Raw genomic sequence first — 72,089 nt, forward strand, 5'->3', positions numbered from 1 at the left:
AAAAATTATGGGTTTAAGTCTTAGACATGCAAATTATATTTTTTTTTATATGTAAATAAATAGTATTTTAGAAAAAAATTGTACATCAAATTTCTCTCATATTCCCATTATAAATATATATATATATATATATATATATATATATATATATATATTATTTTTGTTTTCATAATTAAGGTCTAAAACAAAATTACAGGGAGGTTAATATATATGAAATACACTTTAGGAATGTGTCTCTTGATGATAAATTACTCTTACACTTTTACTATGCACTGCCTCAACTTCTTCTTTTTCTATTATTTTCTGTCATGCAGTGATACGTGCCTCCTCTTCATATACTCTTGTCTAGGTGTGTTCACGCGTACTGCTCTAAAACCGATCCAACTTAATTAGTTTAGGTATTAATTTGAAAATTGCATAGGCAGCCAATTTGATTATTTGATTAATTTAATATTAACTAAAAATAAATAAAATTTAATAATATATATTTATCTCTTGATTTAAATATTTTATAAATTATGATAATTATTTAAATTTAAATGAATGATGTAGTAGTATTTTTTATTTTTATTATTATTATATTTTAATTTTTTTCTAATTTTTTAATTTATTTTATAAATTTTATTTTCAATCAGATACTCAATTATTAGAACCAATCCAACACCGCTTTAATTAATTAGAATTAGTTTAGATTTACTTAAAAAAATAAAATTAAATTAACACAGACTAATTAAAATTTAATCAATTCAATTCGTATTTTACTCCAAACCCAAACTAATTCAATCCATAAACACTTCTATTCTTATCCTTCTTTCTCCCATATATGCAACTTTAAAAGATCAATTTTAAGAGCTTTCCTCAATTCGGATATATGCAAACTCTTCAACTTTTTTGTTAAAAAAAGTATAGTATTATTATAAATAATGTGAATAATGACCTAATAAAATAAAAATACATTACATTTTTAAATTATTTATCAAAATCTTAATATTAAAATAATCATTCATATATTTAATGAATTAAACATCTATTCATATTTGTTCAAAAAAATTATTGTTGCCTATCATTACCCTTTTTCATTATTATTCCACCTCATCTCTCCCTTCTAGCCGTTTACACTTTTATCTTGGACGTTATAATAATAAATATTGTACTTCTTATATTATTATGGTTGAATTGCTGTAATGCATTTTGAATTAATGTCTAGTGTATTAACTATGCCAAATTCCTAGGACTAGCAAATTAAAGCGGCTGGGTTATCTGTGCCCGCGCCGTCAAGGCTCAGTAAAGTAAATTAGATCCAACAAGTTACTGTCTTTATGGAGGGTTGAAGGGCTTACTTATTTAGTTATTTAACTCTTCGTTTTCAAAAATTAAAATTAATTTAATATTTAAATGATTAGTAAAAATTTAATCATAACTTAAACATAAAACACAAAATTCTCAACATCAATCATCACAATATCCATTCTCACATTATTATAAAGAATTAAACATGAAAATTTCCACTTAATTTTTAATTAACAAAAAGTTTTGTTCTTTTGCAACAACGACAACAAAATTTACAACATAATATAACAAAAATATAAACATAGTTTTGTGATATAAAAAAAAAACATAAGAAGCGTCTTTATTTAAAAAAATAAGCTAAGTCATATAATTGGAAATATATATGAGAGGAAAAAATAAAATAAATAAATAAATAAAAATAATAACAAAAAAAATTTTAAAAATGAAAGCGATAATGCTTAAAAATCCTAATTTTAAACTTTCGTATATATATAAGATAATGATAGATACTATTATAAAAATTTTATAATTATTTTTATATAAAAATATTTTTTTATTATTAAATGATGAATTGTAAAATTTGATTTTGATATGTTGTAAAAATATTATTTTTTATAAAATATAATTAAATAAATAAAATATATTTTTAATATAAAAATTTTAAAATATTTTTAGCATCTTAATTTAATTTAAATAGATGACAAAGAAGATTTGATAGGCTGTTTTGTCCTCGGAAAACTCACTATTAGTAGTTTTTACTTTTTAGTTTGACAGACTCAAAATTATACTCGGATCCACTTTCTTAAATGAGTTTGCTAATTGAAGGGGTATCCAATTTGCCACCTCTGCAAATTATTTGTTTTATATATTCCTCTACAGTCTAGTCTACTTCCTCTAGAAAGACACTAACTAACATAAGAAAAAGAAGGTATATTTGGCCAACTATGAAAAAGAAGGAAACTAACTAACCAAATATATTTATGATAAGAAAAGAAAAATAAACAAGACACCAATTAAAATTAAATAGAAAATATAAATTAAAATTAAAATAAAAATAAAAAATAAGTTAAAATTGAATAAAAAGTTTTATTCTATTATTTATTTATTTATTTTTTGATACAATAAAAAAATTCTCAATTTAACTTATTCACACATAGTTTAAAAATTGAATTGAAGAGACTCTTTAATTTTTTATTTAATTTTCTGTACAACAAAAGAAAAACTCACTCAATCTCACTTGTCCATGCCATGGTTTTATTACAAAATTAAAAAGTGTTTTGGCACCTCTCATCACTCAATACTGCGATTACAATATTTAAGGAGATATTTATAACCTTTTATTAGGTTAAAATAAAGAAAATTCTAAAGTCTATAAATAAAAAGTCCAATTTAATAACTAAATAAAAAAAATAAAAATATATCAAAATAAACTAATAACTTTTAAATAATATTTAATCTTTTTATATCACAATTATTGACTAAAAAATTATTATTTAGCTGAACTATTTCAGTTAGAGGTCAAAAACACCTTAAAATAATTAAGATTGTTTTGTGGTTCATTGAAAAAAAAAAAACAAATTCTATGTATTATTTTTATGCGCATTATGTATATGCGCCTTCTTCTTCGTATAGTATTAAAAGGTAGTAAGAAACAAAAGAAAATAATACCAAGAAAGGTGTATCAACAATCTAAGCTTTGCAATTATAATAGGACAGAAACCCGACTTTGTACAATTATGTATGCATATTTCTTTTCCCGTAGTTTAACTGCCTTTAAATTCGAGAAGAAGTGCAAAAGAAAAAAAGTATATAAATTAGGAAGCAGATAAAGTAAAATATGTTTGAGCAATAATATTATTTCAAACACAATAAACTGTAATCCACCAAATAATAAAGCACATAAACAAACTTTATCGTTCCTTAGCATAGAATTGCCCACACTGCCAAATAAAAGATAAATCTGCAACCAAAAATAAAAATATAATATCAAACTATATGACTTAATGATGACTGTCTTTTTTTTTTTTTCTATCATTATTCTAAACACTTATTGAAATTCAAATTCAGGAATTGGTTATAACAGTCCCTCCTTAGGAGAAGTGGCTCTTTAATCACATTCTGGCCTTAGCAACCACCACACTGCTTGCACCAATGTTCTCAGCTCCTGGTCTTGTCCATGTTTCTTTGAACTGCTCTTCAGTCACTCCTTCAAAATAACATACAAGCCAAGTAAACATTAATATTATTATTATTCATTCATGTCACTATTTATTATACTGTATGTAGTTATTTTTATATAAAATTAATAGTTAAACTTTATTAAATGATAATTTAATTAAAGATGTTAAATCTTGTGAACTTCACATGAAAATAATTACAAGCTAATAGATGGTAAAAAAATGTTACCTTTGCCCATTGCAGCAGTTGAAGCAACACCACCCTGAACAGTCTTGAGGTACCTATCATAGTAATTAGCACCAGCCCATTTCTGATGAGCAAGAGTATCAACACCATTGTTCCTCTCTTCTCTCTGAATCCTTTCAACATAAGCAAGCATTCCCCTGTTTGCAAAATCCCTTGCAAACATTGAAGTAATGAGAGCATTGGAATGGAGCCCTCCAACAGTTATGAACTGCCAAACATACCCCAACCTCGCAATTCTTGGTATGAACTCCCTCATCTGCTCGTCGCTCATTCCAGAAGCATCCCAGTTGAACGACGGCGAAAGGTTGTAGCCCAGAAGAATCTCCGGGTTCCTCGACTTTATCCCTTCCGCGAATTCCGTACATTCTTGCAGATTGGGGCTTGCTGTTTCCATCCAAATTAGATCTGCATGTGGAGCGAAAGCTGAACCTCTCACAATTGAAGCGGTTACCGACCCTTTGAATCTGTAGAACCCTTCTCTTGTTCTTGGCAGATCCCAGTCCCAGAACAAGTTCCTTACCCCTAATCTCTCAGCGATTTCTCTGCTTTCGTCGTTTGAGAGACACTTGTCGTAATGAGAATGCTGCAGCCATTCGTTGATCTTCCTTCTCTTCTCCTCCTCCCCAATGTTCATCGCTTTGATTGCGTCCACCACAGCTTCGGAGAATGTCTTTAGCCCTGCCATTGATATCCACTCGTCTTCCAGGGCTTGTAGCTCGTGGCCGCTCTTTCCGGCCGCCATTCCTTGCTGCATGAGAGTTGCAAGGCTTTTCCCTCTAAGGTTTTGGTTCGTGACTCCCAGTATAAACTGATGGTCACGCGTGTCGATATTGGATTGGATCATATTAGCGGCTTCTGCGTCGGTTCTTGCCACCAAAACTGTTTCCACTCCCATCACATCGAATTGAAGCCTTGCGGCCACAAGCCGGTTAATATGTTCGCTTATGGCGACAAGTACTTTTCCGGCCATGTGGCCGCATTTCTTCGTCACTGAGGACTGGTCCTCAATGTGGATGCCTGCGGCACCGCGCTCCACGAAGAGCTTGCATAGCTTAACGGTCGCGGTGGTGCCTCCGAAGCCGGTGTCACCATCGGCTATTATTGGCCTCAGGTAGTCAACATAAGGGGTTCTTGCCCTCTCTTCCCTACTCATTCTCATCCTCTCCTCTTTTTGCTTCCTAATAAAAAAAATTTACATTTATTTATGTTAGTGCAAGATCAAATTAATTAAAGAATGTAATTAGTTTATAAATTTTGGCACATTTGTAAAATGTTTTTGGCTAAACTTTTAAAATGCACAATCTCACATTTTTTAATTGGTGAAAATTCATGTGCAATCGACTTCAAGTGAAGTTGATAATTGAGAGCCGTTAGATAAAAATTTAGTCAAATAAGTCAAATCATTTCAGGGATCTCAGTTAAACTCCACGTGAAGTTGACTGCACCTGAATTTTTTATTTTCAAATTATCAAACTATACCTGAAAATTAAAGTGTGTTTTAAAACTAATCACTTGTTTAAAAAAAATATTAAAAATGAAATAATGCGGATGCGTTAGTACCTGTCATGGTACTGTTGAGCAAAAAAGAGGTGTTCAACCTTGTTAGGGACAGTATCATAAGGGTAATCAGCAAGATCAGGACCAGGTTCGTTGGTGGTGGTGTGAGTAGCGGAACACTGCCAGCCAGACACATAGATAGAGTCCAAATGCTTAGCCATTTGGGTGACCTGAACAGGGTCAAGTGCACCGAAGGTTCTGGAGGCAGTGCCATTGGCTTGGTGGGTCTTGAGGGTTCGCCAGAGCTTCTTCGCCATCTCGTTTGATGCATAGCTTTGTCTGAGGTTGCCACGAAGGGACACCACGTCTCTTGCTGTGTATGGTCTCTTTGTTAGCTTGAACCTCTCTGAGTTCCACCATGCTTGCACCTCTGCTACCTCCGCTTCAAATCTTGCTTCTTCTTCCATTATCTGTTAAGTTGCATACGTATACAATGAGGAGTGTTAGTACCAGTAACTTTTGTGAGAATAATTAAATTATTTTTCTACAAAATATTTATATATAGTGATTTCTTATTTTCTTAACACTAAAATTGAATATATCTTAATTGTAACTAGTAAATTCTCATCTAGAAATAAAATCTAATATTTATGTATGCGAAATTAAGAAAAAGTTATGCTATTGTTCAATTTTATACTAATCTATGACTAATAAATATTAACATACTTGAATATTTCTTATATAAAAAATCACATAAATACATATATCTTACTATATGTAAATATAAACTACTTGAAAATTAATTAAACTCTTGGATATTAATTTTTAATCCCACATGCACCCAATAAAAATTCTTATCCATCTTATATTAGTTGAAATTGTTACATTTATGAATTAGAATAGTTTTATGTAAATTATAGATAAATATATTAATGGTAAAATACTTTTTTTTGCCTCTGAAATTTGACAAAAATTTTAAAAATATTTTCTAAATTTTATTTTGTTTTAATTTTGTTCCAAAATTTTTTAATTTACATTAAATATATCTTCGACAACTAAATTTTCAAAATATTTAAAACAAATCTAACAATAATATATGAAAATTATACTTAATTTACTTGTGTTAAAATTTGTTTTATCAAATTATTGTTGAATTGATCTTAAATTTTTTAAAAAATTAATCATAAAAAATATATTTGATGTAAACAAAAAAAATTTGGACAAAATTAAAATAAAATAAAATTTTAAAATTTTTTTTATCAAACTTTAAAGATAGAAATATACTTTATTCTATATTAATTTATCTATCTATAAATATAAACCATGTCATGCCAATCTGCTGAAATGACAATGTGGCATGATCCTCCGCACTCCATTGAATTCACATAGTTTTCAGTGCCACTTCACGGAATTGGTGACGTAACTCACCGAACGGATAAATATTTTTGAATAATTATTTTTATGTAAAACTATTGATTAAAAAATATTAAATAATAGTTTAATTATATATATATATATATATATATTAAATTATTTGATAATTTTTACAAATAATTTTATATAAATTTACACCGAACACAATATTAGATTAAAAAAAATACTTTGCATCTTGCGGTATATTCAATCATTAAAATTTTCATGGTTATTATTACTTATACTTATTAGTGTAATATTAGGCTAATATTAATTAATATCGTCAACTATACACGGAATATCAAATACCCTCCTAATCCTAGAACATGAAAGCCCAGACGTTTATTAGTGCATGTGGGTTTGTGTAGGATCTGATTGATTTACAGAAGAATATAATTGGCTTCATGAGTAGAAAGAATTCTCAGAGCAAGAGTCATTCAACTTGCATACAATAATACATCAAGAAACTAAAGAACAACAAATAAGCTTTAATTTGTTAATTAGCTCCCCCAACAAAATACCATCATGTTATGTAATTGAATTTACTATATAAATGCATCCAATAATGTTCACTAAAATTCAATCATAAAATAAACTCTATCCATCAACATATTATTGAACAATTAAGAATTCTACATGGACTTTAGCATTAGTTATACACAGAACAAATTAAATTAGTACGTAAACTTAAGAATTGAGAAGAAGAAAAAAGAGAAGAAGCAATTAAGGGCTTACGGATGAAGGGACAAAGAATGCTGATGCAGCCATGGTTAGAACTCTTTATTTTGCTTTTATCTACAAATGTATCACAAGCAAGTATGAGAAGTTCTTGCAATAAAACCCTTTAAGCTCCTCTACTTATATAATACCAGGGGAAATAAATGAATAATGAATATCTTGAAAATCACGCCCCTTATTGTAATAAAATTGGTAAATTGGATAACTCTCTTGTGATAGTAGTAGAAACAAACAAAGGCCACTATAAATAAATTTTATTACTAAAAATTAAAATCATTAAAAAATAATATTAGAGATTCAGGAGAATTTATTGTTTTTATTAATAAATAATCAATAATATTTAAAAATATTAGTTAAAAATATGTTATTAAATTAATAATTAAAATTATTAGTCAAAAATAATAAATTTTGTTAATTTTTTAACATTTTTAATCATTAAATATTGTTGTTCAGTGTGCATGCTTTTAATTTCTTTAAAGAAAAGAGAGAAAGATGCCACTTGAAAGCTGCATTTGCAAGCACGTATGGTGGGTGGTAAGCACTTAGACAAGGAACCTGTTGTGGACTTTGTGGCACCCTTTTGACATCTTTCATTTAGTCTCTGATGTCACCACACTATAATGAAAAAGGTATACACTTTCTATTTTTCTCATATATATTTATCTATTTAATTTATCGTTAAGAAAATATTACAATTAAGCAGAAGACAATCATCCTTTCTTAGTTAACATCAGGTGAGAATTTGATTTTTGTTTTGGAGATCATTTTTTCTTTTTTAAAAAAAAATAAAAGTACTGCTTTTGAAAATTAATTTATTATTAAAAGTACTGCTTTTCATCAATAATTAAATTATTTATCAACTACCAGAAAATTAATTATCATATTCAGTGAATACTCTAGTTATAAAATTATATATTTTTTTTCTTAATAATTTTACCCTAGAATTACTGACATTTTACTAAGCTATATATTAAATTTGGAAAATCTTCGTGTCCTTGTATTGTTGTCTTTGTTAAAATTAAGAGAAACAATCATATAGCAATCAATATATATATTTTTACACTAAATGTTGCTTCCTGGAACTTTCTAAAATAACAAACTAAAGAAACGTACAAATATTTCAATATCACACACTAAATTTAGTAGTGTGTCTCAGAATTGTTGGCAACTGGCAAGAGTGAATGACATATGAATGTGATGAATTTACGGGTAAATGAAGGATGAGATCAGAGGTTGGATTGATCCAAAATCCACCGCTTTCTCTATCTTTCAAACGTTTACACAACTCCAACGACATCCACAACAAAACAATTAATCTTTTAACGAATATATTCTAAAACAACTCGCCCCATATAGGGGACAATAATTTGCATGCATGCTCCTCTACTCTACTACATACTTCAAATTTCTTCAATCCAAACCTATAAGGCTATAACTATACATGTCAATTACTAATAATGCACAAATAATCTTTTTAGTGTCAAAGTTTCACCGTTTTTAAAAATATAACTATTTATATATTTTTTATTAATTTAAATTAAAAAAGATACTTTTTTTAATATAATATCAGAATTTTTATAACTTTAAATATAGAGTTTAATTCTTGAGATGTATTGGGACATAGCCTTTGAAGGGATATTGAATAGACCTGGAGTTTGAACAAAGTATATTAATTAAGTTCATTCTCTCAAGTCTCAACTCTTATTGTATATATATAAACCTAGATAAGAGTATGACACTATTGTAAGAACATAAATATTCATTGAATTTCTTTTCTAACAGTGATATCTTAGTCCGATTACATTTCTATTAAGATATAAAAAAAATTCTAATATTATGTTATAATTTTTTAAAAAAAATTGAATTAATAAAAAATATCTAAATAATTATATTTTTAATTAGGGGTGCACATAGGATTGGGTGAAGCCGTGTTCGTCTTGACTTAGATCTGACCTTAAATAATGACCAACTCTATTTTTGATATTTTTATCGGGTTATAAACTCGGTAAAATCACACTACTTTCGAGTCACACTAAAATCAGATCTTGATAAACTTTATGTCAAAAGGTTAATTTAAAATATATATACCTTTTTTAATTTCTCTAAAATACACATAGATCGGACAAAATCTAGTTTACCTTGATCCAGATCTAATCTTAAATAATGACTAAATTTATTTTTAAAATTCTTACTAAATTTTAAATTTTTAAAATTAAATATTAAAATCATATCAAATTAGTCTCAAAATATTTGAATTCGAATCAAATCTTTGAACCGATCCGAATAATATGCACCCTTTTTTTTAACCATTCTCTAATAATCTATCAGTACTCAAAATGTCAATACATTACTCCTTTCTCAAATTGAGATGACTTTTGCAGTCTTCGCTCTTCGCTGATTTTAAATGGACAAATGCAAACCTAAAATAAGCAATTGCCACTAAAAATGTTAATAATACTCGGGGTAATAATATTGTAGTTGCAACTAGAACTGAAGAAAAATATTGAGAATTCACTTGTTTCAACCAATAATTAATCATTTTTTAATTTTTATTTATTTAATATTTTGTTAGACAGATATTGATTAAATAAATGTTAGTTTAGTTTTTTTCCTTTTTTTATATCACTACAATTTTAGTATAATACTCAATTATTAAATTTTATAATATTTCTTAATTTATAAAACGTACTGCATATAATTTTAAAAAATATATAAAATTCAATAATTAAGTATCACATCAAATTCTTTTCCATATCCAACAAAATTAGCTTAGTTTTTTCACAAATCTGAATCAATATATTAGATCGGTCACGTCCTCAAGACAGTCTTCAGTGAGTTGCCACGTGTCAAATTGACTGAGAAGCAAGATATATATGAAAAATGAAGGGCAAATATGGAATATGAGTTAATAAAGCCAGAAGAAGCTTCCTTAGCACTAATGTGGCAAGAAAACCGTTTGATGAATATCTATTTAAGTTAACACAGTTAGTCCGTTACAATGAATTTGGGAATTTTAATTCCCCAAGCCAAAGGTCCCCTACATAACAATATACGTGGCCAACTAGTTGAAATACTTTGCAAATCTGTTATATAACTAAATTTTCCCTTGCTTTCTTTCAATATAATTACAAAATTATTAAAATATTATTAGAATTTATAAATTTTAACCATCAATTAATTATTAATATTTAAAATATAAATTAAAATATATTATTAAATTATTAAACTAAATTAATAATAAATAATAAATTTTAATACTCTTCTAATATTTTTAGTATAATTAATCACGTTCTATATGAATGAAAATGAAATTGTTGTTTATGCATGGAGCCGTTAAACCAACACGTATAATATTCTTATGAAATGAGCTATATATCTTCAGCTTCTTAATCTTGTAGGTTTGTAGATGTTATAGTATCTGATTTATTACTAAATACTAAGAGTCATCATCATCATTATGAAAAGAAAAATAAAATATTGTTAAAAATTCATCCACGCACCTTCTAACTATGTTAATTACTAACTAACACACGAAGATCCAAATTTTAGTTATCGACAGAAGTTGAATGTGGACCATTACTAAAATAGCATGTGCCATAAAATAATAGTAATAAAGTATATATAACAATATAGATGTCCCTGCTATGAGATTGATATGGCTACATGTATCCCTAAGAAGATAAATCAGATTAAGGATTACATTGGTTATACGTCATGATAAGGGAGGGTATGAAGAAACTTAGCAGTTAGCATGACAATTGGATCATGTTGAACTTGTTAATAGTGTTTGAATTGGTTACTAATAATCTTGGATTTTGAATTTTGGACTCTAGTTGTAGGAGTAGTGATGATAATAGAAAAGTATGGGGCTGTATAATTGTAGACAGGACCAAATGGATCAACTTGCAAATCTTCAATATCATCCACTACCCTCTTCTCATTGGAATCCCCAACCATGTCACACAACATAATTTTAGGGTTTTGTGACTCATAATGATTCATTGATTGAGAATCATAGTGTACACACTAGGACTGTAACCTATATGCGCCATGAAATCATTTTTTTTAAGTTAAACCGATAAAAAAAATACATAAAAAATTATATTTTTAATTTATTTTTATTAAATCATTTTTTTAATTTGTAGATTTTATTTTTTTATTGATTTATTGCTAAATTTTTTTATAATTAATAAAAATCAATTTTTAAATTTTTAAATTATAAAAATTTTAATATTATATTATAAAATTATTTTTATTAAAAATTTAAATAAATAAATTTATACGAATTGTTATATCTCTAACCGTAGTTACGATTAAATATTCTAATGTTTTAAATCTACCCAATTTGATGATATCTTATATATGAACAATATTGAGAAAGAAGAAGAGAGAGCTGTTTGCGTTTTTTTTTCTCGATCAATATGGATTTTTTATACAAACATATATTATCCATAATCTCCTTTTTTAATGTATTTAATCGTAGTTGTGGGTTGTCAAATATATTTTCAAATAATATAACATTTCGGATATCAATGAAAAAAATTGATGGTAAGGATGATAACGATATATATCACAGATTTGAGCATTTCGAGAAAGGATGTGCCTTCAAAATTTTTTGTGAAGTTTAACTTTGACCCCTTATGCCATTTGATAGACAATAATTTGGTATATCCATACCCCAAAAGTGATAACATAATTTATTCAATAATAAATTGTATATTAATAAATTTTGTCCCCTATGCGACATATATGCCTATTCTTAAGGGGTTCTCCTACCAAATTAGAATTAAGATAGATGTCGTTATACGGCCATATATGAGGGCCATTTCCTGCTATCCCATTCTTACTCTTTTTGTTACGTGTAAAATGCAAACTTGGCCTTATTCTATGTTATTCTATTGGACACATTTTTATTTTATTTTATTCATATTATACTTTTTAAGGTCCATATTTCTTTTAGGAATACAGACCTATAAGAGGTTTATAATGAGTTTAATATGATGTTATATCATAGAGTTATGTTGTTATTTCAGCAAGTTTTTATTTTTAAATGACTCTATTTAAGAAATAAATATAAAATATAATTACTTTTATTGATATGTAATACATTATTAGGTCGGTGTATGTATAAAAATAATGTATATATTAATAACAAGTATGGAAAATAAATCCAATTATATTATTATTCACAATGCAACTGTGTTTTTTTATTATATTCTATACATGTCTCTGTATTGAGATGAACACAGATCTCACTTGAGCAAGAGAGCCAAGAAGATTTCTATAATAATTTTAGTATATTCGAATCGGTTGGATTATGCCAATATTTTGAAGCTTCTTTCCTAGAACCAAAATTATGTAAATTAATAAAGTAATAATATAAACCCTACTCCCACAAAAATGGATCTAATTTATTGTTATCCAAATTTTCTAGAGCTTCTTCAACTGATGCAGGCATTTCATAATGGTCCACCCAATTCCCAAATAATAGGCAAGGGATTATCTCAATAAAATAAAAAATGTGTTTAATTATATCCAATAATTAATCTGTCAATTATTATTACAAACTCTTAAAATATATGTTGAAGTCTAAAATATATATTAAAAAAGAGTTAAAAATAATGTATATATTTATATATAAATATATAATAATTAATTTTAATGTATAAATAATATTTTTTAATAAAAAATTACAAGGTGACAGGTGTAGAATAATTTTTATTATTAGTGAATGCTTTATTTTTGGATGAAATAGTGAACGTTGAATTAAAGTTTTCTTTTTTTCAATACAACAGTCAACAGACACCCATCTCCTCAGTCCTCATACACAAATTAGATGCTCTCTTTTTCATCAAGAGAGACTCGAATGCATGAAACAATTTTAGGAGGCAAATATATTTCCCATTAAGACAAGCCTAAAGTTATAATGTTACTCAAGTTCTTCTCTCTTTTTTTGGTTCACAAAGGGGGCTTAATTAGAGTCCCAATAAAAAAAAAAAAGAAAAGACTAAAACTTCAACTCAGGAATAATACGGGGTAACAAAACCTCTCTGCTATCATCATCAGCAATAATGTGCCTTAACTCAGGTGGGGAAGGTCAATGAAGTGGAATCTCCTTTTTTTTTTTTTTGTCATGAATCCCGCTTTTAAACTATTCTTTTCAAGTAGGGCTAGAAATAAGTTTGAGATGAATTAGATCAAGTTCAAGCTCGGTTCACGAAAATTGAACTTGCCTCACTGCTCGACTCATTAACAATTGAGTATATTTCTTAAATTCAACATCGGCACACCGAAAGCTCACGAGCTGGTTCGAACTCACGAACTGGCTCAAATAATAGGAACATAATCTGTAATTTTATATCAATAAATTATAACTTATATATTTTAAAAAATCAATTTTACATATTCTCTATATATCAATAAATTATAAATTTTTTATTTATGTTCTACATTAGAATTATATATAAAAAATAAATAAATAATTTTAAATAATTAAGATTATATATATATATGTATTATATAATAATTGAGACAGCTCACGGGCTAATAGCTTGAGTTTCTCCAAGTTCAAGTTCGATTCATTTAATTTATGAGTTCAATTCCAAACTCAAGTTCGACTCACCAGCTCACGAGTTTAATTTATTGAGTCATTTACGAGTCGAACTCGAATTAGCTCGTGAGTTGGCTTAACTTTCTTCCAACGCTATTTGAAAGTCATTCTGCACTTCTATTAGCTTCTCTACAGGCATGTTTTACAATCAAAATGGCTTTTTTGAACCCCATATAACTAGGAACTAGGCCCTTCATAATTAGTTCGCCTCTTCCACACTAGAAGATTAGGCCCTCTAATTAACTAACCCCATTTCATTGAACTCCAAAATTCCAACAACTACCACATAACATTTGAGGCTTGACCAAAAATAAAAGCTTCGAAGGTGGCTCCCAGAGTTGGGTTTACAAAGAAGCCCAATTCAGAAATTCAGACCTAACAAATATTAAAACAGGTATGCAGGGTGGCTGAGGCATGTGGTTCAGTGGCAAAAGTATTTGTCTCAATCCAAAGCCACATAAGTTCAAATCTTAGCAGTGGCTAGGTTAGAGTGTGTGAGTGGGTGTGTGAGTATGTCTCTTAAGATTAGAAGTTGTTCAATCCATCAACCAAAAAAAAAAAAAAGTATTCGTTCAATCCATCAACCAAAAAAAAAAAGTATTCAGGCCGAAAATGATAGTATATTAGGTAAACAGATGCTTTTAAAATGAACTATATTTTTATTTATTTTTGTTTCAAATTGGTAGGGGCTCTTTTGGCTTGAAAAATAATATAGTTACCTCCTAGAGAGTTAGTGCACCTACAAATAATATAAATACTACTATTATATTAGTTTTATTTATATTAGTGACAAAGATACTTAATTTATTGTATAAACATAATATATCTTATTTTTTTTATTATATCCATATTCCATAAAATTTTATATTCTAATCGATTAAATATATCTTATCTATTTGATATATATTAGAGTCTAAAAATATAGAGTATTGAGATACTAATGTAAGTTCTTCAATTCTGAATCAGGTAAATTCATATCTAAAAGAGGTTTACGATAAACTTTTTTAAAATTGACTATTTATCCCTCTATTAGAGGTATTTCTGAAATGTTCCCATAATATATGAGACAGATCTATGCATTTCGATTAGAGTCATATTCTATGATTACGATTCTATTATATATGTCTTTTTCATTCTAGCAAAACTCGATTTTATGGTATAGATGTTTATGAAAACATTACTGACTTTCTTTAAATAATGCAAAAAATTTTAAAGTCAATACGAAAAAATTATGGAACCAACATAGAAAATTTGAAACAAAAACACATAAATATATTAATAAAAATTAAATACAAAAGTTCTATATAAATAATAGAGTACTCCAAAGTTCACATTGTTCACAAAAAGAATCTCATAATATGCTAACAACGAATTAACCATCGAAAGATTTAAAAATACGACAAAAAAATTAGATATTAAATATATATTCTAAAAAAATATTTTAGAGAACAGATTTTCATACAAATTTTTGCAATTATCATTAGAAAAATAAGATTTTGTCAAGTGAATTTTTTTAAAAAAATAAAAAAAATTTAGAGATCAAATTTTATTCTAATTTTTTTTGTGCATTTTCTAAAGATTTATTCAAATGTTGCTGCAAAAACTAAGATCAAATGGATAAACCATTTGCTAAATATGAAAGGTTTTGTCACTCATAAAAAATATAATATGTTTTTGTCGCATTTTTAAATCATTTAAAAGCTATTTTATTGATAACATCTTTTAGGAATTTTTTTTATCAGTGACTAAATCTTTAGTATATTAAAATAGTAGCTATCCCTAAATAATATAACATATGAAGAAGAGAAGAAAAAGAGAAAGGGAAAAAGAAAGAGAGAAAGAAGAAGATAAAAGCAAAGAGAAAGAGTAAAAAAATATAAAAGAAGAAAAAGAAGAAATCGGAAAAAAAATTATAGAACATGGTGAAAAAAATGGAAAATATTAGGAGGAAAAAACCTTAAATGTAGATTGGTTGAAAATAGATTTTTTTATCTAATATTTTTATATCAAAATTAAAGTCTTTGTAGAGAATTACAATTAGGGTTTGTTTGGGTGAGCTTCTAAAAAAAGATCTTTTTTCGAGTTATCTTTTTTTAAAAGATCTTATAGAGAAGTAAAAGTAATTTTATGTTTGGATATCTCATGTAAAAAGGTCTTTTTATCTATCAATTATGTTTGGGTATAACAATATAAAAGTATTTTTTTGTTTATTTATTACATGAAAAACATTTTTTTTAAGGAAAAAAGATCTTTTAAAAAAAGATGTAAATTACAGCTTCTCAAAAAAGATATTTTTTTGATTTTACTAGTGCTTTTACTTTTACTACTAAAAATTTACCAAACACGTTAAAAATAAAAAAAGATCTTTTTTCATTGAAAAAATTTTTTTTAACAAAATAATGACGCCCAAACATGCATTTATTAGGTAGCTACCATTAGATGAGTAATGGATTGGAATAGTTTTTTCTATAACTAGTTCAATCACCATCATCCCTATTCTTTATTTCTTATTAACCATGTTTTTATAAAATAAATAAAAATAAAAATTGGATCTAAAATTGAATTAAAAAATGTGCTTATATATTTAAATCAGGCTATTTGCATATTAGATGCCTCTTCAATTTGATATTCGTATTTTGGCTCTATTTTGAATCAAAAATGCTATATTGGCTAAGCTCTAAGCAAGTGCATTGTAGCCAATAGATAATTCTATGAAAAAAACAAGGTATAAATCCAATATCTACTAGTTACATATGAATATGGTGATTCTATTATGAAATTGACCATATGATAAACATGAGCAAATTAACCTAATCTTAGTCTCTTGAAAAGATTAGCACAAGTAACATCAGAACAAGCATCTATCAAAAATGAGAATAAAAAATGAAGACTCAAAGCATAAGGGTCAACAGAGTTGAACCTAAAAGCAAAACAACGTATATATTAGTACAACATTTGACTAAGGTTGTAATGAAAAGTAACGCATTACATATTAGTATTACACATTACACATCAAATTTGAATTGATTGTTTCAAGGAAACTGAAAGAATATTTGAAAAAGTGACCATGTCAAATCAAGTAAAAAAAAAATTGTACTGTGAAAAAAATTGGGATTTTATTTTTAACAATAAGTTCGCATCGACTATTTTTCTTATTTTATTTTTTATTTTTTATGCTATCTATTCAAATATGGTATTCATTTATCTAAGTATCTTTATTTCAGCTATGTTAATTTATGGTGATGTTAATTATAAAAAAATTATGTTGGTGTTAACTTTTTCATCTTACACAATATGATCACATAATAGTAGTATGGCAAAATTTATTCTTCAACAACTTGATTATAAGTAATTATATCAAATATAATTAGGATTGATAGTATTAGTGGATCCCCAACCTCAAGTAGAGGTCTACACAATCTTTAAAATAAAATAAAAATAAAAATAAAAATTAAAGAAAAAAGAAAAAAAGTGACAAAAAACTACTAAAGGAAGCTTCTTTTAATTTTAAAAGAAAACAAACGAAACACGCAGAAAACTTCGAGGGAGAGAAGAAAGAAATGGGGTAAAAAGGGCATGCCATTTTAATCCGATTAAATAAGTAAATTTGCTCCATTTTTCATGAAATTTTAATATATTTTTTGGTGTAGAGATGAATATTAGGATATAATTTGTTAATTGTATTGTCTTTTCTTTTGTCTGATTTGAGATACCCATTTTGTGGAGGGTTTATGTTGATTCCATCAGTTTTAATTATGTATTTTGTTGATTGTTGAGATGCCCTAGTGTCACTAGAAAGGTTGATTATGTACCCATTATTTTAATAGTGGAAGATTTTACTGGACTAAGTCCTGTGAATTTTTTGTTCCTCTTTTAGGGGATTTTCCAACGTTAAAATTATGGTGTCTGATTATTTAATTTCTGCCATTATATTTGTTGTTTGGAGTATCTTTGGTATTGCCTATTTAATCGCATAGGTTGTGGAAAAATTATTTTTAGTGCTTTTGCTGTTAGACAGGTTCTTATTTGAACCTTTGTTGAGTTTTTCCCAACAAAGTGGTATCAAAGCTCAGGTTGTTTATCTCTGTGCTGATTAAATAATGGAGAAAAATATTCATGGGCCAAATATGGTCAAATTAAATTCCCAAAATTACTCGATTTGGAAGACTCTCATGGAAGATATGTTGTATAGCAAAGACTTGTATGATCCTATGGAGGGGGATAAATCCAAAGGTACTAAATCCGATGCTGAATAGAAGAAGCTGAATCGGAAGGCAGTTGCTTTGATTAGGCAATGGCTTGATCTTAGCTTGTATCCACATGTTGACACCGAAACAAATGCCGAGAAGGTGTGAAATAAATTGAAAGAGTTATATGAGAGGAAGAATGTACAAAATAAAGCATTCTTGATTAGAAAGCTTGTCAATATGAAGTATATTGAAGGTAAATCAATGCCGGAGCACTTGAAAGCATTTTTCAAGAGACGGTGAACCAACTGACAAATAATGAAATCACTTTGAATGATGAGTTGCAAGCCTTGTTGTTATTGAGCTTTTTGCCTGATAGTTGGAAAGTTCTGGTTGTGACACTGACTAATTCAGCTCCAAAAGGAAAGTTGACATTAGCAATGGTTAAAGAGAGCATGTTAAATGAAGAAACAAGAAGAAAAGAGCGAGGTTTGACTAATGCCTCCTCCCAATTAGAAGCACTTGTTTTAGAGTCACGGGGGAGAATTCAAAGTATAAAATCTCACAGTTCTGACAAGTCAGAGAGTCAAAGCAAGTCAAGAGGAAAGTACAAGTTAAGAAAGGAGTTCATTTGTCACCATTGTAGCAAGCTGGGCATATCAAGAGGTATTGTAGGTTCTTGAAAAGAGAATAATTAACGGGAAGAAACGAATACAAAGGTAAAGATAGTGACAAAGAAACTATTGCTATTGTTTATAAAGATGTTCTTATCACATATGATGAAAATTATGTGAATCATGTCTGTGATGATTTCACTTGGATTATGAATTTTGGTGCCTCATGTCATGTCACTCCAAAAAGTAAATTTTTCACTTCCTATACTGCTGAAAATTTTGGCAAGATCAAATTGTGAGATAAAGAAGTGTGTGATATCATTGGTATGGGTGATATGTGACTTGAAACTAACATGGAATGTAAGTTGTAGTTGAAGAATGTTAGGCATGCGCCAGATATGCAGTTCAATCTTATTTTAGTGAAGACTTTGGATCAATAGGGGTATTGCACTTTCTTTGGTAGTGAAAAATGCAAGATTACCAAAGGGGCTCTCATTGTTGCTAAAGAAGAGGTGAATGTAGCTGATAATTTCTCTTCTGATTTGTGGCATATACGTCTTGGTCACTTAAGCGAGAAAGGACTAAGCGTCTTAGCCAAAAAGCACTCACTTCCCGTGAAATGTACAACTTTAAATACTTGTACTCATTATTTTGTTGAAAATCATGCTAGAGTATCATTTCATAGTTCTAGACCTCATAGGAGATCACATATTATAGATTTAGTTCATACTGATGTTTGCCTTATGGATGCTAAGACACTAGGTGGTGCATCATCTTTTGTTACTTTTATTGATGATTAGTCTCGAAAAGTATGAATTTTTGTTTTGAAATCTAAAGACCAAGTGCTCGGTAACTTCAAACACTTTCATGCAAATGTTGAAAGAGAAACAGGAAGAAAATTAAAATGAGTTCGAGTAGATAATGGTGGTGAATACAGGGTCCGTTTGAAGAATATTGTAAAGGACGTGGAATTAAGCTTGAGAAGACGGTTTCTAAGACTCCTCAACATAATGGAGTTGCAGAGAGAATGAATCGCACTATCAATGATAGAGTCAGGTGTATGCTCTCTCATGCAAAGTTGCCTAAATCCTTTTGGGGTGAAGCGATGAAGACTGCTGATCAACCTTTCTCCTTTAGTTTCACTTAATGGTGATGTTCTAGAGAAAGTTTGGAGAGGAAAAGATGTCTCCTATAGTCACTTGCGGGTGTTCGACTGTACGGCCTTTGTTCACATCCCAAGAGATGAAAGATCCAAACTTGATGGAAAGTCAAAGTAGTGTATCTTCATGGGTTATGGTCACGAAGACTTTGGTTACAGATTATGGGATCCGATGAGTAAGAAGATAATTAGAAATCGAGATGTGATTTTTCTTAAAGACCAAACTATTGAAGATCTTGAGAAGATAGATAAGCCAACAATAACTGTTAGATGTTTTGCTTATGATGAATCTAGTCCTTCCACTAGACCTTCTATTGATGGGGGAGATGTACAAGTTGATAATGTTGGTGATAATTTGCATGATGAACCTACACCTCAACCTGAGGTGCCAGATGCAGAAGTTTCACCAGATGTTGAAGTTCCACTTGAACCACCAGTTGAGTCTGAATTGAGAAGGTTTACTAGAGAGCGTCATCCTTCTCAGAAATACTCTCCTCATGAGTATGTGATGAACACTGAAACTGGAGAGCCAGAGAGCTATCAGGAAGCTATGTCTGACGAGCATAAGGAAGATTGGTTGAAGGCCATGCAAGAAGAAATAAAATCCTTGCATGAGAATCATACATTTAAATTGGTGATGCTACCAAAGGGTAAGAGAGCATTTAAGAATAAATGGGTGTTCAAATTGAAAGCGGATGAAAATGTCTCACGCCCAAGGTACAAAGTTGGATTGGTTGTGAAAGGCTTTGAGCAAAAGAAAAGTATTGATTTTGAGGAGATTTTCTCTCCAGTTGTGAAGATGTCTTCTATTTGAGTTGTGCTTGGATTGGCGGCTAGCTTGAATTTAAAGGTTGAGCAGCTTGATGTGAAGACTGCATTTATTCACGGTGACATAGATAAAGAAATTTATATGGAGCAACAAGAGGATTTTGAGGTTAAAGAAAAGGAGTATTTTGTATGCAAGTTGAAGAAGAGCTTATATGGGCTGAAGCAAGCGCCAAGGTAGTGGTATACGAAGTTTGATTCCTTCATGGAAGGTCATGGGTATAGTAAGACTTCTTCTGATAATTGTGTATATGTTAAGAAATTCTATGATGATGATTTTATAATTCTCTTACTTTATGTTGATGACATGTTGATTGTTGGTCATGACACTAAGAAGATTAAAAGTCTTAAGAAAGACTTGAAAGGATCCTTTGCTATGAAGAATTTGGATCCTACAAAGAAAATCCTTGGCATGAGTATCACTCATGATAGGAAGAATGAAAAACTGTGGTTGTCGCAGCAAAAGTATATTGAGAAGGTTTTAGAAAGGTTTAGTATGAGTAATTCCAAACCTGTTAGTACTCTACTTGCTAGTCATTTCAAGTTGAGTTCGCAGAAATGTCCTACAAGTGAGAAAGAGAAAGCAGAAATGAAGAAGATTCCATATGCATTTGCAGTTGGCAGTTTGATGTATGCTATGGTTTGCACCAGGCCAGATATTGCTCATGTCGTTGGAGTTGATGGTCGGTTTCTCTCTAATCCTGGCAAGGAATACTAACAAACGGTGAAGTGGATTCTCATATATCTTAATGGTAGTTCCAGAGTTTTTTTATGCTTTAGGAGTGGCCAACCTATGTTAGATGGTTACACAGATGCAGATATGGCTGGGGATCTTGATTCAATAAAGTCTACTTCTGGTTATATGATGACTTTTGCAAGGAGAGCTATGTCGTGACAATCTCGACTTCAGAAATGTGTTGTTTTATCTACTACAGAGGCAGAATATATTGTTGTTGTTGAAGCTTCTATGGAACTCTTGTGGATGAAGAAATTTCTACAAGAGTTAGGCATCAATCAAAAGAAGTTTGTATTATTTTGTGACAGTCAGAGTGCTATCCATATCAGTAAGAATCCGACGTTTGATTCCAGATCGAAACATATAGAGGTGAGGTATCATTGGATACGTCAAGTGCTTGAGATGAAATTATATGCACTTGAGAAGATCAATACTGATGATAATGGTTTAGATATGATGACTAAGAGTTTACCTGCAATAAAGTTTGATTCCTGCAAAGAGAAGGCAAACTTGGCGGAGCAACCTATCCCCACTTGAGTTGGTGAGGGGGAGATTTGTTGGTCGGTCTCCAACCTTAAGTGGGGCCCATACAACCTTTAAAACAAAATAAAAATAAAAATAAAGAAAGAAAGTGGCAAAAAGCCAAGAGAAAGAGGCTTCTTTCAATTTTGAAAGAAAGCAAACGAAACACGCAGAAAGCTTCGAGGGAGAGAAGAAGAAAATTGGAAGAAAAAGGGCATGCCATTTTGATCCGATTAAACTAGTAAATTCGCTCCATTTCTCATGAAATTTTAATATGTTATTTCTGGTGTAGAGATGAAAATTAGGATATAATTTGTTAGTTGTATTGCCTTTTCTTTTGTATGATTTGAGATACTCACTTTATTGAGGGTTTATGTTAATTCCATTAGTTTTGATAATGTATTTTGTTGATTGTTGAGATGCCCTAGTGTCACTAAGAAGATTGATTGTGTATCTATTATTTTGATAGTAAAAGATTTTACTGGACTAGATTTCGTAGATTTTTTGTCCCTCTTTTAGAGATTTTCTTATATTAAAATTCTGGTATTTGATTATTTAATTTCTGCCATTATATTTACTATTTGAAGTATTTTTGGTATTGCCTATTTAATCGCACAAATTATAAAAAAAATATTTTTAATACTTCTACTGTTATACAGCTTCTTATTTAAATATTTGTTGAGTTTTTTCCAACAACACTATTCATATTTGTAATCATCCAATCCATTTCAATCTAGTTGAAATTTTGATTCACAGTAGATAGGAGTCAGGCCAACCCTATTCCTAATCCGCACCTTTAATATATATATATATATATATATATATATATATATATATATATATATATATAATTATTAGTATAAAATATATATTAAAATATAAATATACATGATATTTATAACTAATTTTAGTAATTAATTTTAATATACAAATAATATTTTTGATATAATAATAATAATAATAATAATAATAATAATAATAATAATAATGATGGATAAGACATTATTTTTATCTTTTGTATAATTACTTAATGTTACTAAGTTAGTAATGCAATTTATGTTAATGATATATAAATAATATTTGATATTATAAAATAAAAATAAATAAATATTATATTTGAGTGAAAATAATTTTTTTTGTAAAGCTAATTAACTAATATCACTATATCAGATTGAGAGATTTAAAATACAAATATAATTTAGGTTAAAAAATTTAAACTTAAAAATAATATTAAGATAGAATTTAAATAATCCTACCTTATCTTAATTATTGTCAACTCTTAAAAATAATATATGCTTATCTCACTTAATATTGCCAGATATTTTGACTTTCTGATATCAGATTCTCAACATATAGAGGACTACTTTGATTTGTGTATTATTATTTTGTTGAAAAAAGAAACCTTATCATATATTGAAGACTTAAACCACTTTTTAAGTCTTCCAGAAGGTAGACTTTATGGTAAAGTTGGTGGCTTCAAAAGTGAATGATTGTTATACCTTGTACAAATTAAAGTTGATGATGAGACATAATTTTGTAATTCAAGTTATATATATATATATATATATATATATATATATATATATATATATATACATTAAATTTTTATTATTAGTAGGAGTCTCTCTAATTAATGTATCAATAATAGAGGAGATAAATGAATAATAAGAAAGACAATTGGGTGGCCTGCATGCACCAAATACAATAAAATATATGTATAGATAATGTTTTCGACCAATTGTTCTGCATGAAAAAACTAAATATTATATTTCAATTCTAAAATACCAAGAAACATTACATATTACAACATGAGAAATAAAATTACAACGTGCATAGGAGCTTTTAAAATGCCATGCTCCTTTTGGTTATATAATATATGGTAAAATGCTCCTACAACTTGGCCATCATAATAATATGACCAACTTTAATTTTTGTTTTATATATTCCACAAAATTCATTGTATCAACTTGGATCGGAGGCACCCAAAATTACTTTCTTCATATGAGTGGAAATCAACCATTAAATGTTCATTCTTTTGCACTTTCATTATTATTATTCGCTGGTTGATGAGTATCTTGAAGTCCAATACTTTTCTATTTCCTCTGCTGTTCTTCCAGGAATTCTTCCAGCAATCAAAGACCACCTGAAAATATAGCATTATTATATTATAAACAAATCTATCATCGTTGAATTCTTTAAAATGAAAATAAGTTATAAGTATTATACAACAAATCTATCACCGTTGAATCAATAACTTTTAATGTACGTGGATGGCAACAAAATAATAATGCAAAATTTTTTTACCATTTACCTTTCATTTTACAATTAATATCACTGTGTATAGAAATGTCAAAATAGATTGTGGATCGTTTGGAAAGTTTCATAAAAAGTATTTTTTTGTTGAAATTTTGACTTATGAAAAGTAGTAGTATTAATGTCTGGTAGAATTTTTAAAATTAAATTGCAGCTTCTTAAGAAGTTATTTAGGAGCTTATAAAAAAATTAAAAAAATTACTTCTCTCATAATACTACTATTTTTTATCACATTTCTATAAAATAAATACTTTTAAAATTAAAAATCCAAACATAAAATAACTTATTTATAAGCTACTTTTAATATAGCTATTTATTGTTTAAATTATTTTTTCAAAAGGAGATTTTTTTTTTGTCCACGGTATCTCCCAATCCGACAGAGGACTAATCCGTCGCGGATCTAAACTCCATTTAAGGGTCTGTCGCTGATTAATGGGTTGCTACATGCATAAGGCAATATTCGAACCCCGACACTTACTTAAACGAACGAGTGAGTTGACCACTCGAATAACCCAAGTTAGTTTTTTAAAAAGAAATTAATTAAGGTGTTTCCAAACTAGGCCTGAATCCATTATGATGGCACATTTAATCACCTTAAATGAGTTAGGGGTGAGCATGGAAAGAGTTGGGCTAAGTTTTGCTAGACCCAAATGTTCGAACCCGATTAAAATATTTTACCATGCAGGTTTATTTTAAAAAAATTGAATCCGATTATAAATTAACCCGAAATATATTGAATTAAACCAGATCGATTAAAAAATATATAATTTTTTAAATTTTACAGAATAAATTAATAAAATATCATCTTAAAAGGTTTAATTTAATAAATATAGCATACACTTATATCAAAATATATAATTTTAAAGATAAAATAATATTATATAATATAAAAAAATTAATTAAAGTAAAAAAACCATAACATTTTATTATTAATGTCATTATAAAATATGTATTTTAGTCCTATAATATAATTTTGGATTGGATTCGGTCGACATGAAACATAATCTAAATTCAACTAAAAAACGCACTGGATAATAATAGCAAAACCAAATCTGATGAAATATACTTTCAGGTCGGACCAGATCTTGTGCCAGGCCAGATCTTGCACAACATTAAAATGGGTAAACTTTTAACTTTAAAATTAGGTATGTAATAATAAGAGTTTAACAAGTTCAACCCGATTAACTCAAATTAAATAAACAAGCTTGTCCCATTTAAATCTTTTTCATTCTTTTTTTTATCTTTTATTTTTTGCCATCCAAATCAAATATATCGAATTCTAACAAAAATATATCAAGTTTCAACCCAATAATAAGAGATAAAAATATGTCAAGCTTAATTCTTAACATACTAAGTCTGCAGTAAAATTGATTGGACTGGATTTAATCTATAACTTATCATAAATTATTTACTGAGTATTATGTCTAGTTTATTGTAAAGTTTAACGTACAAATCTTAATACTTGCTAAAAGATCTGATAATTTTAAAATATAAAAAATAATTAAATAAAATTTAAGATATTAAAAAATAAAAATATATATGTAATTAAAGAACGAATAGCCTAGTGGATATAAAAGTGTTTAAATACTATACCTCCATCAATAACTTATAAAAGAACAAAATATTTGATCCAAACTTGATACTAAAAATTGTCTGTTTACAAAAATAAACAGGTTGACCCATTTGACATCCCTTATATATTAAGGGTAGGCCGGAAGTAAATCAAGTCAGCTCATGAGATAACTTGAACTCGACTCGTTAATAGCTTGATAAACTAAGTTTGTGAGCCAGTGAGTTAAGTTTGAACTTGGAATTGAGCTCATAAATTAAATGACTCGAGTTTGAGTTTAGATAAGTTCAGCTCATTAGCTCGTGAGCTGACTCGATTATATATATAATTATTAATATATATATCTTATATACATTTAATCTATACTTTTAATATTATATACATACATATGAAATAGTAATATATAATTATATATATTAATGATCTTAATATTTAAAATTTTATATTTATTTTTTACATATAATTTTGATGCAGAACATAAATAAAAAATTTATAATTTATTGATAGATAACAATATATAAAATTTATCTTTTTAAATATTTTTTAAAATATATAAGTTATAATTTATTGATATAAAATTATATATTATGTATTTATGTTTCTATTATTTGAGTCAACTCGTGAGTTCGAGCTAGTTCGTGAGCTTTCAGTGAACCGAATTTGAGCTTAAGAAATAAGCTCGATTGTTAATGAGTTGAGCCGTGAGTCAAGCTCAATTTTTGTGAGTCGAATTTGAGTTTGGTCTAATTCGGCTCATCTCGATTCACTTCTAGCCCTAATTAAAGATGTACAAGTGGGTTTATTGAACAAAATTTAACTAGACCCATACTTGATCATAATAGTACATCGTCGACTCTAATTATTACAAGACTCAAACTCCCTTGAACGAATTTGATAATGATTGGATTGATCCAACATATAATTAATGAATATAATTTTAAAAATTATATATAATAAATTAATAAATATTATAGATTAAAAAATTAAATTTAATAAATATTATATAATATTTATATCAAAATAAATTATTTTGATATAAAAACAATAATATAATATAAAATTATTAATTAAAGCATAAAATTATAGTATTCTTTTAGTTATTTCAATAAAAAGCATGTATTTCAATTATGTAACATAATTTTGGATCAGATTTGGATCAACCCACCAAAACATGATCTAAATTCGGCTAAAATATTAATGCTAAATAAAATGATATATTCTGACAGAGTTTTAAGTTGAACCGGTCTTGCACTCCTACCAATTATATTATTAATTTTTAATATTAAAAAAATAAAAAAATAATTAAAATTTATTTTATTTAATATTTAATAATTATTACAATAATTAATAAATACTAAATAAAATAAATAATTATTTTTTATTACGAAACATTTTTGATATATTATATATGAAATCCACCTTTAAATTGTTCAAACTATTAACACGTGCTACAGTGACAAAAGAGAAACCAACCTCTCACCAACCAGATTATACACCATGGCAATAAGGATTTCCTCTTCTTCAGAAAATTTAATCTTGGAAGCTTGATTGGTTTGCTCTGAACAGCAAATAAAATGAGATGAAATGAAGTAATTCAAATAAAAAATAACATAAATTCTTTGTAAACTGTCTAAGAAAATAAATTGAAGTGCCATACAAGAACAAGAAAAATTCTTTTCTTTTTTTTTTCTTCCCCTGCAGTTCAGGGACCAAATATACCCTCTAACTGATTAAGTACTCAAAAGTATTATTATAATATAATTATTGATTAAAAAAAACTTCAGTTTCCAAGTTATTAACAATGTTAATTGAAACTCATTGCAATAATGCAGACCCACTCTAAGAAGTAATTAAGAACTTAGCATTCGAAAAACGAACGAATACATTATATTGCAAATATGAGTTTAGATATAATGTCAAGTATTGAAACAGAACTGCATACATACACACACACACACACACACATATATATATATATATATATATATATATATATATATATATATTCTTCTATTCCTAATAAATGGGTACCTGTAGAATCTGGAGAAACATCATGAGAGGAGGATCGATCCGCGTCACCCATTATTAGAATTGAATAGCAAATCTCAGTTCTCTCAAGTGTTTTAAATTTGTATATTGATGAGATTGATTTCGGAACGTTATGAACCTCTGTGTATATATATCTGTGAAAGGAAGAACGATATGGGAAATGATTGAGTGGTATTTTATATATATATATATATATATATATATATATATATATAGAGGGTGTATTCTAGAATATCTGTGTTATGGTGGCTATATGGAAGTAATTTTAAAATTAAAATAGAAAAAATCTAGGAATTAATTATAATATAAGTCAACTAAGTCTATTTTATTTTATTTTTTATTTTAAAGTTCGAAAAATTAGAGTAATTAAAAATTGTTTATTTTTTTATATCAGACTTATTTTTAACTAGTTAGTTTGAGTTGATTTTATTCGGAGTTAATTTTTTAATAAAATTTATTAAAATAATATATTTTTTTTACATTTTGGTAAGATTTTTTAGCAATATTTTTTAAAAAATATTGTTTAACGATTAAAATACGTTATTTTAATTTTAATAATACTTTTAAGATATTATAATTATTATAATAATGGTACTATAGTCATATATATGTATTATGTAATAATAATACAAAAAGAATTAAATAATATAGTGTATAGTATTATTCTTAGGAGAGTGAAAGCATAAAGAATTGAGTAAAAGGTGTAGTGGGGACTGAAAGCGAAATAAGAAGAAGAAGAAAGGAAGAATGGTAGTTGAACACATGCATGGCGATTTAATTGATGATCAAAGTCTCTAACTTGGTAGCTGAAGCTTGAGACTTTAAGGTGTTAGCTGGAGCCTGGACTTGACGACAAATCTTTAATTTGGTTGCTATTCATATCAATATATTCTTTCACACGCACCTCTATAGTGTCTTTTTATTCTTTTTTTGAAAAAAAGCAACAATTATCGACATACACCAAAATAACGAATAAACTGCGTTGAAAAGGTTTTGAAAGAAGGAGAAAAGAAAACATAGAAATAATCCTGTTTAAGATTTATTACAATATTATTTTTTTAAAATTATATTAGATATATATTAAAATTAATCATTAAAATTAATTACTAATATAAAATACACATTAAAAATAAATTAAATTATATATATATTTATACATATATATTTATTTACATTAGAATGACTAGAATACTTTGTCCCTCAAGTAAATGTCAGGATTAAAATGAAAATTTACTCAATTTTTTAGTTTTAAGATTTTTTTAAATGACTTAGTAAAATTAATAAATTTTTTTATTTTTTTAAAAAAGATACTAAAATTTAAAACAAATATATGTTCTCATAGGATTTAGGATTTTCGTTTTCCATAATGAATTTTTTTAATCGTTATTAATCAGTAACTATATATATATATATATATATATATATATATATATATATATATATATATATATATATATATATATATATATATATAATAAAGATGAACTCTTATATTACTAACAAAAATAAAAGGATAAATTCTTATCCTAGATCCGTAGATATATAGTTTAAAGCAAAGACAAAAACGATTCTGTAAGCGGAGAAATAAAGTAAGAGTTCGCTGCCTGTTACTCTGTACTTTCAGATTTGGTTGTGTCATGAGATTCATTTCCTAGTTACCAGTAAAGAAGATAGACTCGAATCTGTTTTTAAAAAGTTTTGAGTCTATATTTTTTTAAAAAAATATTATGTTAAAATTCTTTTAACTTTATAAAAGGTGAGATATATATGTGTTTAAAAATTATTAATTTTTAATTTATTTATGGACAATATATATATATTAATTATAATTGTAAATTAAGTTTTTTATGTTAAATAATTTATATAACGGTGATCTTATTTGTTGTTATAAATGTTAAATTAAATAATTTATTATTATTTTTTATTTAAAACTAAATGAGAATAAAAATATTATTTTATTTGAATTTCAAAGTTTAATGAGTATTACATTTAAATATAAATGGCGACTTTCGGATTTTGGTCCCTAACATATCAAAGCCACTTTTGTGATTATTTTTTTTCCATAAGAGGAGTTGCGATTTAACTTTATTAGAGATACATAAGGCTTTAATTTGGTTAAAGAAGATCAAATAACCGAACTCTTTCAATCATACTTATGAATTCAAATACACTTCTGCATTTAAGTATTTCTTTCTTAATGATTATATAATATGGATGATCTTGAGATTAAGGAAACTAAGAATTTTCAATAAATGGTATCAGAGACATCCATGATTCAATCATTAAGAACTAATTAATTTATCTCAATTGACACGGCACACTAGCGTAGGACATTACAAAAAAAACGTTGAGTACCGTCGGATTTAACGTCGTAGAATAGCGGTAGATTTATCATTAGATTTACTGGTAGTAACAACGTCGAATTCGTAAGGTTAAGTAATTGCCGTCAGATTCTGTTTTTCGATAGTAAGTCTGGCGGTAAAATCTGGAGAAAAATAAATTAATTTGACGAGTCTTTTATCGGCGGATTTATTGTCGGATTTTTCAATGGTAACTCCAATTAGTGAAACACTGCATTTTGGTGTCCGACAATGGGTTATTGTTGGAATATTCCGACAGTAAAAGGGCAAAAATTCAAATCACAAACTTTTTTCCCCCCTCATTCGAAACCTACAATGGGTTATTGTTGGAATATTCCGACAGTAAAAGGGCAAAAATTCAAATCACAAACTCTTTTCCCCCCTCATTCGAAACCATCTCTCTCTCTCTCTCTCCCTTCCAATGTCATCGTTACCACCGTCTGCTGCCACCACAAGCCCCTTCAACCATTGCCTCCTACTCTCTCCGTCTCATTGACATAAAACCAAAGCTACAATAGTCCCCTTCATTCTAGCAAGCTTCAACGCAATTTTGGCAACCATTACTGCAGCATCCACCTCTTTTCTTATTTATTGCTTTACTCTTCATTTCAGGTTCTTGAACAACTCTTTTCCTTTTCCTTTAATTTTAGTTTAATTTAGTTTAGGTTTGATTAGAATTTCAATTTTAATTTTAAATCAGTTTCAAAATTAGTTCAATTTAGTTTTCTAATCTTAGTAGATTTAGGTTGATTAAGTTAGGTTAGATTCAATACATCACATTTTGAATTCTTGTAGTATTTTAAATTATCTAATTGTGTTAATTACTGCATTGATGACTGTTTTACTGAAAAGTTATTGCTGAAATTGTTTAATAATTGTTTGATTGTATGAAGATTCTCTGTTTTATTATTGGTTTTGATTACGTTAATTCATTGTTAAGGTTGTTTTGATTGATTTGCTGCTGAGTTCATGAGTTATGCTGTTGGTTTGGTATTATTAGTGTTGAACTTTTGAATTGGTGCTGAGAGGATACTTGTTAGTATCATTTTGTATTGTTTACATTTTGGTATACCAAGGGTTCGACAATATACCTCAACGAGTTACTAATGAAATTTTGGTTCAATCCTTGAAAATCAATGCTTGCTTTCACATTTTTATTGTTATTATGCATTGATGAATAGATGTGAAATGCTTTTAATTGACCAAAATCTTAATTTTTGCATGATTGAGGTTCTTTGTCCAATAGTACAAGATTAATACAATTTAAGCTTCTTGAATCTATGTAATCCAAATATGTTAATTTTGAATGTTTATTTAATTTTCGGTTATATTAGGAACAATTTTCAATTCTTAAAATTAATCTTGAGCTGTTGATTATAGGAAGCATATTAGTGTTAAACTTGTTCCTTATACTTGCACTTTATTGTTATAATTTGAATTGTTGACTTGTTGTGTAGAATTTTTATTAATTGGTATGCTATTTGCAGACATGGGGACAGGTAGAGGTGTTATGGATCAGACTGCTGGTCGTAGCCCTAGCCATGGTCGAGGTAGAGGGAGGGTTTCTTCCAGTACCCCCAGAACTTATGGATCCTCTCCCTCTACTCTGACTACCCAAGTGACGCCACAGGTTAGAGGTTTAGTGGACCAGCAGTTCATCATGGTCCCTAACTCCAACTACGTGCCTCTGTCTACGGCGATGACGCCGCCTCCTGCCGCTCAGCAACCTGCATCCACGGCAACGCCGCCTCTAGCGACGGATCGGATGCCGCGGCCCCAGAGTCTAGCCACAGAAGTGAGGCAGTTGATGTCCCTCCACCATCTCCCATTGTACGGTTGAAGATTTGGCCTGATGGCGACACCAAGTAAGTATCACGTTAAGTCTCATGTATTTTCTATTTATAGTTATCACTGATAGTGCATGAAAACTGATTCTAGTTTAGTGGATTTAAGTTTGAATGCTTGGTTATTGTTTCCTGTTTTCTGTTTATGGTTATCGCTGAAAGTGCTTGAAAAATGTTTCTAGTTTAGTGGATTTAGATTTATTTGGTTATCTGGTTATTGTTTCCTATTTAATGATTATGGTTATTGCTGAAAGTTCATAAAAATTGATTCCTATATTTAGTAGATTTAGGTTTATTTGGTTGCCTAGTTATTGTTTCCTATTTTCTGTTTATGATTATTACTCAACGTTCCTGAAAAGTAATTCATGTTTCCTGTTTACTTGATTATGGTTATTGTTTCCTGTTTTTAGGTTTGTGCTGAACAACAACACGTGTACTCAGGAGATGACCCACGTCATCAAGCTGTTGTACGACCATCCCTAGCCCAGCTACACAAAGATCCCCGCTGAGACGAGAGAGAGATAGTTTTAGAAATGGGCGGTAATTACTTTTTTTTTTCAATTTCAAACCTTTTTAACTAGTTTATATTCTCTATCTTACTTAACTAATTTTAAAGTTTCTTTGTTGCAGTTGCACTTTATATGGGACGCTGAGCACGATCTTACCATCAGGAAGATATTCAACCATAGAATGGGTCGGCGGCTCCTGCAGATGCTGGATGATGTTCATTAGGGGCGGGACTACTGGATATCCTGACTCCGACTAAGGTTAGGCTGGTTTGTAGTGGCTTTAATTTTATTGATAACTTAGTTATATTCTTTTGTATATAATTACTAGATCCTAATCATATTGTTTCAATCCAACATGTGTAGTCAAAGTCGTTGGATCGCGACGATATTGGCGGAGACGTTCCAGTATACCCAGACGCTGAAGGAGAATAAAGAGAGATTTGCTGATAAGCAATCTCAGGACCATTATGTGAGTAAACATACATCTGATCTTCTGCTATAAAATTTGTAGAGATTAATTACCTATATACCTGTCGTACTAATCACAATAACACATAGGAGTCCTTCACACAAAAGACTAGAGGTCGCAACTCAATAGTCTCAACAAAGTGGGGAGGACGCTGTCGATAGCTCTGCAGCTTCAGTCGTCAATCCCAATGCAGTTTAGTGCGAGACAGCCTCAACGGTATACAAGAACCGCGTATACGGGTTAGAGTCGTTCTTCACCAATAGTATCTGCACTTCCATGTTGAGGCTGTTGTCATGCTCTGCCACCAGTTGAGCTATTGAATCCGAGAAAGGCGTGAATTTAATGTTGCAGGTGCAGGAGCTCCAACGCAACCTTCACCAGCAAGCTCAGAAGTTAAACGATTATCAGGAGATCCTTACCCGAGTGACGTCTACGGATGAGATCAAACTAGAGTGGAGGGAGTTGTTAGAGCGGCTTCAGTGTATGGAGGCTTCGATAGAAGTGTATCAAGCTCAGATGCGCGTCGCTGGCATCGATCCTGCTGGTGGCACACAGACATCACCGCCTTCTGTGCTGCTGACTAAAGGCCACGGGACCAACAACAACGATTACCTGGATCTGTAGTTTTTAGTGTTTTGTTTTACTGTTTGATTGTATTTATTTGATGTACTTGACTTTTAATTTATTTGAATATTATATTATTTATTTTTAATAATAGGTTTTCATTATTTATGAATTCAATATTAATTGTGTGAAAAATAAATTTAAAATTAAAATTGATCATTTATTCAAATAAAAAAAATAACATTGCCGTCGGATTTATTGTAAAAATATTTTGACAATAATAATGCGCGAAACAATATTTTTTAGCACCAACAATATTATCAAAAAATTCGCCGATAACTAATTAATTTTTTGAACTGGTAATTTATCGTAGAATTTGACGATAATTATCATCAGATAAAAAAATTTAACAATAATTATTTATCAATAAAATTTATATCGTCTGATTTATTCTAACAGTAATTTAATTACCATCAAATTTTAATTAGTTTTTCAACGGTAAATTTAACGATCAAATTTTAATCATTCTTCTTGTAGCGGTAAATTTTCATGTAAAGTCTGCATGTGATAAGGGATGCGAATTTTAATTTCTCGATGTGAAAAGTTCGTTACAGTTGAAAAGTAAATAAATTTAGTAATGAATGACAAGTATCACTTACATGATACTAGTAAATAAAATGAGGGTAAATTAATTTATCAATGATGTTATATTACTAAATTATTTTGATAATCAGATTTAATTAAATTAGTCTAATAATTTATTATTAGCTAAAAAAAAGAGAAAATGTATAAAAAAAGAAAAAATTGTTAAATTTAATTATAAAAATAATTTGTTTATCTAATATTTTTGTTAATTTATATTTATTTTCTTATAAACAAAATGATATGGGGAGGTAGAAATTTAAAACAATATTTTTAAATACATAAGATTACATGATGAAATGACATCTGAAACATAAATCTTCGTAAATAAAGATGTAATTTGTTCCTTGAAATAGTTACATATCTTATCTTAAGTCTATAAAGTTAATATATGTGTGATGCGTTATATTAATCCTTAAAAATGATTTGGCATCTAATTCGAAAGGTTTCTGGAAGTTTTTAAATCAAAGATGTAATTTATGTTTCTAAGGTATATGAATAATTATATTTTTATATATATTTTTATGTAATTTTGTATAATTTTTTATTTTATTTAAATTTTTTTTATGATATTAATATAGATTGACTTTAAACTTTTAAATTATTGAAATTTTATATTATAATATTATTTTTAAAAAAAATTTAAATTAATAAAAAGATATATAAATAATTATATTTTTAAATATAACATTTGACAAATAAAAAAATTAGAAGATAGTAGAAGTTTATGGAATATAAATATTGATTATTTTAATTATATGGTATATCTTTGTTGTACTTATGTTATGATTTTATTTCTAGCATATTCTTGTACAAATTGTGATATTGCTAGTTTGATATCTTACTCTCCTTATTTAGAGCATTAATAGTCTCCGCTTACTTAAAAAAAAAAAACTTATTAAGTAGAGACACGTAATTAAGTTTGCATTTAATAATAAATATAGTTCAACATTATTTAGAAACAATGTAATGTCATACTTTAATTTTGAAAGGCATATATGATATCATAAATTTCAGAAACCAATATGATATCATATTCATTCAAATCTTGTAAGATTCTAGGTGAAAATGATACATATAAAACTTTAACAACTACTTCTATCCCCAAAAAAAAAAAAAAATTTAACAGCTACTAGAAGGGGTATCTAAGGAATTATGCATTTCCTTCCTTTTGTCTTTAAAAAAATGCCCCACTTTATTTTAGAATAATACTAGATAATCAATAAATATTATTATTTTTATTTAGTAATAATTTATATTTATATTTTTAGATATTTTATACATAAAAATATATAATTTATATTTATATTTATTAAAATTATATATATAAATTAATATAATTTATATTCATATTTTTTAAAATTTTTATACAACATAAATTAATAAAATAATAATTTAATGTTTACAATGACCAAATAATAATCAAAATAAAATTACTAGACCTAGAGTTTTTCGTTATTATATGCTAAACTAATCACATTGATTTTAATCTAGAACATTTATTTTATGTCGTCGAAATCTATCTAGAAAGACCCCAGTCTTCTAGTTCTAGGAAGCTAAGAGAGTTATGCTTCAACACGGATCTAGAAAACAATGGCAATTCTTAAAGAATATTGGATATTGACGTAATTTGACTAAGTGTTGAAGGACTTCAATTGTCTTCATATTTTCTTACTATTTCTTTTTTTTTTACTTAAAAAAATTGTAACGAAAATGGTGAAAAATAAGATTTTGTTATTTTAATTATTTTAAAAAAGATGACAAAAGTTTTAAAAATAAGAACAATCAATTATATAAAGAGGGCATAAAATAAAATAAAATAAAAATTTACTATATATTGCGTGACACACACGTTCAAACAAAAATATTGACTTGTTGTCTTTGATCATGCATAACATGTAAATCCAATGCATATTGTATATGTTGTGGCACACATTCAATTCAAAGGGATAAGAACGCTGAACGCCATATATATATATATATATATGAAAAGTCTAAGGGTGAACAACTTTATTAAATTTTGGATAGTATATAATTAATAAAAAAAGTTATTAGATAAAATCTTACATCAATTTTATACTATTAAAATTATTATTGATAATTATAAATCACAAAAATTATTAATTTTTTAACATTTCTCATATATATATCTATATACTGTTAACAAAATAGGAATTAGTTAATAATAATTTTAAAGATGTGTTTGTTTTTAGAAATAGGATGTAAAAATATAAATAGTGAATATTTAAAAAATATTTAAAAACAAAAATATAGATATTAAATACATTGTCTTCGCAATAATTTTTTATTTTTTATTTTTTGTAGACATCTTGATAGATAATACGATTAACTGAAATTTTAAAATATTTTACGTCTAAAGTAGAAGTTAAGATAATAAGATGAGTCTTCTTTCACCAAACCCTGAGTTTTTATAAGGTTTAATTATTTTGTTGGTCTATAGTTTTTTTGAAATTTTTAATTTGATTTTTATATTTTTTTAATTAAATTTTTGTATTAATTTTTTTAATTAAGTTTCTCTTAGTAATAATTGGCTTAATTTTATAGGAATCTAACTAAAAAAAAATCGATATAGGAATCTAAATAAAAAAAAGTGTAGGAATTCAATTAAAAAAAATTGGTACAAAAACTTAATTAAAAAAAATATATACGAAACTAATTAAAAATTTTACGAAATTATAAATACCAACAGAGTAATTAAACCTTTTTATAATTTAGTAATTTACACTTATATGCTATGGCCAATGAGCTTCTACCTTCTAGAAGAGACCTAAAAATCATAATCAGGTCTTCCAAATTATCCGTAATATCTATACAAACGAGATATTTCAGGCTTTAATTTGAAAAGTTATTATTAATAATTACAATAGCTAAGATGAAGATGAAATATTGAAATGTCAACAAAAGCAAAAGATGACTCAGCCGAAAATAAATAATTAAGACCCTACCTTCTAGAAGAGATCTAGACCTATGAAAATATTATAGTCTACATAATGTCTTTTAAAAATATTTTATCAATATCATATATCAGTTTGTACATAATATTTATATATTATTTTATATATTTTTATATATAATAATTAAACATTAAAATTAAATCATTTACAGTTGAATATTTTATTACAAAATAATTAAATTTTTTACGATGGTTCATAATCAAATTTTTAATAAACACAAAAATATAATTACCACTATAATTTTATATTTTTATTATATTATTAATAAAATTTAATTATTATAAATAATAGTATATTATTATTTTGTATTAAAATATATATTTTTATATATTATAACTATTTAATATTAAATTTTTAGCATCTATGTAATATAGTTATAATTCGTTAGACGCTATTTTAATGTTAAAAAGAGTTATTATATCCCACGTAAGCACGATATCTAAGATGAAGATGAATTAAAATTAAGAAAATCCCATTGTCAAGAAGAGTAAAATAATACTATTAAAAGCATTAGTAAAATAATAAAGGTTTGTCGGTGAGTAATAACTAATAACTCAAATGGCATATCTCTTTATATCCATTTAAAAAATTGTGGATTTGAGTTTTTCTATTTTTAGTATTATAATAATAATAATAATAACAATAATAATAATAATAATAATAATAATAATAATAATTTAATTATTTTATTGATTTTTATAATTTTATTAAAATTTTAATTAGATTTTTAATTTTTTTCGTTCAATTAAATTCCAGAACTATTTTTTTTCAATTAAATTTCTGTCGTAATAAAAATATTTGATTTAACAGAATATTCTATTCCCAAATCAAAAATATCTTAACTTTTTTCTAATTTTCTACCCTTCTATTTTCAGAAAGATAAAAGTATTATCTCTCTGTTTTTTGCGCAATTTTTATTAAAATTAAAATTGTCTGTTTCTCTGCATTTTGTGTGTCTTGTGAGAAAAAGCAAAGCAGAGTAATGATGGCACTGGCCAATGACAATATGAACACAGTGCTGATGCTGGTGGTAGTGTTTCCACTAAGAAGATAGATTTGGCATTGGAACGGGCGACATTGCTGGCTTTATGGTCCTCCACCGGTGGTAGAATCCTCTTTTGAAATGCAACCAACCAGAGCCCCTGCAGGGTTAGGTAGCATTCTCCAAGCCCATTCCGGCGGAAATATTCGGGAACTTAATACACTTTCCCACCCTGAACTTACGGTTCAACGCGCTGACAGAGACCCACCCCGCATATCTGGCATCGTGCATCAACCTTTGAAATTGTACTCGCAGCGCAATCTGCTTTCCAGCAAAATCCTAGAATTATTGTTCCGATTGTCGGACCTAGTTGCCTGAACTTGGGTTTCAACAATTTTTTGGGTGGGGTTCTACCAGAGTTCAACAAGCTGAACAGACTTTTTTCACATGCTAATTATTGAAAATTTTTTCTTCCCTTTCCTCTCTTTTACATAATTTTATTAAAATTTATTCTAATTTTGTACACAAAATGAGATTTTTTTAGAAAAAATTCTTTAAAACGTGTGTGATCGATATTTAATTTCGGGCTAAAAAAATAATTTTTTGGATGAAACTGCTTGATTTGGTATTATAGAAATTGAAGATTTTTATTACAGGGCACCTCATTCGTAATGATTATATGCTCTGATGATGATTCTAGACGTCATAGTGGCTTCAAGGTTTATGGTGCTAGTGCAATTAGCCTAGGTTTTTAGTTTAGTGGGTCTTATGTTATTATATTTATTGATTTGTTTGGTTTAAGCTTTGTTTTAACTTGTGTGTGATTTGCTTTCATTTTTTTCGCTGGGATCTAAGTGAGTTCTAGTTAGAGGAGGAGAAAGGTTAGGGAGAGACAAAGATAGTTATATAATCTTATTGAATATGAGTAATTTTGTAAAGAGTAAATAATGGATATAGCAGTAAATTTACTTTTTTTTAACGTTTTTTTTTGTAATATTTGCTGTCAAAAGGAACCTAATTAAAAAAATATTGATTTAAGGACCCAATTAAAAGAAAAAAAAAGTATAAGGACCTAATTAAAAATTTGAGGAAACTATAAAGAATAATAAAATAATTAAATTAATAATAAATTTTCTAATCGTTTGTTTAAGGATAATTTTCAAATTATTCACGAAATCGGGACAAGAAGAAGAAGAGAATGAAACACAAAATAATTGATTTAATTTATTTAAAGCATATATTCTAAGGAATAAATTATATAGAGTGTGCACAATTTATTCTTTTGGTCTTTAATTAATCAATAATATTTAAAAATATTAGCTAAAAAATATAGTATTGAACTTTTGGACTAAAGTTATTAGATTATGGGCTAAAAATATAGCCAATATAAATGGAAATTGCCAACATTTAAAACTTTTCTATATTCTAAGCTTTATATTGGGTATTTTTTAATTTTAAGGTTATATATTTTTAGGAGATTCTATGGTCACTACAAAAAAAGAGAACTATTTTAACATGATTTTTTTAATGGCCATAGTTAAGTGTAAAAATTAATATATATTTTTGATAAATATCACAAATGTCAAATTTTTTATGTTTTTTTTATGAATAATTTGATTGTAAAAAATTACTCCTCAATTTTGACACTTATTTATTTTCAACTTACTCCATTATTCTTTTTCTTCGTTAAGCTCCGTCAATTTTGGCATCACACTACTTTCAATTTATGATCATATTACTCATTCTTCATCTTCAAAATCTCAGTTTATTCTTCAGTTTCAAGATCTCATCTCATTCTTTGTTAAAAATTTTTGTTGAGAATTTTTTATGGTCAATAAGTGTCAAAATAAATAGTATTTTTAACGATTAATAAACATCACAAAAAATATATTCTCAAATTTTTTTAACAAATTATTTTTGACGGCCAATATTTAGCAAAATAAGATTTAAACTTTTTTTACAATTACTTATATGTCAAAAATACTATTTTTGACAAAATTTTTATTAACATATTTTTACAATTAAAATAGTGTGAAAATTTATTTTTTTGACAAATTTTAATTTTTTTTGACACATAATAATCCTAAAAAATAGTCTATATTATTGTAGTGGGTATAGATGTTATGAAATCACTTTTAGAAAAAGTGACATCATCGTACGGTATTAGAGTTTCTATTATAAAAAAATGTAAAGTTGGATCCTTGTTAAACTTAAAAAAAAAATTATAAGACCAACAAAAAAAAGAAAGAAAATTTATAAAAAACTATATGTAAACCCAACAAAGGCTATTGCATGAGAATGTGTGTTAAATATAGAATTATTTATGTATCCTATCATTTTAAATTTTTAAAAGAAATAATTTTATGACATTTTATAAAAATTCTATGACTTAAATGTTCAATCCTTATTGATTCTAAAAAGAAAGAATTTTAACATAAGGTTAATACAAAAAAAGTTATCATGCGACCCCAAAATAAACTCCTGCATAAGGAATTGTACTAGAAATATAATTATTCATACACCTCTTATTAATTTAAACTTTTAAAAATAGTGATTTTATAGAAAAAAAATCCATATATATATATAAACATTATGTGATATTATTTAGATACAGTATTTAGTCTTCTGAAATGTTTGTGGAGTGAAGTGCATTGAGATAGACTAAAAATTTGATTTAGTAAAATTTAAAAAAAATATTTGTATTTTTAAAAAACACAAACTTCTCATTTTATATTTTGCAAAAAAAAAAAGAAATAATATACTTACGCTTGTAACTTTTAAAATATTAAGAATATTTTTTAAAACACTTAAATATGAGTCATCGACGGATGGACCTTAATTTTAAAAATTTCACTTTTATGTATATTAAACCTTTTTTAGATGTATTGTATACTTTATTGGTTTTTTTTTTCAATGGTAAAACCATTTGAACCTTCTCTAATAGCCCAATAATATGTCAGTCTATCAGATCCAACTAAATTCGCTATATTTTGGAGGGAAAAAAAAGTGAAACAAGAAACGCAGGAACTTTGTAGACCATTTTAAATCATTTTTGAAACCAAAGTCCTTAGCCTGCCGGGTTGAGGAATACCGTGAAAAAAAAAAAAAAACTATCTATCATACCACCCCAAAAACAATCTACCTATCTACCTATCTTTCTATCAGGTTATCGAGTTTGAACTAGTCTCTCTGACCCAAAAAAAAAATAACTCGTCTCCAAACGCATTACTCAATTCATCCTGTCTAAGATGTTTCTGATCTTTAAAATTGTGTGAAGAGAAGATTTTTTGCTTCTGAACACAATAGAATCTTGTCTTCCTTTTCAAGTTATTTTTCTTGCAAAATTCTTAAAACCAGAAATATTAAAAATGAAAATAAAAAATGCATTTACAAACCAAACAGGTAAGTTCCCATAAATCCATAACAGCCATTCAATATGTCAAAATAAATAACAAATTTATCGAAGACAGTTGTCTTAGAAGCATACATATAATTCTGCTACATAACCCAGCAAATAAACATCCACAACGGTAGAAACTATTATATGGTGTTCTAAACTATAATATAGCAGACTATTATAAGCTATATATAGTGATATTAATTGGAGCCTGAAGCTGAATTGCCTGCCAATTGCTGCTTAGGCCTTGCCTTAGAAACCATGAATCTTGATATGCTCCTTCTTTACTATGCCCGCTTGGACAAGAAAAGTTGAAACGTTCTTTCTTTGATCTCCCTGAAGCTGTATGACCTGCATCCATGCAAAATTGGAATGTAAGATTTTGTTCATCAAAGGATGGAAAGATGGGATACCGATATCTGAATGATACTCGTGTAATTATTTTAACATCTTGTGAAGGAAACCTTTAGGAACCTAGAGGACTTAATGTAATTGGGCGGCTAGAGTGGCTGGCGAGTGACAAAGTAAGAGTTTGAGCATTCTAAGAAGGGAGTTGGGAATTATCAAGGGCTGAGAGGGGTAACGAGAGGACAGAAATATAATTCAGGCACGGAGAGAGCGAGTCTCTCGAATACTCGCAAACTATTGGTACAAGCTTCGATGTTAGTACACTCTTGAAGTAGAAGGTTTACAGCCACTGGTATAAATCATAGTTATACGAATTCCCTAATTAGGTGACGTACCACGTACCAGACATGCCCGTTCCTGTACTGGAACGTACTGCGTTAAAACTATAGTGTATAAATCAAATTCCGAGGTTTTCTTCTATTTTCTATCATTCCTTACTATCTCTAGGTACCAGTTCTTACATAGACACCGGGAAACATTTTTCTGTTTTCTTTTGTTTCATTTACAAAATCTTAAAACAAAAGAGAGTTTTGTAATTAAGATCTTATTATGCTATGAATGAAAACCAGAAACTAAAATAAGGAACATAATTTATTAGGAAGGAAACAAACCTGGCCTAACTCAGGGTCCTGTACAACAGTACCATTACAGCAGAATTCTTTCTTCAGGTCTTTGAGTATCTTAGTATAGCTGAATTCTTTCTTTAATCCTTGAACAGTTGTCAGGCTTTTCCTTCCGTTACGTTGTTGTATACGCACATGAACATACTCTTTTGCCCCAGCACCTGAGTCGTCAGCATTTGCCTCAGCAAAGGGATCTATTCAATCACAGAATCACATCAAAAAGACATCATCCAATGACAAATTGTTGAAAGGAAATCAGTTAACATTGGTGTCAATATATGCATACAGCATAAATGTTTGAGCAGATAGAAATTCAATACCCACCAAAAGCAGTTGAGATGTTAGTGTCGAATTCAGACATGAAAGTTGGTCTCTGTAACTTGTAACAAACAAAGTCCTTTTGGTGTAATCAACCACTCGGGGCACTGAACCACTATATAGAATATAATCCAAGTCAGATGATTGATGAGAAATTTGGATACACATCTATGAAGTGTTTACTTGCTATGAGTTCTCAATCCATGGAAAATATGAAAATTATCTAACAATTAACAAATATACAAAATATTCAATGAACATGTTTTTATTGTACAAAGGCATATTCTTTCAAGTTTCAACTATTTGCACACATGATCATAATCATATGGAGTAAGTTTGAAGAGTAATTATAGAATTGTTTCCATATAAAGTTAATAGTTAAAAATTATTAAATGATTTGATCTATTTAACTAAATTATTATGTAACGATTCAATTCTTAACCATCAACGAGACCTTCCCATAACGAACAATTTGAAAAGTACAAAACAACGCTATATATAAAACTGCCTCGTTCCTAACGCACATTACTGAAAGAAAACATTGAGGGAACAAACAAACAAAAACAAAAATAGCCAACAAGGAAAAAATCATTCACCTGAAGGGAAAACAATAAAGTTCCAACAATAAGATCAAAACAATGAAACAAAATTAACCACGCACATTGCAAAACACGACATTATTCCTCAAACTTGTGATGACATATACGTCGATTGAGAGAAAGAGCATAAACAGGAAATAAAACCAATAAAAAGAAGATATTTTTAATAGGAAGAACAATAATAATACCAGAAACTTGTTGCGATGTATTGGCGGTGAATGCGAAAGGTAGAAGAATACGAAAGTGCGGTGGGTGAAGTTTATATAGAGAGCGATAGGGCGGTTTATTTTAGACGACACGAGAAACTCTCCCAGCCACACCACTCAACAATTTTGTTAGTTTTCCAAACCAAGGGAAAAAAAAGTTAGAATCTTTAATAAAATCTATTTTTAAAAAAAGAATCTTTAATAAAATAAAACATAGATTAATTTCATAACTATTTTGAATTTGAATTTAAATTTTAAATAACTTAGACTGATCAATGTATTACTTTTTGAAGATTTTAAGAACTGACTTATCAAATTTGTTAAAATATTGTAAATTAATTTATTGATTTTTTTATTAGAAATATCAATTTTTTTCGGCCTGGATTTTTTATTCAGGAAAGATAAGTTACTCTTTTTGAAAAAAAATGATAAATTGATCATAATCCTTTAGAACATTATGTAGATTAATTTATAATAAAATAAAAAATAATTATCTTTTTGAATTAATTTTAAATAACTAATCTATTTACCATATTATTTGTATAAAAATAATTGACCAAAGATAAGTAGATATATAAATAAAATAGATAGAATAAAATATCTTTATTAATACTTTTTAATATATATATTTTATTATAATTGAGATTTTATAACAACTCCTCTGGGAGTATATCTTTGATTTGTGTTAAATATGTTGAATATGAAGTGTGGTCACTTAGTCTATTTATAAGAATACTCATGTAGGTGAAATTGACTAATTTGGATGATTATTGGTTTGGTGATGTAGTGAGCATACCAACCATAACATTCTTTCAATTAAAATAATATATCACAATTTTTTATATCTATTTAGATATGTCTCGTTAAAATTTTATCAAAGAAAAATTAATAAAAAAATTTTTTAGTGAAAGAAAATAATTTTGCTAAATAAACAACAAAAATTATAAACACGGTAAATAACGGGCTATATTCCAAATCCACTAAACATGAAAATAACATCTAATATAATTATCCCACCGTGTTTTTAATTTAACAATTTCACTTTTTTGTTTTACCTTTTTTCTTAACTTAAATCCTGTTTTTACCTATCTCTAATGTCAACCTTGTTTTTTCACCAAATCACTGCACCGCCACTTTTCTTATTATCGGAAATGAAGCTTCCCAACGCCACCCTCGCCCGCCATCACTAACCCGCCGAGGAGATCGCAATTCTCCCATTGCTTGGACGCCACACCACTACCGTTGTGTCACCATCGTGTAGTCGCGTCTTCTCTCCATCCTTTGCCCACTGCTACTCTGCCCATTTCGAAACCCACGAAATGACGTTGCACCGTCGCCTAACCAGAGGTCTTGTTCTGCCGCTACTTGACGGAGGATAAATGCCGACTTAGAAAATTCCAAAGTATTTTCAACTCAAATGTCGCAAGTATAGTCTAAATCGATAAGTGATCTCCAATCAAAGTTTAAAAGAATGTCACAACAATCAAATCAATTATTGGAAGTAGAATCCCTGGTCGTTTTTTCTAAAACTTGCAATTGAGTACACATCATTGATTAGGAAAATTGGGAGGTTTTGAGTTGCTTGCGGTAAAAGTAAAGTGGTCAAAATCTAAGGGCAATGAACAATAGACAATTAAATTGAGACAACTAGAACTACCAATCAAATAATTAACTAACTAACAAGCATGCAATAAAATGATAGCAATAAAAAAACATAGAACTAAGGAATATGAAATTGAACTAAAAGAATCAAGAAATTAAAGTCAACAAAAAAACAACAATCAATCTAACAAAAATCTTAGTTAGGGGTAAGAATTGGAGTTGCTATCATCATTATCATTTTCAATTGTAATGACAAGTGTATTTTGCTCTCACTTAATTATCCTATCCTCTAACAATTGAAGGAAAGTCAAGTGAGCAAAATTAACTTTAGCTCACAAGTCTTAATCAAATCCTAATGAAAGATTAACTTTAGTGGAATTCAAGTCAATTAGCAATCCCCAATCACCAATCAACATTAGATTTTGACAATTCAAGAGTTTCCAACACTCAACCCCAAAGCAAAGAATAGAAATCTATTCCATATTCAAAGTAAACATTTTATCAAACACTTGGTGAGCAAACAAAAAGAGCATCATCTAATTGAGAAAATTAAACACAATTAAATCTACCCACTATTAATTGGAAACAATCACAACTCAATTAACACATAAATCATAAAAACTTCAATGCTTTAATAGAAATTTAAAATTAACAAGTTCCATAAACCAACAAAATAAGAGAGAATAGTCAACAAAGTTTCTAAGTAAAATTAAGCTAGAGAAACTACAATTAAAGCAACAAAATGAAAATCTAACAAGATCCAAATGAGTAATTGAGACAAAATGTAATTGAACTGCACTAAAACCCTAGAGAGAAGGAAGAGTTTCTCTCTCTAAAAACCTATAAACCAAAAACTAGCTAAAAATTTAGTAAATGTGTGTATGCTTGTGTGTTTCCATTCTCCCTCAACTTTTGGCCTTTTTTCCTTTCAGAATTAGCTTGATTTGGGCCTAAGAAAGGTCTAGAAATTGTTGGTACGTGCAATTCTAATAAAATCACACGCTTCATGTCACGCGTACGTGCAAGGCATGCGTACGCGCGAGCTGAGATTTATGCGGGTTATGTGTAATTGTGTACGCGCAAGCCACACGTACGCGTGAGCGTTAGATCCTTAAAATTTCAATTCTTCAAGTTCCTTCCACTTTTGCAAGCTTCCATTCCATCCTCTAAGCCATTCTTGCCTTATAGATCCTGAAATTACTTAACAAACGCATCACGTCATCGAATGGTAATAGAAGAGGATTAAACATTAGAATCTTTAAGGCCTTAGAACCATGTTTTTGACTAAGCATAATTAGGAAGAAATCATAAAAGCATGCAATTTATATGAATAAGTGTGAAAAGAGTTGACAAAATTCACCCAATTCAATAAAAAATAAACCGTAAAATTGTGGTTTATCAATCTCTCCACACTTAAACATTAGCATGTCCTCATGATAAAAAATTAGAAGACCAAAAGAATAAAGGGAATGGTAAGACTTATGAAATGCAACCTATCTATATGAATGCAACTAATGCAATTAATAAAAAATGCTTCTACCCACTTGGTTACAAATAAATCAATCTCCAAGAACATATATAAACACAGGGCCAAAATAGTATGATGATCAACACAATTCTACTAACTCAAGTCTCAAAATAAAGAATGAACAAACTTGCAGGATGAAAGTTCGTGAAAGCGGAGAACATAGGATTGAGCATTGAACCCTCATTGAAAGTGTTTGCACTCTAATCTTTCTAGTGTTTGAGGGTTGAGTCTCTCAGTTCTCTTCTAATCTTGCTTTCTCAAACTTGTTTTTTTTCTACGAATCAATATATATTCAATGCATGGATACACATATCAAGAGGTCTTTTCAAGGATTGTAATGGGGTTAGGGTCAAGGTAAGATTGTATTTGGTCAAGTGGACTAAAATTTGAATCTTTGATTAACCTAAACTTTCCACGTAACCTAAAACAACCTATTTAACTATAATGCAAAGCCTAATTACCCATTATTCACCTCTTTTCTACACATTCATGCATCCTTTCAATTTATGTCACATATGCATTGTTTCTATTACTTTACCATGGGAATAACCTTTGTCTCCTTTTTATTGCTTTCCTTTCTTTTCTTTTTTTTTTCCTTTTTTTATGGATAGAAGGTTAATACATATGATTTCTCTTTTGATGCATGGATGTGTACCCAATTTTCTAAAGTTTTCAACAGGGAATGTAAAATACCCCATGCTCCTAACCAATGTTTCCAAATCTAATTTTCACACACTTAAATCATGTACACTCTCACTAGTTTAAGTTAATCAAATTAAAGATTAAAATTAAGGATATTTATTATTTTCACTTAAAGTTAACGATGTGCTAAAGTTAAGAACAAAAGGGATTAAAATAGGCTCAAAATGGATTAACAAGGGTTGATAAAAGGGTAAGGCCATTTGGGTATGTGAGCTTTAATGAAATAAAGGCTTCAATCATATAAATGCATTCATACACCAAATAATAGATATATAGAATCAAACAAGTCAAATATCACAATTTTAGAGAGAACAACACACACCACAAAATTATATTGGTTGAAAAGATGCAACCAATTAATTTGGTTCAAAATCTCACTAGGTTTATGTGTTCTAGCTCTAAACCATATTCCAAAATTAATTTTTTCAAGCAAGTTCAATGAAAACTTTTCATTCAAATTAGTGGAATGCCCTAAAATAACTTTCTTGAAAAAAATCATTACTTCAATCAAGTGGTCCTAAAAATTAGGTAGTTGGATGGAATGCAAAGGAAATACAATTTATATACATCCAATCAGACAATGAAAATAAAAGAAAAGTGAACAAAATATCCTAAAAGAGGGACTAAGAATCAAATCAAAGTTCTAGAGATATTTACAAACAACTATCATGCAAAAAGTATTAAAAATGAGTTCTAAACACCTAAATGCTAACAAATAACTACAAAGCGTAAAATATCATAACTAACAAAAGAAATTAGAGTCTAGGTGTTGGAGATAAGAGTTGTTACCCATGAAAGTCAGTCACCAACCTCTCCACACTTAAACATTGGCATGGTCCTCCGTGCCATGAGTGATGAGCAAGAGGGGCTCGGAATCTCCACCTCCAATAGCCTCAGGATGGTGTGACAAGGGCACCTTCATCTCCACCTGTTGATTTCTTTCTCCGCCATGATCTGAAGTAGACTCTGGAGTGTCAGACTCTTCCAAAGGTGGGTTGCTACAGTTGATGAGCTTCTTTAGGTATTCATAGCATCTCTTGTTGCAACGCTCACTTTGCTCAAACATCCGGCCACGCCGGTCTATATTCTTGGTGAGATCAAGTAACAATTGGTGCATAGGTTGCTTAGGTTCAGATGGTGATGATGATGATGGAAATGATGGTCCCGTAGCATCTGAAGACGGATTCTTGTCCTTGGGTGCAACTTGAGGCTTGAGTCATTTTCCATGTGGGACAAATGCTTTGCTCTTAGGCACTTCTGCTATCTCATCATCCTTCTCATGAGGAACCCCAGCCACATATGCTAACTAAAGCGGGAAACGGGATGTTGCCAACTGTTTGCACTTGGCTCATGGCTTGTCGGATGGGTCTTAGGAGATTGAGAGGCATCTTCTTCAAAATACACAAAATAAGGACGGTCATATATGCAGTGACGGTAGAATTATTTGTGCTTGGCATTACATAATGAGACATGATTTGTTGCCACACTCTAGCCTCCATAGTCAAAGCATTCACTGAGATGCACTTGGGATTATACTTGCATGACCCATAAATCCAACGGCTTTTGGGTTGTGCAATGAATTTAATCACGGCACCTACTCAAAAGCAAATATCTTGTGGAGAAACTCTGCTTTTTGATAAGTATCTTCCCCTTTTGGACTTGGTGGAAGTCCAAGCGCTTGCTGAATACCGGGACACTCTTCCGGCGCACATAAACTGATTCAAGGGATGGTGTGTGATAATTGGTATAGAATTTATCCGCCAAAGATAGGTTGGCTTCGCCCACAACTCGATTTAAGAACTCCCAACCACGCCGCTTGATGCGGTCTACTACAAATTGAGCTAAGTGTTCTGACACAAGGAGTTGGCATTCAAAATGGGGTGTTCTCTCAAGCATCTTGAAGTACATTAGCTCACAATAGTGGTTAGTAAATCAAACGGGATTGGTTAGGGGAACATATTTCTCCGCCTCATCAATCCGGTTAACCTTCTTCAGCTGCTTAGGAGGTGGCGGCTTGATGATTGGCTTGTGAGCCAATGCCTTGTTAGGTGCTTTCTTAGTCGCCACTTTAGTGGGTGTCTTCTTAGAGGTTCTTTCCTTTCCTTTCTTGGTGGCTATTTTGAAAGAAGAAATATTAAGTCTATATATAAAGACACTAAAATCAAGAAAATGCAAGCGAAAAATAATGCTATACAAGGGTAGGATTCTTACTTACATGGTAGTTACAACATGTAAGTGAGAGAGCATTAAAAGCATTGAGGCATATCAACTAACACTTGATCTTAAATTGAAACAAGTTCCTAACCAAATGGCATGAAAGGAACAACAATAAATACAGGCAAGATTAGCCATATCATGAGAAAATCCGATCTCGATCTAACTCAAAACAATGAAGCATAAGAGGGAGAAAGTATTGAGTTAGAGAGGGTTAAATCACTAATCTTGTATGATTGAACAAAGATTACATGCCATAAGCAAGTAAGATTTGGTCATCAAAAGACAAGATAAGTTCACAATAATGCATAAAGAACAAAAGTGTCATAAAAAATTTAAGCATTGAGTTGAGAAACATAACCAAAGATGAAGTATGGTGTCATTGGTTGCTTTTCACAAACGCTTGGTGTGCATAATAGGAATAACAAAGGAATTGCAATAACCAAGTGCATCGTACAACCTAAGTGAAATGCAAAACCCAACGCATCACCAAACAATACAAAACAAGCAATAAGCAACAAGATAATATAATCCATGAAATCCACAAGAATTGAATATGAAAATCCAACACCAATGCAAGAAAAATAAGCATAGAAAAATATAAGAAGTTACAAGAACAAAGCTAAAATGCAACTGATAACAACTAGAGCATCCAAATGTAATAATGAAAAGGAAATTAGAAAGTAAAAGAAGGTGAGGAAAAGAAACTTTGAAAAGAAGGAGAAGAAGATGAAGATGATTGAAAGTGGGAATAGTAGGAGAAGAATGAGAGGAAGAGGAAAAGAAGGGGGTGGTCGTTGATGCGTGAGCATCTTTTCTATCTTTTCCTAGTGAATTTGCATGGATTTTGTTGAGTTTAATCAAGAATTAATTATATTTTAGCCACTATGGATGCTATTTTGAGTTTTGTGCAACACTGTTTATTTTAGGTAGCATTCGGCGGAATTTGATGGAGTTTCTGCAGCACAAGAATCAAAGGAGATGGCTGTGAGGAGCGACGCATACGCGTGCGCGTGATTTGGAGGTATCCATGGTGATGCGTGCACGAGACTGACGCATACGCGTGAATTGAAGATTTGCTCAGCAACGCGTCCGCGTGACCGACGCATCCGCGTGACTTGCGAAGAAGACCAGCGACGCGTACGCGTGACTGACGCGTACACGTGACATGCGCCACATGTGGAAAAATGCAGAAAAACGCTGGGGGCGAACTCTGGGCTGTTTTGACCCATTTTCCAGCTCAGAAAACACAGATTAGAAGCTGCAGAATGGACAAATCAAGTGGTCCTCACCCATCAGCTGAAGATTTGTTAATTAATTCGAATTTAAATTCAAATCTTATTTTTAGGAAAAGATATTATTTTTAATTTTAGATAATTAGATTTTAAATTTATTAGGATTAGTTATAAATAGGATTTTAGATGCCATCAGATTGGAAGACAGTACATTTTTTTTACCAGAACCCTTATTTTTCTTCTCTGAACCATGAGCAACTAATCCTCCATTGTTAAGGTTAGGAGCTCTGTCTATTTGTATGGATTTATTCATTTGATGTTTCTAATTTAATCCATGTTTTGATTTATATTTCAATAATTGTTTTCGCTCTTTATTTTATGAATATGGGTGTAACAGAAGTATGACCCATATTCTAATTGAGTTCTTGTAAAACTTGGAAAAGCTCTTTACTTGAACAACAGCTTGAAAACATATTATACTGAATTTCTAATTGTTTGTATTTAATGGGATACATGACATATAATCCTCTTATTTTTGGATAATTAGGATTCTTTTGGCATATAAACTAGAAATTGATCCTCTCCCTCTAATTGGAATTAATTGACCAAGGAATTGGCAATTAATGAATTTTAGAGGAGACTAGGAAGGTCTCAGGAATTAGGGTCTAGTCACATATAGTTTGCCATAAATTAAATCTTACATAATTAAATTAGTTAGAAAGAAAAATTAATCCGGAAAAATAGATAACTCTGAAACCTTAACTATCTTCTCCATATTTTATTCCCAACTCATTGCTGCTTGCTTTCTGAAATTCTTAATTTACTGTAATGCTTTTTGAATACCAAAACACTCTCTTCTGCTTGTCTAACTAATCTTATCAAACGCTATTGTTGCTTAATCCATCAATCCTCGTGGGATCGACCTTTACTCACGTAAGGTATTACTTGGTACGACCCGGTGCACTTGCGGGTTAGTTTGTGGGTTGTAAAACACCACATCAAGTTTTTGGCGCCGTTGCCAGGGATTGACTATGATTAACAACTATTAGTTGTTTGGTTGCTTAGATTAGGTGTTTTATTTTTAATTTTATTAAAATCTATTTTTTTTTAAAAAAAATATTTCGAATTTTTTTTAATAAATAAATAGCACCAATATTTTTCTTAATTTCTGAAAGTAAGTTTGGTGTTACCTATTTATTATTTTTATTTATTTATTTATTTTATTTAGTATTATCTTTCTTTACATAGATTACCTCACTGGGAATTCTCTGCACTCTGACGTAGAGATTTTCATTCTTTCTTGTTTTCTGTTTGTTTATGCGCAGGAACAGAGACAAATAACATCTCTTAGGCTTTGATCCTGAACCTGAAAGGACTTTCAGACGACGTTTACAACAAGCAAGACTTTACAAGGCTGTAGAATCCACTATGGATCCGATTAATACTGAGAATGCTAATGCGGCAAACCCGAATGGGAATGAACAAAAAAAGAGAGTACTTGGTTCTTTCTCCACTCCTACAGCGGATCTGTATGGAAAGAGCATTGTGGTGCCTCCCATTGCTACGAACAACTTTGAGTTGAAGCCTCAACTAGTCACTCTGGTGCAACAAAACTGCCAGTATCACGGTCTTCCCCATGAAGACCCAAATCAAATTATTTCTAGTTTTCTGCAAATTTGTGATACTGTGAAGACAAATGGAGTAAACCCAGATGTGTACAAACTCATGCTCTTCCCGTTTGCTCTGACGGATGGAGCAAAGCTATGGCTAGATTCCCAACCCAAAGAGAGTTTGGATACTTGGAACAAGGTGGTTACTGAGTTTCTCACAAAATTTTTTCCACCAAAGAAGCTGACTAAGCTTAGGGTGGAGGTTCAGACCTTCAGGCAGAAGGATAGTGAGACTTTGTATGAAACTTGGGAGAGATACAAGCTACTGACTAGGCAATGCCCTCCGGACATGTTCTCCAAATGGACTCAACTAGATATCTTTTATGAAGGCTTGGGTGAAATGTCCAAGATATGCTTAGATAATTCTGCAGGAGGTTCATTGCATAAGAAGAAGAGACCGGAGGAGACTATTGAGCTTATTGAATTGGTTGCTAGCAACCAGTATTTATACTCATCTAATAGGAATCCTGTGAACTCTGAAACCCCTCAGAAGAGAAGCGTGCTGGAAGTAGAAGCTGTTAATGCTCTTCTTGCTCAAAACAAGCTGATGTCTCAGCAAATAAATCTACTTACTCAACAGATGGGTGGCATGCAAGTCTCAGTTATCAACACACAAAATTCGCCACAAGAAATCTCCTATGACATGGTAGGTAATTTTGTGCAAAATAATAATTATGATTATGCTCAACCCTCTTCTGAACAGGTGAATTACATGGGGAGTGGTCCTATGAATCCCAACAATGATCCATATTCTAAGACATACAATCAGGAGTGGAGAAATCACCCAAATTTTAGATGGAGGAATCAACCTCAGAGACCTCAGAACTTCAACAATAGTTCTCAAGGCGGTGTCCAGCATAATAATGATTTGGAAGCAATATTGACAGGTTTTAGACAGGAAACCAGAGCATCCATCAAGAACCTGGAGATTCAAATGGGTCAATTAGCCACAAAAGTCACTGAAATTGATCAGAGGACCACTAATGGCCTTCCTGGTAACACAATTCCATATCCAAGAGAGGAATGCAAAGCTATCACCGTGATAAGTGGACAAGTGACAAATACGGAGGCACAAGTTATGCAGGAAACCAGAGCTTCCATTAGAAATTTAGAGGTGCTAGTGGGCCAACTGAGCAAAACTCTAAAAGAAGGCTGACAAAGGACTACTGATGCTGTCGGATTCTGACCTCCCTGCACTCGAAATGGATTTTCTGAAACTACAGAAATCCAAATGGCGCGCTCTCAACGGCGTTGGAAATTAGACATCCAGAGCTTTCCAGCAATATATAATAGTCTATACTTTATTCGAGATTTAATGACGTAAACTGGCGCTCAACGCCAGTTCCATGCTACATTCTAGAGTCAAACGCCAGAAACACGTCACGAACCAGAGTTGAACGCCCAAAACACGTTACAACTTGGCGTTCAACCCCAAGAGAAGCCTCAGCTCGTGAATAGATCAAGCTCAGCCGAAACATACACCAAGTGGGCACCGGAAGTGGATTTATACATCAATTACTTACTCTTGTAAACCCTAGTAGCTAGTTTAGTATAAATAGAACTTTTTACTAGTGTATTAGCTATCTTTGGACGTTTAGTTCTTAGATCTGGGCGCTGGCCATTCGGCCATGCCTGGACCTTTCACTTATGTATTTTCAACGGTGGAGTTTCTACACACCATAGATTAAGGGTGTGGAGCTCTGCTGTACCTCAAGTTTTAATGCAATTACTACTATTTTCTATCCAATTCGATTTATTCCTGTTCTAAGATATTCGTTGCACTTCAACTTGATGAATGTGATGATCTGTGACACTCATCATCATTCTCACCTATGAACGCGCGTGACTGACAACCACTTCCGTTCTACCTTAGACCAGGCGCATATCTCTTGGATTCCTTGGTCAGAATCTTCGTTGTATAAGCTAGAATTGATGGCGGCATTCATGGGAATCTGGAAAGTCTAACATTGTCTGTGGTATTCTGAGTAGGATTCCGGGATTGATTGACTGTAATGAGCTTCAAACTCCTGAAGGCTGGGCGTTAGTGACAGACGCAAAAGAATCACTGGATTCTATTCCAACCTGATTGAGAATCGACAGATGATTAGCCGTGCTGTGACAGAGCATTTGGACCATTTTCACTGAGAGGATGGGATGTAGCCATTGACAACAGTGATGCCCTACATACAGCTTGCCATAGAAAGGAGTGATAAAAAACTGGAAGGAAGAAGTAGAAAAGCAGAGATTCAGAAGGAACACAGCACCTCCATACACCTATCTGAAATTCCCACCATTAAATTACATGAGTAACTTTATCTTTATTTTCTGTTTTATTTATTATTCGAAAACTCCATAACATTTACTATCCGCCTAACTGAGATTTACAAGATGACCATAGCTTGCTTCATACCAACAATCTCTGTGGGATCGACCCTTACTCACGTAAGGTATTACTTGGATGACCCAGTGCACTTGCTGGTTAGTTGTGTGGAGTTGTGACTAAGTTTGATTCACGTTTGAGAGCGCTACCAAGTTTTTGGCGCCATTGTTGATGATCACAATTTTGTGCACCAAGTTTTTGGCGCCGTTGTCGGGGATTGTTCGAGTATGGACAACTGAAGGTTCATCTTGTTGCTCAGATTAGGTAATTTTCTTTTTATTTTCCTTTCAAAAAAGTTTTCAAAAATCTTTCAAAAATTTTTTTTCTTTATTTTCGTTTTTCAAAAATATAATTTTCGAAAAAAATAATAAAAAAACAAAAAAAATCATAAAATCATAAAAACCAAAAATATTTTGTGTTTCATGTTTGAGTCTTGAGTCAATTTTTAAGTTTGGTGTCAATTGCATGCTTTAAAAAATTTTCTTGCATTTTTCAAAAATTCATGCATTCATGGTGTTCTTCATGATCTTCAAGTTGTTCTTGACAAGTCTTCTTGTTTGATCTTGATGTTTTCTTGTTTTGTGTTGTATGTTGTTTTTCATATGCATTTTTGCATTCATAGTGTCCATGCATTAAAGAAGTCTAAGTTTGGTGTCTTGCATGTTTTCTTTGCATCAAAAATTTTTCAAAAATATGTTCTTGATGTTCATCATGATCTTCAAAGTGTTCTTGGTGTTCATCTTAACATTCATAGTGTTCTTGCATGCATAATTGGTTTTGATCCAAAATTTTCATATTTTGGGTCATAATTTTGTTTTTCTCTCTCATCATTAAAAATTTAAAAATAAAAAATATCTTTTCCTTATTTCTCTCCAAATTTTCGAAAATTTGAGTTGACTTGGTCAAAAATTTTTAAAATTAGCTGTTTCTTACAAGTCAAGTCAAATTTTCAATTTTAAAAAATCTTATCTTTTTAAAACTTTTTCAAAAATTAAATCTTTTTCATTTTTCTTATTAATTTTCGAAAATTCTTTAAAATGTTTTTCAAAAAAATATTTTTCTTAAATTTATCTTAATTTTCGAAATTATGCTAACAATTAATATGATTGATTCAAAAATTTGAAGTTTGTTACTTTCTTGTTAAGAAAGGTTCAATCTTTAAATTCTAGAATCTTATCTTTTAGTTTCTTGTTAGTTACGTAATTAATTTTAATTTTAAAAATTAAATCTTTTCAATCCTATCTTTTTATCATATCTTCTTATCTTATCTTTTTATCATATCTTTTTCAAAATTTTATCTTTTTCAAAAATTTGATTTCAAAATATCTTATCTAACTTCTTATCTTCTTATCTTTTCAAATTTGATTTTAATATCTTTTTCAACTAACTATTTGACTTTTTGTTTGTTTCTTATCTTTTTCAAAACCACCTAACTACTTTTCTCTCTTTAATTTTTGAAAATATCTCATCTCTTTTTCAAAAATTCTTTTTAATTGTTTTAAATTTTAATTTTAATTATATCTTATCTTTAATTTTCGAAAATCATTAACTACTTTTTCAAAATTATTTTCGAATTCTCCCTCTCTTCTTTTCTTCGATTTATTTATTTATTTACTAACACTTCTCTTCACCTCTCTTCATCTCCAATCACTGCCTCTATCCTCACCCTTGTGATTGGATTCTCCACTCTTATTCCTTTCTTCTTCTACTAATAATAAGGATCCTCTTTGTCAAGATATAGAGGATTCCTCTTCCTTTTTCTTTTTCTCTTCTCTTTCATATGAGCAGGAATAAGGAAAAAGGCATCTTTGTTGAAGCTGATCCAGAACCTGAAAGGACTCTGAAGAGGAAACTAAGAGAAGCTAAATTACAACAATCTAGAGGCAACCTTTCTGAAATTTTCGAACAAGAGAAGGAGATGGCAGCCGAACCCAACAACAATAATGCAAGGAGGATGCTTGGTGATTTCACTAAACCAACATCCAAGTTTGATGGAAGAAGCATCTCAATTCCTGCCATTGGAGCAAACAATTTTGAGCTGAAACCTCAATTAGTTGCTTTGATGCAACAGAACTGCAAGTTTCATGGACTTCCATCTGAAGATCCTTATCAGTTTTTAATTGAGTTCTTGCAGATTTGTGAGACTGTTAAGACTAATGGAGTAGATCCTGAAGTCTACAGGCTCATGCTTTTCCCTTTTGCTGTAAGAGACAGAGCTAAATCATGGTTGGACTCACAACCTAAAGATAGCCTGGACACCTGGGATAAGCTGGTCACGGCCTTCTTGGATAAATTCTTTCCTCCTCAAAAGCTGAGCAAGCTTAGAGCGAATGTTCAGACCTTCAAGCAAAAAGATGGTGAATCCCTCTATGAAGCTTGGGAAAGATACAAGCAGATGACCAAAAAGTGTCCTTCTGACATGTTTTCAGAGTGGACCATATTAGATATATTCTATTATGGTCTATCTGAGTTTTTCAAGATGTCATTGGACCACTCTGCAGGTAGATCCATTCACCTAAAGAAAACGCCTGCAGAAGCTCAGGAACTTATTGACATGGTTGCAAATAACCAATTCATGTACACTTCAAAGAGGAATTCCGTGAATAATGGGACGCCTCAGAGGAAGGGAGTTCTTGAAATTGATGCTCTGAATGCCATATTGGCTCAAAACAAAGTGTTGACTCAGCAAGTCAACATGATTTCTCAAAGTCTGAATGGATGGCAAAATGCATCCAACAGCACTAAAGAGGCAACTTCTGAAGAAGAAACTTATGATCCTGAAAACCCTGCAATGGCAGAGGTAAATTACATGGGTGAACCTTATGAAAACACCTATAATTCATCATGGAGAAATCATCCAAATTTCTCATGGAAGGATCAACAAAAGCCTCAACAAGGCTTTAATAATGGTGGAAGAAATAGGCTCAGCAATAGCAAGCCTTTTCCATCATTTTCTCAGCAACAGATAGAGAATTATGAACAGAATATCTCTAACTTAGCAAACTTAGTCTCTGATTTGTCTAAGGCCACTTTAAGTTTCATGAATGAAACAAGGTCCTCCATCAGAAATCTGGAGGCACAAGTAGGCCAGCTGAGTAAGAAAATTACTGAAACTCCTCCTAATACTATCCCAAGCAATATAGAAGAGAATCCAAAGAGAGAGTGCAAGGCCATTGATATAGTTAATATGGCCGAATGTAAGGAGGAAGGGGAGGATGTGAGTCCCAATGAGGAAGACCTCATGGGACGTCTCTCAAACAAGAAGGAGTTCCTTATTGAGGACCTAAGGGAATTTGAGGCTCATATAGAGACCATAGAGATTTCACTAAATCTCCTTCTGCCATTCATGAGCTCTAAAGACTATTCTTCCTCAGAAGAGGATGAAGATGTGACTGGAGAGCAAGTTGCTCAATATCTAGGAGCCATCATGAAGCTGAACGCCAAGTTGTTTGGTAATGAGACTTGGGAAGGTGAACCTCCCTTGCTCATTAGTGAACTAGATACATGGGTTCAGAAAACTTTACCTCAAAAGAGACAAGATCTTGGTAAATTCTTAATACCCTGTACCATAGGCACCATGACCTTTAACAAGGCTCTGTGTGATCTAGGGTCAGGCATAAACCTTATGCCACTCTCTGTAATGGAGAAACTGGGGATTATTGAGGTACAGCCTGCCTTATTCTCATTACAATTGGCAGACAAGTCAGTAAGACAAGCTTATGGATTAGTAGAGGACGTGTTAGTAAAGGTTGAAGGTCTTTACATCCCTGCTGATTTCATAATCTTAGACACTAGGAAGGAAGAAGATGAATGCATCATCCTTGGAAGACCTTTCCTAGCCACAGCAGAAGTTGTGATTGATGTTAACAGAGGAGAATTAGTCCTTCAATTGAATGGGGACTACCTTGTGTTTAAGGCACAAGGCTCTTCCTCTGCAACCATAAAGAGGCATAGTAAGCTTCTCTCAATACAGAGTCAAACAAAGCCCCTACAATCAAACTCTAAGTTTGGTGTTGGGAGGCCACAACCAAACTCTAAGTTTAGTGTTGAGAAGCCCCCACATTCAAACTCTAAGTTTGGTGTTGGGAGGCCCTCATCATGCTCTAAACATCTGTGAGGCTCCATGAGAGCCCACTGTCAAGCTATTGACATTAAAGAAGCGCTAATTGGGAGGTAACCCAATTTTTATTTATATTATTTTATTTTATTTTCATTGTTCTTTTATGTTTTATTAGGTTCATGATCATGTGGAGTCACGAAAAAATATTAAAATAAAAAACAGCAGAAGAAAAATCACACCCTAGAGAAAGGACCTACTGGTGTTTAAACGCCAGTAAGGAGCATCTGGCTGGCGTTCAATGCCAGAACAGAGCATGGAGCTGGCGCTGAACACCAGAAACAAGCATGGAACTGGCGTTCAACGCCAGAAACAAGCATGGAACTGGCGTTCAACGCCAGAAACATGCTGCAGTTGGGCGTTGAACGCCGAGAACATGCATCACCTAGGCGTTTAAACGCCAGAATTGCATGCAAAGACATTGTACATGCCTAATTGGTGCAGGGATGTAAATCCTTGACACCTCAGGATTTGTGGACCTCATATGATCCCCACCTACCTCACCCTCTCTCTCTTCATTCACGGTCATCCCTTCTGTTTTTCATTCACCACTCACATCCAATCCACTCTTCCCCATACACCCCACCTACCTTAAAAATTCAAAATCTCTTTCCCACCCAATCCCACCCATATAGCCGAATACACACATCACTCAATCTCCTCCATATCTTCTTCTTCTTCTTCTTCTATTCTTTCTTCTTTTGCTCGAGGGCGAGCAACATTCTAAGTTTAGGTGTGGTAAAAGCATAGATTTTTGCTTTTCCATAACCATTGATGGCACCTAAGGCCAGAGAAACCTAAAAAAAAAAATAAGAAGAAAAAGGGAAGACAATTGCTTCCACCTCTAAGTCATGGGAGATGGAGAGATTCATCTCAAGGGTTCATAGCTCAATGGTAGAACATTTGACTGCAAATCAAGAGATCCCTGAGATACCTCAGGGGATACATTTTCCTCCACACAATTATTGGGAGCAACTAAAGGATAGGAGCACCAAAATCACTAGGGATCATGCAACAGAAGCAAGGAAGAGACATAGAGAAGCTCAAAGAGCACCATTGGTTCTTCAAGAAGAGGATGCCACCCTCACTAAGGTGGACTCGTTCCTTAATCTCCTTGCTCTTATTTTTCTATTTTTTTTATTTTTATGCTTCATGTGTGTTTATGTTTTGTGTCTCTACCTCATGATCATTAGTATTTAGTAACTATGTCTTAAAGCTATGAATAATTCCATGAATCCTTCACCTTTCTCAAATGAAAAATGTTTCTAAATCAAAAGAACAAGAAGTACATAAGTTTCGAATTTATCCTTGAATTTGGTTTAATTATATTGATGTGGTGACAATACTTTTTGTTTTCTGAAATGAATGCTTGAACAGTGCATATTTTTGATCTTGTTGTTTATGAATGTTAAAATTGTTGGCTCTTGAAAGAATGATGAACAAAGAAAAATGCTGTTGATAATCTGAAAAATCATGAAATTGATTCTTGAAGCAAGAAAAAGCAGTGAATAGCAAAAGCTTGCGAAAAAAAAAAGAAAAAAAAGAGAAAAAGCAAGTAGAAAAATCCAATAGCCCTTAAAACCAAAAGGCAAGGGTAAAAAGGATCCAAGGCTTTGAGCATCAATGGATAGGAGGGCCCAAGGAAATAAATCCAGGCCTAAGCGGCTAAATCAAGCTGTCCCTAACCATGTGCTTGTGGCATGCAGGTCCAAGTGAAAAGCTTGAGACTGAGTGGTTAAAGTCGTGATCCAAAGCAAAAAAAGTGTGCTTAAGAGCTCTGGATACCTCTAACTGGGGACTCTAGCAAAGCTGAGTCACAATTTGAAAAGGTTCACCCAGTCATGTGTTTGTGGCATTTATGTATCCGGTGGTAATACTGGAAAACAAAATGCTTAGGGCCACGGCCAAGACTCATAAAAGTAGCTGTGTTCAAGAATCAACATACTTAACTAGGAGAATCAATAACACTATCCGAAATTCTAAGTTCCTAGAGAAGCCAATCATTCTAAACTTCAAAGGAAAAAGTGAGATGCCAAAACTGTTCAGAAGCAAAAAGCTACAAGTCCCGCTCATCTAATTAGAATTAATATTCATTGATATGTTGAAATTTATAGTATATTCTCTTCTTTTTATCCTATTTGATTTTCAGTTGCTTGGGGACAAGCAACAATTTAAGTTTGGTGTTGTGATGAGTGGATAATTTATATGCTTTTTGGCATTATTTTTAGGAAGTTTTTAGTATGATCTAGTTACTTTTAGGGATATTTTCATTAGTTTTTATGCTAAATTCACATTTCTGGACTTTACTATGAGTTTGTGTATTTTTCTGTGATTTCAGGTATTTTCTGACTGAAATTGAGGGACCTGAGCAAAACTCTGAAAGAAGGCTGACAAAAGACTACTGATGCTGTCGGATTCTGACCTCCCTGCACTCGAAATGGATTTTCTGAAGCTACAGAACTCTAAATAGCGCGCTCTCAATGGCTTTGGAAATTATACATCCAGAGCTTTCCAGAAATATATAATAGTCTATACTTTATTCGAGATTTCATGACGTAAACTGGCGCTCAACGCCAGTTCCATGCTGCATTCTGGAGTCAAACGCCAGAAACACGTCACGAACCAGAGTTGAACGCCCAAAACATGTTACAACTTGGCGTTCAACCCCAAGAGAAGCCTCAGCTCGTGAATAGATCAAGCTCAGCCGAAACATACACCAAGTGGGCACCGGAAGTGGATTTATACATCAATTACTTACTCTTGTAAACCCTAGTAGCTAGTTTAGTATAAATAGAACTATTTACTAGTGTATTAGCTATCTTTGGACGTTTAGTTCTTAAATTTGGGGGCTGGCCATTTGGCCATGCCTGGACCTTTCACTTATGTATTTTCAACGGTGGAGTTTCTATACACCATAGATTAAGGGTGTGGAGCTCTGCTGTACCTCAAGTTTTAATGCAATTACTACTATTTTCTATCCAATTCGATTTATTCCTGTTCTAAGATATTTGTTGCACTTCAACTTGATGAATGTGATGATCCGTGACACTCATCATCATTCTCACCTATGAACGCGCGTGACTGACAACCACTTCCGTTCTACCTTAGACCGGGCACATATCTCTTGGATTCCTTGATTAGAATCTTCGTGGTATAAGCTAGAATTGATGGCGGCATTCATGGGAATCCGGAAAGTCTAACCTTGTCTGTGGTATTCCAAGTAGGATTCCGAGATTGAATGACTGTGACGAGCTTCAAACTCCTGAAGGCTGGGCGTTAGTGACAGACACAAAAGAATCACTGGATTCTATTCCAACCTGATTGAGAACCGACAGATGATTAGCCGTGCTGTGACAGAGCATTTGGACCATTTTTACTGAGAGGATGGGATGTAGCCATTGACAACAGTGATGCCCTACATACAACTTGCCATAGAAAGGAGTGATAAAAAACTGGAAGGAAGAAGTAGAAAAGCAGAGATTCAGAAGGAACACAGCACCTCCATACACCTATCTGAAATTTCCACCATTGAATTACATGAGTAACTCTATCTTTATTTTCTATTTTATTTATTATTCGAAAACTCCATAACATTTACTATCCGCCTAACTGAGATTTACAAGATGACCATAGCTTGCTTCATACCAACAATCTCCTTGGGATCGACCCTTACTCACGTAAGGTATTACTTGGACGACCCAGTGCACTTGCTGGTTAGTTGTGCAGAGTTGTGACTAAGTGTGATTCACGTTTGAGAGCGCTACCAAGTTTTTGGCGCCATTGTTGATGATCACAATTTCGTGCACCAATGAGACAGTAGTCCTGACTAAGGAATGCAGTGCCGTAATTCAGAATAACTTGCCAAGTAAGATGCCATATCCAGGGAGCTTTCAAATTCCATGCACCATTGAGAGCACCACCTTTGAGAAAGCCCTGTGTGATTTAGGGACAAGCATAAATCTAATGCCCTTATCTGTGATGAAGAAACTGCAAATCCAAGAGGCACAACCCACAAAGATAGCATTACAAATGGCAGATAAATCTATGAAGTCTGCATACATATTAGTGGAAAATATCTTGATTAAAGTGGGTAAATTCCTCTTCCCAGCAGACTTTGTGATTCTTGACACATGAGAGGATGAGAATGCCTCTATAATTCTAGGAAGACCATTCCTAGCCACTGAAAGAGCTCTGATTGATGTAGAATGGTTGAATTAGTGCTTAGAGTGCATAATGAGCAACTAGTCTTTCATGTCTTCAAAGATATACATTCAACAGGTGAAGAAGAGAGGTACATGCAGACTGAGCTTATTGATCCAACCCTTCAAAAACCCCTTGATGATACACAACAGAATCTGCAGCTCAAACTTCCCTTGGCAATAATCAATAAAATTCCTCCTGACATTAAACCTAAGTTTGGTGTTGGGAATGCATCATCTACCAAGGAGGAGGTTCCTAAAAAGAAGAAAGTACCCAGAGGATAGAGAAACAAAAAGATCCCCACTGAAAGTTTCTTCCCAGGAATGAAGGTAGTGTTGACCAGCAATCCAGCATGGATTTATACAGTAATCAGAATCCTCTCTCTGGAGCATATTGAGCTATGTTATGGAGACACAGGAAAGAAGTTCAAAGTAAGGGGAGAAGAGCTGAGCCCCTATGATCCTCCTTCTTAGAGGAGCTGACCGTCAAGCTAGTGACGATAAAGACGCACTTGTCAGGAGGCAACCCGATAATTTTGTATCCTTAGCTATTTTTATTTTTTCGTAGTAGTAGTTTTCTTATTTATTTTATTTTTATTGAGTTCTTACTAATTTTTTGATCATGCAGCTATGTTATTCCAGGAACCAAACACCTCAAGCTAAAAAAAGCGCACACGATGCGCAAGCGTCACTGATGCGAACGCGTCAATCATGTGTGTGTGAAAAACAAAATTGATAGAGAGTTGCGCGGGAGTGGTGCTAAACCCATGCTTGGCGCACAAACATGACCGCGCGTACGCGTACTCCACGCGTGCGCGTCGTTTGCACTTATCGCCATCCATGCGTGCGCGTCATTGACGCGTACGCGTGACCTGCAAAATCAACGTAAAAAAGTGTTTGGGTAGAGAGTTGTGCTGGCTTGGGGCTGGAAGCGTGCTAGAGGCAAAAATTTACTCACGCGTACGCATCCCTGACGCGTGCGCGTCATTTGCATAAATGGTCCCTCATACGAAATTGTTGGTTCCCAAGCCACGCGAACAGAGAGTTGTGCGTGCGCGCAGCTGGCATCGCGCGAATCGCACAAAACCCATGGCACGCAGACGCGTGCCTGACGCTAACGCGTTATTAAGAAAATTCGTGACCCACGCGTACGCGTGCTGCACGCGTACGCGTCGCCTTCGCCGTACAATTTTCACTTTTCTTTCTCTCTCTCCCAATCCTAATTCTCTCTTGTTCTTTTATCTTTATATTCTTCTTTCCTCTCACTATTTGTTTTTATTTTCAGTTCTTATTTGATTGAGGATAAGCAAACCTTTAAGTTTGGTGTTGACGCTGTGCTTATGGGTTCTCTGGCACAAAAGGGAGGCGAATCATCTTCACGGAGGAGCATAACCTGAAGAATAAAGCGACCGCTAGGATAACTAAGGTGGTTGAGTTCCTTTTATTTTTTTTATTCCTCCCCTCTTTTTCTATGTTATGTTCCGGTTTTCTACTATTTTGCTTTGTTTGTTGCATGATCCTTTATTAGTTAGAATCCTAGCACTAGTTTAGTTTTTCCTTAAATGCTTTAATTCTGAAAAGATGTCTCATGTATTACCCACTAAGCTTGAATTCAAATAAAAAATACAGAAGTGATGTATTGCATGAGAAATTGAGTTAATTTTAAGAGTAGTCTTATTTACTTAAATGTGGTGGTATTAATTGTAATTCTAAATGCATGATATGAACAGTGCATATTTGAATTTGAATCAAGGGATGTTGATGTATAAGGAACAGGAATTTAGATAATTATTATGACTTCTCTGAAATAAACAAAAATTTAATCCTTGAAGCAAAAGAAACAGCAAAAGAAAAAAAATATATAAATAAATAATAATAAAAGCAAATTCCAAGGCTCTGAGCATCAATGACTAGGGAGGTTAGACATGATTAAAAGCTCAAAGAGTTGTTTCCCTAGTCATATGCTTGTGGTGTGATTGTGTCAAGTAATCCTTGAGACAGAACACTTAGAGTCGAAACCAAGTGCGTTTAACAGAGTATGCCAAAGGCTTTGAGCACCACTGTCTGGGAGTAACTGAAAGAAAAATCAGGACTCAAATAGAGTCCCCCAGTTAAGTGCTTGTGGTGTTTCTGTGTCAAGTAATCCTTGAGACAAAATATTTAAAGTCACGGCTAGGCTCAAGGTGCAAAGCACCAAAGAAAAAATTAAATTAAAGTAATTTTGTTGTATTCAAGGATTAAACTGAAATGTAAAGATCAGAGAACTCATAATATTATCCGGATTCTAAATTCTGAATGACAATGACATCCTCCTGATTCAAAGGAGAGTGAGATGTCAAACCTATCCAGGATTACAGTTATAAAACCCACTATAAAAAGAGACATGAGCTTAATCGAACTTTCATTCTCATGCAAATTCACATTCTAAGCTTATATTAGTTTTAGTTGCTTGAGGACAAGCAACAGTTTAAGTTTTGTGTTGTGATGCGTGAGCATCTTTTCTATCTTTTCCTAGTGAATTTGCATGGATTTTGTTGAGTTTAATCAAGAATTAATTATATTTTAGCCACTATGGATGCTATTTTTGAGTTTTGTGCAATATTGTTTATTTTAGGTAGCATTCGGCGAAATTTGATGGAGTTTTTGCAGCACAAGAATCAAAGGAGATGGCTACGAGGAGCGACGCGTACGCATGCCTGACGCGTGCGCATGATTTGGAGGTATCCATGGAGACGCGTGCACGAGACTGACGCGTACGCGTGAATTGAAGATTTGCTCAGCGACGCGTCCGCGTGACTTGCGAAGAAGACCAGCGACGCGTACGCGTGACTGACACGTACGCGTGACATGCGCCACGTGTAGAAAAACGCAGAAAAATGCTGGGGGCGAACTCTGGGTTGTTTTGACCCAATTTCTAGCCCAGAAAACACAGATTAGAAGCTGCAGAATGGACAAATCAAGTGGTCTCCACCCATCAGCTGAAGATTTGTTAATTAATTCAAATTTAAATTCAAATATAATTTTTAAGAAAAGATATTATTTTTAATTTTAGATAATTAGATTTTAAATTTATTAGGATTAGTTATAAATAGGATTTTAGATGCCATCAGATTGGAAGACAGTACAATTTTTTTACCAGAACCCTTATTTTTTTTCTCTGAACCATGAGCAACTAATCATCCATTGTTAAGGTTAGGAGCTCTGTCTATTTGTATGGATTTATTCGTTTGATGTTTCTAATTTAATCCATGTTTTGATTTATATTTCAATAATAGTTTTCGCTCTTTATTTTATGAATATGGGTGGAACGGAAGTATGACCCATATTCTAATTGAGTTCTTGTAAAACTTGGAAAAGCTCTTTACTTGAACAACAGCTTGAAAACATATTATACTGAATTTCTAATTGTTTGTATTTAACGGGATACGTGACATATAATCCTCTTATTTTTGGATAATTAGGATTCTTTTGGCATATAAACTAGAAATTGATCATCACCCTCTAATTGGAATTAATTGACCAAGGAATTGGCAATTAATGAATTTTAGAGGAGAATATGAAGGTCTAAGGAATTAGGGTCGAGTCACATATAGTTTGCCATGAATTAAATCTTACATAATTAAATTAGTTAGAAAGAAAAATTAATCTGGAAAAATAGATAACTCTGAAACCTTAACTATCTTCTCCATATTTTATTCCCAACTCATTGCTGCTTGCTTTCTGAAATTCTTAATTTACTGTAATGCTTTTTGAATACCAAAACACTCTCTTCTGCTTGTCTAACTAATCCTATCAAATGCTATTATTGCTTAATCCATCAATCCTCGTGGGATCGACCCTTACTCACGTAAGGTATTACTTGGTACGACCTGGTGCACTTGCCGGTTAGTTTGTGGGTTGTAAAACACCGCATCAGTCATCGGTGGTGGTGGCTGCCAGAAGGAGTTAGAAGAAGAAGGGAAAGGAAAATAAATGAAAATGGGGGAAGGGGAAGAAACAGGGCAGCACGCCCTTCAATTCATGTTGCGGAGGTCACACGTACGTGAGAGGCACGTGTACGCGTGATGCATAGTTGTGCCCAACGCACAGCAGTCGCATGGTATTGGCACAATAGCTCTAACGCACTGTCTAAGTGTCGCGTGTACGCAGGAGGCATTCGTATACGTGACTTGCAGTTGTGCCCAACGCGTAGTAGTCACATGGTACGGACACAACAAGCCAAACTCTCTATCTATGTGTTGCGCGTACATGGGAGACAAGCGTACACGCAACCCCTCCTTTTTAAAGAATACATACAATGGCAATTTTAACATCTTAGCAACAAAATAGCACAAATAATCAAAATGACCAAACTAATAAAAAAAACCAAACTAACCAAGCTAACAACAATGAAATCCTCATAAAACACTCATAATTCAAATCCAACTAAACAAACTCAAGAAATCCAACCAAAGAGATGAGAACTAAACATAAGAAGTTATGCACAAGGAAGATCATACCATGGTGGAGTATCTCCCATCGAACACTTTTCTTTAACGTCCTTAAGTTGGATGGTCATAAAGCTCAATTTTCTTCTTTGGGAGGATCCTTCAAATGAAAGATCTCCAACTCCTTGTTACCTTTGGGCTTGACACCATGATAAAGTTTAAGCCGGTGACCGCATACTTTGAGGAAGCTAGGGCTTGAGGGATGGCTAAAGTGAATAACACCATAGGGCTCAACCTTTTCTACTGTATAAGGGCCTTCCCATCTTGACCACAACTTTTCGTGCATCAATCTCAACCTTGAGTTGTATAGAAGCACTTTGTCACTAACTCTAAACTCTTTTCTCTTGAGATGACAGTCATGCACCACTTTGGCTTTTTCCTTGTAAAGTCTAGAGTTCTTATATGCTTCCAACCTTAAGCACTCCAATTCTTCTAGCTGCAACTTTCTTTCAACTTCGGCCTTTCCCAAACCCAAATTGCACTCTTTCACGGTCCAATATGCCTTGTGCTCGATGATGAGTCCACATTTTACGATATATTTTAGCTTGAATTGGATGGATTTCATCATAAGAACTCACACTTATTCACTAAAATAGCATGCTTTTGAGATTTCTTCCTAAATTGTGCTTAAATATGAAAACATGCTCTTTTGTGCTTAATTTTAGTTAATTTTATTCACTTTAATCCCATTTGGTGCCTTGATGTATTTGTTAAGTGATTTTAGGTTCCCATGGCAATTATGGGTTGAATAAGTGAGGAAAAGACCATGCAAAAGGGAAGAATTCAAGAAATGAAGGATTTGGAAAGCTGCCAACCCTAACCTCTCAGTACTAAATTGGTCATAACTTGAGCTATAGAGATCCAAATGAGGCGGTTTTAGCGGCATTGGAAAGCTAACGTCTTGAGCTTCAAAATGATATATAATTTGCTATAGTGAACTAAGTTGAAGTGTGCGTACGCACATAATTTGTGCGCACGCACAGGTCAGGATTCAGCAAGTGTGCGGATGCACACATCTGTGCGTCTGCACAAGTCCTTGCACGTGAGCTCATTAATTGGAAACCGCTGGAGGCAATTTCTGGGCCCCAAAACCCAATCCAACTCATTTCTGAAGCTATTTAAGGCCAAATTGAAGATGGATGAAGGGGGGCAATTATGTTTAGCTTTTATTATGTTTTCTCTTAGTTTCTAGAGAGAGAAGCTCCCCCTTCTATCTAGAATTAGGATTAGTTAGTTTAATTTCTTGTAATTTCTACTTTTAATTCTTGTTTTTATTTACTTTCATTGTCATTTATTGTTATTGCACCTTTATCTTCTCCATCTCTTTTGTTATTTTCTCTTTTATGTCAATTTTCATGTTTATGGATAATTTGTTAATTTTACCTTCAATTAATGCAATTTTATGTTTCCTTGTCATTTATTGTTTTCTCTAGTTGTTATTGTTATTTTCTTGCTTTGGTAGTTTTAGAATTTATTTTATTGTAATTTAATATTATTTTATTTTCATGCACACCAAGTGTTTGATAAAATGCTTGGCTTAGTTTTCAATTAGTTTTTATCCACTCTTGGCTTGAAATTGTTGGTTTTGGTGATCCTTGAGTCATTGATGTCCATTCTTGTTTGATACATTAGAGTAGTTAGTTGATTTGGTTTTCCTTGACTCTATATGACCCCTTAGTGTTGACATAGGACTTAGGGATTAAAATCAACTATGCCTATTTGACTTATCCTCGATGTTAGGGTTGACTAAATAGGATTAACTCTTCATAATCATGATGTGTTTGTGGTCAATGACTAGGATAGGTAATCTTAGCTCTCAATTACTTGCCAAGATGTTTCTTGCATTTCAAGTTTCCTTTCCTTGCATTTAATTGCTTTGACCTTTATTGCTTTTCATTTAATTTCTTGCATGTTTACTTTTCACACTCTCGGTTGAAAAATTGGATGTTTGGGTGGAATCGAGTTGTGGATGTCCATTCCGCATTGTGTGGGAATAGTTAATTGATTTAGTTTCCATTGACGCTAGTCTTTCACTAAGTAATTGGTGAGTTGACTAGGACTTATGGATTGAGATCAATTACACTCTTTTGACTAATTCTCAAGAAGGATTGACTAGTTTGGATTGATTCCACACAATTGCCATGTTTGTGGTCAACAACTAGGATAGGAATCCCTAATGACCCAATTCTTGCCAAGAGTCTTTTTTAGCATTTAATTTCCATTTTCATTGCTTTTACTTGCTTTGACTTTTACTTTCTTGCCTGCTAAGTTACTTCATTGCTATTTACATTTTTTGCTCTCTTACTTGCATTCATAATTCCCCATGCTCTCTCTCTTATAGCCAATAAATGTACATTTCATTGCAACTCCTAGGGAGAACGACCCGAGGTTGAATTACTCTCGATCTCGGTTATTATAATTTGAATTTAAAACATTTGATGTAGGAATTAATTGTTGGTCTAGACTATACTTTCAACGATGGAATTCTATTTTGTGGAAATCAAGATCGACGATAAATTCCTATTCATCACTCAACTTCCACCAGAAGGTGACACGCTTTTCCATAGACCAACCGGAATGGACTCATGCCTATTGGTGTTTTATAGGCCGTCCGGTAAGCCCACAAAGCATTTCTGAGTCTAGAACTCCAGTCCCTTATGAGTTTTCACAAACTTTTCCAAAATCTGCTTAATCTCTCGGTTGGAAACCTCAGCTTGACCGTTAGTTTGGGGATGGTAGGCAGTGGCCATCTTATGAATAATATCGTACTTCTACATTAATGCTGCTATTCTTTTGTTGCAAAAATGTTAACCTTGTCGCTCACGATTGTTCGTGGTGATCCAAAACGGAAAATAAGATGATTTCTCACAAAAGAGACAACAATGTTAGCATCATCAGTGCAGGTTAAAATTGCTTCCACTCATTTAGAAACATAATCAATGGCTAACAGAATATACAGAAATCTATTTGAATTTGGGAATGGACCCATGAAGTCAATTTCCCAAACATAAAAAATCTCACAAAATAACATAGGTTATTGAGGTATTTCATCCCTCTTAGATGCACTACCAAATCTTTGGTACTGATGGCATGAGGTTCAAAAGAGGGTTGCATCTTTAAATAGGGTTAGCCACCAAAATTCATAGTCTAATTCCTTCCTTGCTGTTCTTTGAGGCCCAAAGTACCTACCACTTTCAGAAGAGTGGCACACCTCTAATATAGATTGAAATTCTGATTGAGACACACACTTCCTAATCACTTGATTGGCCCTACATCTCCACAAGTAAGGATCATCCCAGATATAGTACTTGGATTCGCTTTTCAGCTTGTCCCTTTGGTTCTTAGAAAAATATGGAGGAAATGTGTGGCCTACCAAGTAATTAGCAATTGATGCAAACCATGGAGTAACTTGAGAAATTGCTTGCAAGGTGTCTAAAGGAAAAGAATCATTGATGGGGGTGGAATCAAACTTCAAATGTTCAAGGCGGCTCAAGTGGTTCGTCACTAAATTTTATGATCCATTCCTATCTTTAATTTCTAAGTCAAACTCTTGCAAGAGCAATATCTATTGGATCAATCTAGGTTTAGACTATTTCTTTGCCAAAAGATATTTCAAAGCCGCATGATCTGAATATACTACCACCTTAGAACCAAGTCAATAGGCTCGGAATTTATCCAAAGCGAAAACAATTGCCAATAACTCTTTTTCGGTGGTAGTATAATTGGATTGTGCACTATCCAGAGTCTTAGAAGCATAGGCTACAACATAAGGATCCTTACCATCGTGCTGTGCAAGCGCGGCCCCCACTGCATGGTTAGATGCATCACACATACTCTCGAATGGGCTACTCCAATTTAGTCCTCGTACTAGGAGAGCTTTGGTAAAGGCATCCTTTAGCGCATCAAACGCTTCCTTGCAAGCATCATTGAAATCAAACTCCATATCCTTCTGAAACAAGCAAGAAAGAGGTAGAGCAACCTTACTAAGTTCTTGATAAACCGCCAGTAAAAACCTGCATGACCAAGAAACGCACGGACTTCCCTTACAAAAGAGGGATAAGATAAACCAGAAACAACCTCAACTTTAGTAGGATCAACAGATATACCATTAC

General features: G+C 31.4%; 3 protein-coding genes across 6 annotated transcripts; all 3 read right to left on the reverse strand.

The window, feature by feature from the left end:
* Positions 1-3,116: 3,116 nt before the first annotated feature.
* On the reverse strand, positions 3,117-7,525 carry LOC112789619 (isocitrate lyase 1). The gene is made up of 4 exons (XM_025831584.2): positions 7,360-7,525; positions 5,275-5,681; positions 3,697-4,892; positions 3,117-3,496 (listed from the first exon to the last, which is right to left on the reverse strand). The coding sequence occupies exons 1-4, from the start codon at positions 7,390-7,392 to the stop codon at positions 3,402-3,404; spliced, it is 1,731 nt and encodes a 576-aa protein (XP_025687369.1). The 5' UTR covers positions 7,393-7,525; the 3' UTR covers positions 3,117-3,401.
* Positions 7,526-23,715: 16,190 nt separating this feature from the next.
* On the reverse strand, positions 23,716-28,137 carry LOC112789620 (transcription factor CPC). Its single transcript, XM_025831585.2, has 3 exons — positions 27,930-28,137; positions 27,372-27,456; positions 23,716-24,158 (listed from the first exon to the last, which is right to left on the reverse strand). The coding sequence occupies exons 1-3, from the start codon at positions 27,979-27,981 to the stop codon at positions 24,068-24,070; spliced, it is 228 nt and encodes a 75-aa protein (XP_025687370.1). The 5' UTR covers positions 27,982-28,137; the 3' UTR covers positions 23,716-24,067.
* Positions 28,138-41,678: 13,541 nt separating this feature from the next.
* Positions 41,679-43,987, reverse strand: LOC112789621 (protein translation factor SUI1 homolog). Of its 4 annotated transcripts, none has more exons than XM_025831586.3 (4): positions 43,826-43,987; positions 43,045-43,153; positions 42,709-42,914; positions 41,679-42,040 (listed from the first exon to the last, which is right to left on the reverse strand). In XM_025831586.3, the coding sequence occupies exons 2-4, from the start codon at positions 43,079-43,081 to the stop codon at positions 41,942-41,944; spliced, it is 342 nt and encodes a 113-aa protein (XP_025687371.1). In that variant the 5' UTR covers positions 43,082-43,153; positions 43,826-43,987; the 3' UTR covers positions 41,679-41,941. The 4 variants fall into 4 exon arrangements, with proteins under 4 accessions (XP_025687371.1, XP_072088527.1, XP_072088526.1 ...); XM_072232426.1 differs by having other exon boundaries at positions 43,045-43,145; positions 43,826-43,945; XM_072232425.1 differs by having other exon boundaries at positions 43,700-43,839.
* Positions 43,988-72,089: the final 28,102 nt, after the last annotated feature.

The sequence above is a fragment of the Arachis hypogaea genome, chromosome 3 (assembly GCF_003086295.3).
Source record: "Arachis hypogaea cultivar Tifrunner chromosome 3, arahy.Tifrunner.gnm2.J5K5, whole genome shotgun sequence".
NCBI lineage: Eukaryota > Viridiplantae > Streptophyta > Magnoliopsida > Fabales > Fabaceae > Arachis > Arachis hypogaea.

Excerpts from the sequence above, each read along its gene's own strand:
- LOC112789619 (XM_025831584.2), bottom strand. The coding sequence starts at position 7,392 with ATGGCTGCATCAGCATTCTTTGTCCCTTCATCC. Across the intron at positions 5,682-7,359 it reads CATTCTTTGTCCCTTCATCC|ATAATGGAAGAAGAAGCAAG; the intron begins GTAAGCCCTTAA and ends GCAACTTAACAG. Across the intron at positions 3,497-3,696 it reads AACTGCTGCAATGGGCAAAG|GAGTGACTGAAGAGCAGTTC; the intron begins GTAACATTTTTT and ends GTTATTTTGAAG.
- LOC112789620 (XM_025831585.2), bottom strand. The coding sequence starts at position 27,981 with ATGGGTGACGCGGATCGATCCTCCTCTCATGATGTTTCTCCAGATTCT. Across the intron at positions 27,457-27,929 it reads TGTTTCTCCAGATTCTACAG|AGCAAACCAATCAAGCTTCC; the intron begins GTACCCATTTAT and ends TTTGCTGTTCAG. Across the intron at positions 24,159-27,371 it reads TATAATCTGGTTGGTGAGAG|GTGGTCTTTGATTGCTGGAA; the intron begins GTTGGTTTCTCT and ends CTATATTTTCAG.
- LOC112789621 (XM_025831586.3), bottom strand. The coding sequence starts at position 43,081 with ATGTCTGAATTCGACACTAACATCTCAACTGCTTTTG. Across the intron at positions 42,915-43,044 it reads TAACATCTCAACTGCTTTTG|ATCCCTTTGCTGAGGCAAAT; the intron begins GTGGGTATTGAA and ends GTGATTGAATAG. Across the intron at positions 42,041-42,708 it reads AGGACCCTGAGTTAGGCCAG|GTCATACAGCTTCAGGGAGA; the intron begins GTTTGTTTCCTT and ends GCATGGATGCAG.